This window comes from Quercus lobata, chromosome 9 (assembly GCF_001633185.2).
Source record: "Quercus lobata isolate SW786 chromosome 9, ValleyOak3.0 Primary Assembly, whole genome shotgun sequence".
Lineage (NCBI taxonomy): Eukaryota > Viridiplantae > Streptophyta > Magnoliopsida > Fagales > Fagaceae > Quercus > Quercus lobata.
Window position 1 is genome coordinate 44303742 of NC_044912.1, and position 60948 is coordinate 44364689.

The 60948-nt window shown below is 33.7% G+C and overlaps 6 protein-coding genes across 7 annotated transcripts in view; 4 read left to right on the plus strand and 2 right to left on the minus strand.

Moving 5' to 3' along the window:
• The window catches only part of LOC115959792 (transcription factor PIF1), a 15777-nt gene extending 12660 nt beyond the window's left edge, over positions 1 to 3117 (plus strand). Inside the window, exons 9-10 of the mRNA XM_031078374.1 lie at positions 2749 to 2845; positions 2944 to 3117. Of these exons, the coding sequence (XP_030934234.1) occupies positions 2749 to 2768 (20 nt within the window). The 3' untranslated portion in view covers positions 2769 to 2845; positions 2944 to 3117. The remainder of the gene's footprint in view (positions 1 to 2748; positions 2846 to 2943) is intronic.
• Positions 3118 to 14470: 11353 nt separating this feature from the next.
• LOC115961827 lies at positions 14471 to 15373 on the minus strand. The gene has a single exon (XM_031080740.1). It carries the CDS (start codon positions 15371 to 15373, stop codon positions 14471 to 14473), a length of 903 nt encoding a protein of 300 aa, XP_030936600.1.
• A 2068-nt stretch (positions 15374 to 17441) lies between these two features.
• On the plus strand, positions 17442 to 22001 carry LOC115960351 (26S proteasome regulatory subunit 4 homolog A). The gene is made up of 5 exons (XM_031079206.1): positions 17442 to 18263; positions 19028 to 19197; positions 19264 to 19480; positions 19602 to 19742; positions 21759 to 22001. Exons 1-5 carry the CDS (start codon positions 17535 to 17537, stop codon positions 21840 to 21842), a joined length of 1341 nt encoding a protein of 446 aa, XP_030935066.1. The 5' UTR covers positions 17442 to 17534; the 3' UTR covers positions 21843 to 22001.
• A 678-nt stretch (positions 22002 to 22679) lies between these two features.
• On the plus strand, positions 22680 to 23129 carry LOC115961828 (S-protein homolog 74-like). The gene has a single exon (XM_031080741.1). The coding sequence runs from the start codon at positions 22680 to 22682 to the stop codon at positions 23127 to 23129; it is 450 nt and encodes a 149-aa protein (XP_030936601.1).
• A 7071-nt stretch (positions 23130 to 30200) lies between these two features.
• On the plus strand, positions 30201 to 34036 carry LOC115961829 (LRR receptor-like serine/threonine-protein kinase RCH1). The gene is made up of 2 exons (XM_031080742.1): positions 30201 to 33147; positions 33522 to 34036. Exons 1-2 carry the CDS (start codon positions 30201 to 30203, stop codon positions 34034 to 34036), a joined length of 3462 nt encoding a protein of 1153 aa, XP_030936602.1.
• Positions 34037 to 42896: 8860 nt separating this feature from the next.
• Positions 42897 to 46984, minus strand: LOC115960840 (B3 domain-containing transcription factor ABI3). 2 transcript variants are annotated; one of them, XM_031079834.1, is made up of 6 exons: positions 44563 to 46984; positions 44316 to 44408; positions 43939 to 44039; positions 43738 to 43784; positions 43586 to 43662; positions 42897 to 43465 (listed from the first exon to the last, which is right to left on the minus strand). In XM_031079834.1, exons 1-6 carry the CDS (start codon positions 46309 to 46311, stop codon positions 43304 to 43306), a joined length of 2229 nt encoding a protein of 742 aa, XP_030935694.1. In that variant the 5' UTR covers positions 46312 to 46984; the 3' UTR covers positions 42897 to 43303. The 2 variants fall into 2 exon arrangements, with proteins under 2 accessions (XP_030935694.1, XP_030935693.1); XM_031079833.1 differs by having other exon boundaries at positions 43738 to 43790.
• Between the last annotated feature and the right edge of the window lie 13964 nt (positions 46985 to 60948).

Sequence of the window (60948 nt, forward strand, 5' to 3'; positions counted from 1 at the left end):
CGTATCAAAAAAATTTATAAAATTCAACAAAATTACAATTCAAATAAAAAAGAAAGGGAAAAATAAAAGGCAAATCCAAGTCAAAGTCAAAGTCATTCTCCCAAATATGTAAAATATTTCAAATGTGATGTGACCAAGCCAAATATTCAATGCATAATCAGATTCAAAAAAATTATTCTATTATACATGATGTTTGTGATCAAGCCACATATTATGTTAATACTATCATAATCTAATCTAACATCTAATCCAACATGCAAAAAATGGATAGATAACTAAATAATTTTAAACTCGAAATTGAATTTGTTTTCTTAAAAATCTCAAGAAATACACTAATGAGATAAGGAAGATAAGCAATACAAAATATTCATAAATGCTTAAAAACAATTACTCATGCATCTAAAAACATCATATAATAAATATAAAACAATTTGGTGCTAATTTGTTAAACAATATTTTTACAAATAGTGAAAAGAAATTGCACAAACATCATCTTCTTCAACTGCACTAATTGTTCTTCATCATATTGTCCAAACAATCTTATTGTTTTCCAAATAAACTAAAACCTAACAATAACAAAAAATATGGACATATTATAATATAATTTTGCCCCAAATCTGGTCAACAACATTAAAAGTATTTAGTGTTGCAAATAAAATGATAAAAAGAAAATACTTGCATAAAGGAACACAAATGAGCTAGTCAACAATAAGACAATGGGTGTACAAACTTCATAAAAATCCAACAAAAAATGAAAAACAAATAAGAGAGAGAGAGAGAGAGAGAGAACCTTTTGTGTGGGAAAATAAAATATGCATAATTGGGAAAGAGTGACAAGTTTATGGTAAGAGGATGATAATAAAAAGAGATAAAATAAAGGAAGATAAATGATCAAAATTACATTATAAAAAAAAGGGGTCAAAATTATATGTAAAGTTAAAACCGCCTTAGTGGAATATGTAAAGACAATACTTAGTTATAACATTAAAATTAAAGTAGATAAATATGTAACATTAAAACGGCCTAGGAAGAATTTGTAAAGCCAATGTATTTTTATATTTAATAATGTCAAGAAAATTAGAAGTAAAAAATAAAGATGAAAAATATAATGATGTGGCAATGACATAAAGGATGAGGTAACTTAATAAAAGCGTAGTAACAATAAATGCTAAACTTCAACTTTTAGATATATATATATATATATATATAGATTATGGGAAAACAAAAAAAGTAAAAGTACAAAGCTTAGTTGACAATATTTTATTGTATTCTACATTCTATTTGGGACAAAATTTAGCTCCAAACTAGGTTGGAGTTATCTTCTCCAACCCACTACATGAAGGTTTATAAGACTATTCATGTATATTATTTAAACAAGTCACATGATTCATTTAAAAAGTCATGTAAATAAAACTATAAATAAACATTATGGTTTCTTCAATTGCCACATAGTGGGTTGGAGGAAAATAATTTCAAATTGGTTTAAAGTTAAATTTTTTTTCCTTACTATGCTTCACTTCAAATCTTGACTATTTGAAAGTTTCATTTTAATTTGAGTGGGGGTTTTCTTTTTCTTTTTAGGCAAAAATGCAAAACTGACCCTCTAACTTTCACTGTTTTTTATTTCAGTCCTTTAACTTTCAATTTTGTCAATTCAATCTCTAACTTTCAATTTTTGTCAATTCAAGGCTCCGTTACAACTCAGTTAGTGTTGCCGTTAAATATGCTTGAAACGACGCTGTTTTGCTCTCTTCTTCTTCTTCTTCTTTTTTCTTTTCTTTTTTTTTTAAATATTTTTTAATTCGGAATTAAAATAAAATAAGAAAAATCTGGGAAAAAAAAAAAGGAAGGAAATCAGAATCCTCACCGCGATCGTTGAATCTCGGCCGTTGATCTTCCATTCTGATACGCAAATGAAGAACACGAGGAAGAAGAAAAGGAGGCCTCGAGTCTCTAATCCTGTCGCCGGCGACAAAGGCGGCATTGTTTTGATTGCCGAAGAAGACAAATAGAGTAAGATCTTCAAGGCCTTAGCGGAGGCTTTCTCTTTGGCTTCTCTAGACGACATCGTTTTGGCCCTCCGCCAAGCCAACGACAATCCTAACAAAACTGTCGAGATATTATCCATGACCTCGGGTTACAGTGCGGATGACCCATCCATGACATCGGGTTCGAGTTCAAGTTTGGGCACGAGTTCGGGTGCAAGCTCATCGAGCTCGTCAGAGGGGTTTGTGGAGACCGGGTGCATTCAAAGACGAAGGGGAATGACGACGTCGTTCCCTTAATATATATATATATATATATATATTTTTTTTTTTTTTTCCAGATTTTTCTTATTTTATTTTAATTTCGAATTAAAAAAAAAAAAAAAAAGAGCAAAACGGCATCGTTTCAAACATATCTAACGGCAACACTAACTGAGTTGTAACGGAGCCTTAAATTGACAAAAATCAAAAGTTAAAGAACTAAATTGATAAAACTGAAAGTTAGAAAACTGAAATGAAGAACAGTGAAAATTAAAGGGTCAGTTTTGCATTTTTGCCTTCTTTTTAAATTCTTTTGGAAAGGAATAATATAGTCTTGAGCTGTATATGTCACAATTGACAAACTATGAAACAAGTTGATTGTCAGGGTTTGATAGCTATGCTACATATAGAAATAATGACTCAATCCCAAGTAATTTTCACCATCCATCAACTTCTGACAGATTTCTATTTTTTTTTTTTTTTTTTCCCAATGATTTCCTAGGGGACATGACATGTCAATAGCAAAGATCCCTGGCTGGCTAAGTATGCGCAAGATGCAGCAATCTGTTCTATAGTTGGTGCCAACTACTCTATAAAAAGTAATGCCTTGTGATATATCAATGTAAATGAGGATTATACAGATATAACACAGAACTTGGATAATACCACTAATATTGTGATTTTTTGTTCATTACAGGTTGAAGCCTTAACCCTGATGGATCAAGTATAGGACTTGTGCCTGCTAAGTTTTGAGAGAACAACACTTTTTTGAGAGAAGCTTTCCCAGAGGGAGGCTGATACATTGTAAATTAGCTAATATGTAATTATTTACACCCCTTTTAAAATAAAGTTTTCCCTTCTATTATATGAACTAGCTTATAACTCCATACATATGTATGGATATATTTAAAAGATATACATTAAGATGCATTATATAATTCTTATATATATAATTTAAATATTATTGATAATCATTCTTATATATATATATTTTTTAACTCTTTAAAAAGTCATTTAAGAATATTATTAGGTAAAAAATGTAAATTGTCCATTTTTTAATTTTTTTTTTAAAAATATGTTTATTAATTCTAGACTCCTTAGTTTTTGAATAACTTACTTGGATGAATATTTATGATGTGACCCCACATTTGACTCCAAAATTAAAAAATAAGACTCTATAAAAACAACTAATTTAGAACATATGACGCAAAATTAGATTTCAATTGTAGAATCTAATTGGATTTTTTTTAAACTTTACCTATTAATATACCAATCTAGTTTTGTCATCGTAGCCAAATTATTATTTAGCCTTTTTAGCATAGGGTCGGTGGTGTAGGCCGGAGAGCCTCCAAGATAGACTTCAGATGCTCCAGCCTCCAAGTGCTCTTCTAATTCGTTATTATAAACTAGCATGTCATTAGAAAGTTCTAACACAAAACTTTCTTAAATATGGATGGAACATTGGCCAAAAGGCATCACAAAAAAAAAAAAAAAAAAATCATAATGAACCTCATTAATCCTAAAGGTTGTATCAGGTCTCATTTTAATTTAACCTCAAATCTAGTTCAAGACTAACCCTTGTGGGCAAAACCCATAGTCAATCTCACTCCCATTTGGGATCCGTTTATTTTGCTAAAACTGAAAAACCTTTTACTGAAAGTACCGTAGATAAAGGTAAAAATTAGTTAAAATAGTACAGTGGGACTCATGAATAATAGAAAAAAATAAGCTGAATAGTAAAATAAGTTGACAAAAATAATCAATGCTAAACGCACACAATTTGCTCTCAACTTGGCCACTTCTATCTCAAGATTATATGGAGAGATGGTTGTCCGTAAGGGAAAAAAATTGAAATTTTTTTTGAGTTTGGGTTATCTTCTTATAAGAAAGAAAGAAAAGAAAAAAAAAAGATTTAATATGATTTATTACAAAATGGAGAATTTGGGTTTCTTGGAGAAAAATAAATTATTTTTCCTTTTTAAGGCTAAAAATGTTAATTTTTTTTTCTTTGTTAGGATTGAAAAAATAATTTTTTTTTGGAGAGTTAAAATAGAGAAATTATATATAAGTGAATGTAAAATGTTCTTGATTAAGGATTTGGCGGCTTTAGGAACTTTTTTCAAGGAGTCATTAAAGAATTTAAATTAAACAAAATTTAATAAAAAAGACACAAATACATGAAATTTTACAATTTTCTTTACTTATTTTCATATTTTGAAATTGTTGTATGATAGTTCATTATCATTTGTCATTATCTATTGTTAATGTGAATAGATGTGAATTTGTATAACCTTTTTATTTTCATGCAATTGTTATTATCTATTTATCATTGTATAATGATTGACCCACACACCCAAACTTATCCATATACTTAATGATTGTATTAATACACTAAGGGCACGTTTGGTAGATTGTAATAGACACTGTAATGTAATAGATATTCCTATAGCATAACTATTCGGTTGTTTGGTTATGTTTTTATTACAATGAATAGTTATTCCTTATGAATAACTATTCTTCAAAATGAGGAATAACTATTCCTTATCAAAAGTACTAAATATCTATTCTTTCACCTTATGTAATAACATTTTAAAAATATTCCCTAAAAAACTATTAGTTGCCACAATTTCAAAAGGAAAGAAAATAAATTTTCCTTATTGTTAATTATTAGCTCTATTTTGAACAACCTAAAATAAGTGTATTTTAGTAAATTTGACTTTAAAATGATTTAATTACACTTTCTTTTTATACTCTACAAAATTGTGAATGCATATTCAGGATTCTATTTTTAAATAGTCACCAAACTAATAAATAGTAATATTTATTACATTCCAACTTAATGCATTCATTGTAATACTTATTCATATTCCCATATAATAATCATTATAGTGTACCAAACGTGCTTTAAGAGTGCATTTGGTAGACTATAATAGGCACTGTAATGTAATAGTGCTTTTTTTTTTTTAATTTTTTATATTTAAGGAACATGTAATGTAATAGTTATTACTATAGTTTAGCAATTCAGTAGTTTGGTAATGTTTTTATTACAGGAATTAGTTATTCCTTATAAATAGCTATTCTTTAAAATAAGGAATAACTATTCATATCTAAAAGAGTTGTAATAGCTATTCCTTAGTAGGCGTATTAATTTCTAAAATTAATATATTTCCAAATAAAAAAACTTTCCATAGTTACAAGATTGATGCTAGGCCTCGTCAATGGGTCGGGCCGGGCCGACCCGGCCCGCTTTTACTTGGCCCATGGGTCTAATGGGCTGGGCTTAATGGGCTGTTGACTAGTCAATGGGCTGGGTCGGGCCGGGCTGGATGGAAAAACCTAGCCCATGGCCCTACCCATGGGCAATGCCCACTTGGGCTTTAGCGGGCTGGGCTAGTGAGATGGGTTTAATGGGCTACCCATGGGCATTTTTAACAGGTCTTCAATGGGGTTATAAAAATTTAACCAAAATAATTATAATTATATATTATTACAAACTATCAAATTGAACAATTAAATCTACTAAAAAGATTCTATTAAAAAAAATACTAAGACATACCTCTTAAAAAGGTACTAAAATAGGATTAATTAACTTGTATTGATAAAAATAAATAAGTACATTGAAATTTTCATGAATATATTAGATTGAAAATAGTTGCATCACTACAAAATGTGTACATCCCAACTAGGTTGAACAATATTTGATTCTTCAAATATTTAAATATTTGAAGAATCAAATATCAATTCTTAAAGGAAATATTTAAGAATTTTTAAGGGAAATTTCCTTTAAGAATGCTTACCGTTTGAACAATATTTGATTCTTCAAATATTTAAATATTTGAAGAATCAAATATCAATTCTTAAAGGAAATATTTGAGGAATAAAATATCAATTCTTTAAGAAAATATATGAAGAATCAAATATCAACTCATTAAGGAAAAAAAATTTTCCAACCAACGGTAAGCCTTTTTTTTTTTAAAGAAATTTCTACTATGATTGTAACTTGTAAGGAAAGAATTGGAATTTATCAAAGGAAAAAATGACTTTCTTTCCAAAGGCACAGAGGTAGGGCAATAGTTATCTTAGTAACTTTGTTTTAAAAATCAAAGTTACTAGACTAATACCAAAATATATATATTTATTATGCATATTGTATCACAATCATTCCAAGTATTTAGTGGTTAGGTGTGTGGTCTTAAAGTTTTTATAATGTCTAAAGTTCAATCCCTCACCCACCTAACCCCCAAATTATTTTGTTATAAATTTTGGACAACGGGTCGGACTAAGGGGCTGGGCTAATGGGCTAGGCTAACTAGGCTAACGGGCCGGCCCACCGGGCGCCCATGGGTAAAGAAACCAACCCATAGCCTGTCCCATTGGGCTACTGGGCTGCCCACGGGCTTCAATATTACCGGGCCGGGCCGCCCATTAGCCTGGTGGGCTAGCGGGCTACTGGGCCAGTCCATGGGTCATGGGCTATTTGATGACCCTTAATTGATGCTACTTTATTTGTTTGGCTTGCACAAAAGCCAAAATATTTTATTGTCCTTGACAAATATATTGCTGAAAATCCGAAACTACTTCATGATACTCCGGATTTTGCGGTAGATTTTGATTCTCCTATTTGTCTGGCCTACACAATGGCCAATGCTTCAATATTTACTACTGCTAGAAGCTTGTTTCCTACCAATATGATGCTTCTAAAGGTTCCCAAAGACTAGTGCTTATGTGAAGACAACGGAAGAGCATGCTTATTAGTTTCTTTTACTGGTTTCTTTCTTATCTTACGTTTGATTTTAAAATACTTTCATTCCATTGTCTTCAGGGTTATATTATTGTGTTGTCACCAAACAAATGAATAATAAAAATATTACATTACAACATTTTGTATTCGTTATATTCCTATTCCTATATAATTACCGTCACGATCTACCAAACGTGCCCTAAGTGTTTATTTAACCAATCGAATATTTGAACAATCATTGACTTTACTATTTTTTTAATTACTAATTTTATAACAAAAAGTTTTTATAACATGATAATAATACACATACATATAACAAACCCTTTATATTTCCTAAGTATTGAGTTATATAAAGTTGTATTATATTTATACTATATACACACATATTCACAAAAAAAAAAAAAAAACATTATAACAAAAAAATTGATAAATAAAATTACAAACACAATCAGTATAAGACACACACTCACACGCATATAATATAAATTTATAATAAAGAGAAAGACACTCACAAATTTTAAACTCACTTTTTTGGATACTGAAAATGAAAATTGCATAAAAATAAAAATAAACAAGCTTTTTAGTGGTGGGTGCTACTAAAAATTGAAAATGAAAACAAAATACACTACTTTTTTTTTCTCTTAATCAAACAACCTCTTTGATTTGAAGAAAAAAGTGATGTTTTTTTGTAGGACCTACCACCAAAAAAAAAAAAAAAAAGGTTTGGTTTGTAAATTTGTACTCAATTTTAATTTTTAATATTCAAAAAAAAAAAAGAGTTTGAATATAGAAAATAAAAGAGATTTTTGGCCATTTTCATTTGTGGCCCTACACTCAGCTTTACATCTCTCTCTCTCTCTCTCTCTCTCTCTCTCTCTCTCTCTCTCTCTCTCATTTTTAGTAAGACAAATGTTAACAAGCACTGTAATATTGCACTAATGTGGGTCTCATTAGATAAAAAAAATTTTGACCCTACAACTTATGTTAATATTTTTTCTCTCTATAAAGCTTGTCCCATAATCTAAAAGTTTCAAAAATATGAAATAAAGCTGCAATAATGCTATGAAAAAATTACAAATGGCTGTAATTAATAGGCACCTTACGGTGCCCATTGACATGACCCTTAGAACACATTTGGTAGACTGTAACGGTAATTACATAGGAATAGGAATAGATATTTCAAGGAATAAAAGATGATGTAATGTAATACTTATTACTATTCATTTATTTGGTAACAACATGATAATAGAACCCCTGAAAACAATGAAATGAAAGCATTTTAAATCAAACTTAAGATATATTTTAAGAAATATCTTACTCATATAATTATATTTTCTAAAAAATAATATTTTTTAAATTTGAAAGTTAGATTAGTTATTTTTTATGATTTTTTTATTTTCATAATTGTTATGTGCATATGAAAAGTTTGTTCATTTGGAAATATATTAATTTTAGAAATTAATACACCTACTAAGTAATAACTATTACAACCTTTTTAGAGATGAATAATTATTCCTCATTTTAAAAAATGATTATTCATAAGAAATGACTATTCCCTGTAATATAAATGTAACCAAATTACTGAATAGCTAAATTATAGGAATAACTATTACATTACAGTGCCTACTATAATCTACTAAACGTACTTTTAGTAAAAATATTATTTTACTCAAATGAGGTTGATTTTAATGAGAGAAAAAAGTTTGAAGCTGCTACAAAGCCTACAGTAACAGTGTGCTTGTTTGGTCAAGAGAGTTACCATAACAATTCTTATAAAAAAAAAATATTAGGGTTTAAAAAAGCTATTGGAGTTGGTATTTTTGAGCGTTTGCTCTCCAAAAATAGGCTTAGAGAACTTATTGGAGAATGGAGATGGCTCTAAGGTCAGCTTTAGAGCAATCACATCAGTTAATGTATTTTACACATCCATTTTTACATTAAAAACCTACTTTTTCTATTTTACACATCAATTTTTACAGAACATTCACATCAGTTCATCTATTCTATCACCTCTTTTATTTAAATAATTAATTTTCTCAATTTTTAATTATTTCTCTTAACTAACCCCTTTACATATGTACGTGCTCTCTCTCTACCCATTTTTCTGATTTGTTGCTCTCTCTCTATACCCATCTCTCTACCCATTTTTGAACACAAATCAACTCTCCCTTTCGGTCTAATCCACACCATCTCGATCACAAGCACCAATCCACAACTCCGATCAGGCAAGACCCGATCAAGCATCGATCCACAAGCACCGATCCACAGCTCTGATTAGATTTGACCGAGATCTCCCTAGCTCCGATCCATAAGCACCGATCAGATCCAAGATCTCCCTAACTTCGATCAGGCAAGACCCATACTCACGAGCTCCCTAGCTCTGATCCACAAGCACCGATCAGATCCAAGATCTCCCTAGCTCTGATCAGGTAAGACCCATACCCACGAGTTTCGATCAAGCGAGACCCACGAGCTCCGATTAAGCAAGACCCATGAGCTCTAATCGTTCCAGACAAGCACCGATCGTTCTGATAAGCACCGATCTGTCTCTTTGTTGTTTGTCCGTTTGGGTTTGTTTGTGTGTGGGTGTGGGTGTGTTTGTGTATCTCTGTTTTTTTTTTTTTTTTTTTTTAAGCAAGTGTATCTCTGTGTTGATTTGTCTATGTGGATGTGTTTGTGTGTGGGTGTGTTTATGTGCATCAGAGGAAAAAGAAGAAGATGAGGAGAGGAGAAGTTACTAAGTTTGTTGAGCACGGAGAAGAGAGAGAAAAAAAAGAAGCGAATGGGAAATTAATAAAATAATAAATGGAGAGCTATAGTAACCGTGTATATTTACACAGTTATTGTAACTCGTGTAGAGATATACACATTTTTACACAATTTTAGAAGTACTAATGTGGAGCATTTTTTAGACAAAATGTGTAAAAGTGGTGTCTTTTTCTATTTTACATGATTTTGCATCCACTGATATGGATGCTCTTATTAAACATCTTATTCCTCAGAATGGAGAATGAAGAATGGAGATGTTCTCAACTATTCATATATAGGTATTCCAACTGTTCAAATAGGCTTAAATAACTGTTGTCCTACGTATAACAATCTTGAAACTACTATTCATATTTTAAGAGATTGTCCATGGGCTAAGAGGATATGATATCATTCTCCAAGTATTTTACCTTAGTGGATGCTCTTATTAAACATCTTCTTCCTCAGAATGGAGATGTTCTCAACTGTTCATATATAGGTATTCCAATTGTTCAAATAGGCTTAAATAACTGTTGTCCTAGGTATAACAATCTTGAAACTACTATTCATATTATAAGAGATTGTCCATGGGCTAAGAGGATATGGTATCAGTCTCTAGGTATTTTACCATTATCCTTTTTTCACCTTTCACTTCAAAACTAGCTACATACCAATGCTACATCAGATTTTCTTATCTTCCACTATCAACTACCTTGGAAAAGTTACTTTCCCTTCCTATGCTGGCACTTACGGCTGGCAAGGATGAACGTATATTTAAAAATCAATATTGCTCTCAAAATCTAATTATACACAAAGTGGTTCAATGCACTACTAAATTCTTCTTTTTAGTGTGCCCAGCAAAGAATATTAAACTTAAATATCCTAGGATTATTAAATGGAATGCTCTACCAAAACCTTTAATAAAATTAAACACAGATGGCAGCTCATCAAGTAATCCTAGTTTAGTTGGTGCAGGCAGATTGTTGCGCAATAGCTTAAGAGATTGGATTTCAAGTTTTTCACTACATATGGTTATTACTTCTAATAATATCGTTGAGCTAGGTGTAGTTCGCTAGGGCCTCCTTCTGGCATGGAAGTTGGGTTTCAGATTTATTTATCTTGAAATAGATTTTATGATAGTTCTTTCCTGGTTAACTAATAATAAAGATATCCCACCAGTTATCAACTCACTATTGTGTGATTGCAGAAACCTTATGGAGCACGGTTGGACTGTCCAGGTGTATCACATATTCCGTGAAGCTAATAGCTGTGTGGATGCTTTAGCAAAGAGGGGAAATCAACAATAGTATCTTTTGGAAACCTATGATACCTGTCCTGTTTTTGTATATATGGCTTTCGTATGAGATATGGAACATATATTGTATGAGATATGGAACGTATAGGAACTATTAGAACATGTAATGTAAATGTTGTAACGCATGCTGTTGTTTGACATTATATATAATTAAATAATACTCATCTTTTATCAAAAAAAAAAAAAAAAAAAATCAAACAACTTGTCATTAATCATGCATGAAAATCCTGTCCGCAGATACAAGCTCTGTTACATTACAATGAATTTCCTCTAACCATACTTGTGGTTCATACAAATTTTTCGCTAGCTTAGCGAGTTTGTCTGCAACGTTGTTACCCTGGCGCTTGGTGTAAGTGAAGGTAGCCGACTTGAATGTTGATGCTAGGGAGCGTGATTCTTCAATAATGTGTCCAAATGCTGCCATGCAAGGTTGCTCTGCTGTGAGGAGTTTAAAGATAACCTCTGAATCGCCTTTGAAAACCACATTCTGCAGCCCAAGTTCACTTGCAAATACGATGGATCTCCTGCAAGCCAACGCTTCCAAAGCTGCCACAGTTGGAGGCAAATGGATTCGTTCCGATAGCGCTGCAATGACCAAGCCCTCTGAATCACGTACAACCACACCCAGACCTGCAGCGGCGATGTCCGGAAAAGTGGCGCCATCAAAATTTACCTTGTAAACTAAGGGCGACGGTGGCAGCCAGTGAGTTGGATGGTGCACCGTTAACTGAGTTCTCGGTTCTTCTTGGACTGAATGAAACTCCCTTAAGTGCTCCACGGCATCTCTGTATATTTTCTCAATTGGTAGAGAAGGTGAGCCCAACCTTCTTGCGTTTCGATCATGCCAAATACTCCACCCGATAAAGGCAAATAGCTCAGCCAAGTTTGGATTTTTCTGGGCAAGGATTCCTTGCAGCAAGTCATGGAACCTAGCAAAATTTTCGTTCAAGAATTCTCTGCACTTTTCCAGTTCCCACCAAACTTGTTTGATCATTTGGCAGCCCCATATTGCATGGATTCCATCTTCAATTCCATCTCCACAACGTTCACAAGTTGTGTCTTGAATGATATTCCTCTTCTGCAGGTTCTTTTTTGTTGGAAGGGAGTCGTTTGCCGCGCGCCACAAGAAGTGACGTATTTTGTTTGGCACATTCAGTGACCAAAAGTCCTGCCAGAAAGGCTTCTGAGCCGCTGAGTTTGAAGTGCCAGGAGCCGCTGCCTCTGCTGCCTGTAATAGTAGTCGATATGCTGATTTAGTGGTGTAATAACCATTCGCCGTTTCAGCCCATATCAACCTGTCCTCTTTGCCGTTGAAACTCAAAGGTAGGCTAAGGATTGCTTCAGCTTCATGTGGCAGAAATTCCTCGCGTATCCGATCCTCCATCCAGCATCTATTTTCCTCATCAATAAGAGCACAGACTCGAGTGTTGTTTGGGAAATTTTTCTGTGGAGACACCACACGGCTAGAGGACAAATTAGGTAGCCACTTGTCCCCACGGATCCTGACAGAATGTCCATCTCCAATTCTCCATTTTGACCCCATCCTCACCACCCCTCGTGCTTTTAGAATGCTTTGCCAAGCATATGAACCATTCTCCTTTACCCCCTCATCCAGAATTGAACAATTGGGGAAATATTTGGCTTTAAATACCTTGTAGAAGAGAGAGAGTCTTTGTTATGGATCAATCTCCAAACTTGCTTGCCTAGCATAGCAATATTGAGAGAGTTCAATATCCTTGAATCCCAACCCTCCGTGGCTCTTTGACTTGCATAATTTTTTCCATCCCACCCAATGAATTTTTTGTGCTTCCCCCTTATAGCCCCACCAAAATTTCTGGATTAGAGATTCAATATCCTTGCAAAGACTTTTTGGGAGTTTGAAGCATCCCATGGTGAAAGTGGGCATAGCTTGAAGGACCGCTTTTATTAACACTTCTCTCTCGCCTTGTGATAGTAATCTTTCTTTCCACCCTTGCATCTTATGCCAAATCCTCTCCCTAATGTAGCCAAAAATTTGTTTTTTTCCTCTCCCCACAAAAGAGGGTAAACCGAGATATTTTTCATAATTAGTAGTAGCTGCCACTCCTAGCAAAGTCTTGATTTCCTCTTGCACATGTGGATCCGTATTGGGGCTAAAGAAGAGTTGAGTTTTTTCTCGGTTTATTTGTTGCCCTGATGCTTCTTCATACTGTTTCAAAATCTCCATGATAGAACTAGCCTCTTGTGAATTTGCCCTACAAAAGAGCAAGCTATCATCGGCAAAGAACAAGTGTGAAAGTTTTGGACCCGTACTACAAAGGGAGACTCCTTTGATTGATCCTGAAATTTTAGCTTTTGAATAAGTGAATGTAACCCTTCTGCACACAAGAGAAACAAATAAGGTGACAGTGGATCTCCTTGGCGGAGTCCCCTATTAGGAGTGAAATTACCATGGGGTTCACCATTAACCAACACAGAGAAGGAGACAGATCGAATGCAGGAACTAACAAGTGTGATCCACCTATTATCAAAGCCCAATTTTTCCATTACTTTTTCTAGGAATGCCCATTCCACTCTGTCATATGCTTTGCTCATATCGAGCTTAATGGCCATGAATCCGGTTTTCCCTTTTGTTTTTGTCTTAAGGTGGTGAAGGGTTTCAAAGGCTACAAGGATGTTGTTTGATATAAGTCTATTTGACATGAATGCACTTTGGGATTCTGACACCAATTTGGGGAGAAGTTTCTTTAAGCGATTGGCTATGGTTTTAGAGACAATTTTATATAGTACATTGCAAAGACTTATTGGCCTAAAATCAGTGGCTTTTTCTGGAGATTTTATTTTTGGAATGAGTGATATGTAAGTATGATTGAGACTAGCAGGCATATTACCCGAATTTAGTATTGCTAGAGAAGCATCAATGACATCATGACCAATAAAATTCCAACAAGACTTGTAGAAAATGGGGGACATACCATCCGGGCCTGGGGCGGTTAGGGGCTTCATTTGCTTCAAAGCAAATTCAACTTCGTCTGCGGTAAATTCTCTTGTGAGGTCTGCATTCATGGCTGGAGTGACCTTTGTATCAATGCCTTGGAGAATCTGATCAAAGTTCGAGGGCATGGTGGAAGCAAAAATCTGTTTGAAATAGTCTACCATAGCCTCACCAATTTGTTTTTCATCTGTCACCACCAATCCGTCATTCAGGTTCAATTTGGAAATAAAATTCCTCTTGTTCCTTTGTGTTGCTCGGCTATGGAAATAACTTGTGTTCATGTCACCACTCTTTAACCAATCAACCCTTGATCTCTGGTGCCACAGGCATTCTTCTTTCACCATGAGTTCATACACTTCACTTCTAAGAACATGAATCTGATCATGATGATCCCCGACCATAGACATAGCTTCAGCTTGTGCTAGTTGCTTCTTTTTTTGGATTAGCAATCAACGGATATTGCCAAAAGAGGTTCTACTCCATGTTTGCAAACTTGATCTGCAGGCATCTACCTTTCGGATTAGTTTGTCAACTGGTTCCCCCATAGTTCTGTCACTCCATGCTTTTTTGATAACACCTTCACATCTTTCATCTTTTAGCCACATCGCCTCAAAACGAAAAGGCCTGGATTTCTTGTAAAATCTAACATTTTCATCGTCAGAGCATAACCATAAGGGACAATGGTCAGATAATGTACCTGGAATGTGATGAACACAAACTGTGGGGAACAATTGTGACCATGACGATGTTGCCACCCCTCTATCCAAACGAATCCATGTTACTTCTCCATCAAATTGGTTATTGCACCAAGTGAATGGTAAACCAACGAACCCCAAATCACGGAATCCACAAAAATCCAAAGCATCTCTAAATGCTTTCATCTGGCTTTCTGGTCTGTGAGCACCACCCTTCTTTTCTTCTGCTTTGGTGATCTCGTTAAAATCCCCTACACATATCCATGGTAGATCCATTTTTAGACAAAGGTGTTTAAGTAGTGCCCAAGAATGTTCTCGATTGGCTGTTATTGGATTCCCATAGAAACCCGTGAACCGCCAGGCGTCATCCATTCCTGGGTTAACTACTGCATCAATGTAAGTTGGTGTTGAGTCCAGAACTTTAAGATCAATCCCCTCTTTCCAGTAGAGTGCCAATCCTCCTCTTGTGTTAATCCGAGACTCAATAAAAACATTCTCCAAGTGAAGCTTTGAACAGAGATTTTTAAGATAGTGGTCTTTAGATCTTGTTTCCATCAGAAAGAGAATGGATGGAGCGTATTTTTTCACCAAATCGGTGAGTTCAAGAACTGCCCGTGATTGCCCCAAACCACGGCAGTTCCAACTGAGGCAATTCATTGTGCTTGGCGAGGCTGTTCAACAGCCTCCACCACTTCAAGATAATCATCCTTGGCATTGTGAATACTCTGATGATGTTTGCTAGGGACTTCTGAGGATAACTCCTTCTCTGAAAGTTCACGTTTTCTACCAAAGAGGTGCTCATTATCCACACGTTGGCTGCCTGTTGCTACCCGTTTTTTCCTTGTCCAGGTTGGTAGAACACGATGCGTGGTAGTGGAAAGAGCAACCCTACTTGTGTCACGTGCTTCACTAGAATTTGGTTGCACTGGGACTGAATTAGTGGCACGTGCAATTACATTATTAGAATTTAAGTCAGACACATTCCCATTGTCAAACTGAGCTAATGCCGTGTCAATCTCCTTTAATTGAGCATTGAAATCCTGGAATTTAGTGTGACCAACGGGTTGAGAGGTAATTGAGGCATTAAATGTGTTTGAATGAAATTCAAACTCTTTTGGATCAGTTTCAGAAACGGCGTGAGGCTTAACTCCTCTCAGTTCTGATCCCATGATATTAGCCGCTCCAAATATATGTGCCAAACGAATTCTGTCATTATTAGTTTCCAAATTTGATTCGGTTTCACTAGGTAACTTAATTTCCTCAGTGCTTTTCCCGTTAGGAATCCCTTTGTCAACCGTATCTGCCCTATTGATTTCCTCATCTTCATTTGGACTTAATGAGGAATAATGGGCTACATTAATAACCCCTTCATTGCAAGCCGTTACATTATTTGACAGCTCCGGTGATCTTCCTCTGCCAGAAACAGAATTTCGGCCTGAATCTCCGCCCTCCGATACACCTGAACTCCCTTTCTTCTTTGCGGCATAGAACCCAAGAACTACAATTGAGCTTTTCCTTGCAGCGACAAACGGCGGAGCTCTCAAATGTGGTCCAAACTCACGTTGCTCTGGTGTAAGTGTGCCCTCACTATCAATCCATAAGTCAGAATCTCTATCATCGTGTGTAAGTCGCCCGCACCAGTAGCATAGGTTTGGCAGCCTCTCGTACTTGAAGGCGACCCACACCTGCTTCCCTCCTCCTCCAACAGATATCAACCTTCCACGGCACAGAGGCATGGAAAGATCAATAAGAGCTTGAATATGAATGAAGTGACCACCATCAAAGAACTTTGGTTCCGTCGGGGCAAAAACCTCTCCCAACACACTACCAATTTTTTTCGCTGCTTCAATTGTCATATATTTAATTGGGAGCCCGTGAATCTGAACCCATAGTTTTGTCTTCTCAAACTTTATATCATGCATTGGGACCTCATTCTCATATCGACTCATTATCACCAAGTGTTTGTCAAAACTCCATAGTTCTCTTTCCAAAATCCTGTCAACATCTTCCTTTTTCTCAAAAGTGAAAAGAATCTTGTGATCTCCGAAACTCTGCATCTTAAAACCGTCTCTGGTTCTCCACAGCGGGGTAAAAGTCTTCGCAATTACATCCATGCTAATTGCGCGCTTAGTTAGAAACTTTGCAGCAATGGAGAAGGTCTCACAACTGTCTCCGTCAAGTAAGCAGCAACCCGGTTCCTCTTTATCTGAAAGAATAAGCCTATTCCATGATTGAGCCAAGTCATCCATCCTCACACCTACTAAGAGTGTTTCCCAAAATCCCCGGATAAAAACCCAACAAGCCTAGAAATAACAGTATTATTCCAGGAACCTAACTCACCTTTGTTGAAGGGACACACTAATTCTACTGTGTAAGGAAGTTAGATATGAAACCCACTTCTAAGCACAGAGAAACTTCGACAAGGTGGATTTTCTTATCTTTTTTCCCTATCAATATTCCAAGCTTCAACAATTGTTTCACATACAACTTAACTTTTTTATTACTACATGATTTCAGTTAACTCAACTGATAAAATTTTTTATAGTCTAATAAGAAATCAATATCTATCTACAAAAACTAATTGACATTTTGGTCTACTAATATAAAAAAAATCATTAGAAGCAGGATTAAAACTATAGCTAAAAATAACCTTTATTATTATTATTATTATTTCATCAAAAATATCTAAAAAGAAAGGCTTTATTATTACTTTTTTGTTTTAGATTTTAAAGAAAATATCTGAACTTAACTTGTTCTCAAAGCCAACGCCATCTATCTAAGCCTCTCTGTCTCCGAGACAATCAGATCAACCTGAAACATGGGTCAAGGAACTCCGGGCGGTCTTAACCGGCAAGGTTTACCGGGTGATCGAAAACCCGATGGATCCGACAAGAAAGAGAAGAAATTCGAGCCGGCGGCGCCACCAGCTCGAGTGGGTCGCAAACAGCGCAAACAGAAAGGCCCAGATGCCGCCTCTCGACTCCCAGGCGTTACGCCACACACAAAGTGCCGTCTCCGATTCCTAAAGCTCGAGCGTGTCAAAGACTATCTGTTAATGGAGGAAGAGTTCGTCAGCAACCAAGAAAGACTCAAACCCCAAGAGGAAAAAGCCGAGGAGGACAGATCTAAAGTCGACGATCTCAGAGGCTCGCCCATGAGTGTTGGAAATCTGGAAGAACTCATCGATGAGAATCACGCGATTGTTTCCTCGTCGGTGGGGCCGGAATACTATGTGGGGATTCTGTCTTTTGTGGATAAGGATCAGCTGGAGCCTGGTTGTGCGATTTTGATGCATAACAAGGTGCTTTCTGTGGTGGGGTTGTTGCAAGATGAGGTTGATCCTATGGTGTCTGTAATGAAAGTTGAGAAAGCTCCGTTGGAATCGTATGCGGATATTGGTGGCTTGGATGCACAGATTCAGGAGATTAAGGAGGCTGTGGAATTGCCATTAACACATCCTGAGTTGTATGAAGATATTGGGATTAAGCCTCCTAAGGGTGTTATTTTGTATGGTGAGCCTGGAACTGGGAAGACTTTGCTTGCTAAGGTTTGTGTTTTGGTTTTTTGTTATTCCCAAGTTTGTTTATTTATTTATGATTGACAATAATAATATAGTGTTGTTTATGGAATTTTGGTCATAATGTTTGTTAACGAAAGCTAAATGTATTAGAATCTTTGCAATATGTTGTTCTGAGTAGTTGATTGAATTGAAGACCCAAGTGAACACATTTTTATTTATTTTCCCTCCTCTCAAATTGATGAATCTTAAGCTCAAAATTAGTTAATGTATTGTACCCTAAACCCTTTCACATTAATTAGGAACCAAATTCATTTAAACACCAGATTACATGTTTAGATGCAAAACATATGATAAGTGAACTTAGTATCAACCAAATTTATATACATTGAAGTGTATGTTTTCCTCTACAATTCACTTTGGAAGCTGCACTTCTTGACTCCTATGTGAACTTTCACTTGTTCTTAGGTGCCAGAGCTCCATATCACGTGGACTCTGTGTGTGTGTGGATGTTAATATAGAGACTTTGAATGACACTGAGGTTGGTTGGTATGGTGTCTATATAGGCAAGCAAGAAGTAAATACTTAAAATGTGTTTGCCATTCCAAATATATGTACGATATTTATTTTTGCCTAAAATGGTTGCACTATGTAGGCTTAAGAGAATCTATTTGATTTATGCCCTGCATAGTTGCTTGTTATGGTGTTTCTTACAATGGAGTAGTGTTGGTGTAGTTGGATTAGGTGTTTTGTTGAAGTAGTTTAAGCTTTTAATCTTATTTGTGCTCTATCAGGCAGTAGCAAACTCAACATCAGCAACTTTCTTACGTGTCGTTGGTAGTGAATTGATTCAAAAATACTTGGGTGATGGTCCAAAATTAGTGAGGGAACTCTTCAGAGTAGCTGATGATCTGTCACCTTCAATTGTCTTCATTGATGAAATTGACGCAATTGGTACAAAGAGGTGAGTTAATAAACATTAATGGTATATCAGTGTTCATGGAGTGTTTCTGATCAATATGCCCAACAGGTATGATGCCCACTCAGGTGGTGAACGTGAAATTCAAAGGACTATGTTGGAATTGCTGAATCAGTTGGATGGTTTTGATTCGAGAGGAGATGTCAAAGTGATTCTTGCAACCAACAGGATTGACAGTCTTGACCCAGCTTTGCTTCGGCCTGGCCGAATAGATAGAAAGATTGAGTTTCCTCTTCCTGATATCAAGACAAGGAGGCGTATTTTTCAGGTACATTTGATCTTAGAAAATCAACACATTCCATATCTTTTCTCTTATTCCTTCTGATAAGTGATTTTGCTATGTTCGCTTCACTACATGATTAAGCAAATCTCATATTTCTTATTTGTAGATACACACATCAAGGATGACATTGGCTGATGATGTCAACTTAGAAGAATTTGTCATGACTAAGGATGAGTTCTCTGGAGCTGATATTAAGGCAATATGTACTGAAGCTGGCTTGCTTGCTTTAAGAGAACGCCGAATGAAGGTGAGCATGCTTCAATTCTTTATATGACTAATGGCTGAGGTTTTTTTTTTTTTTTTAAATTTTTTTTTTAATTAAATTTCTCTAGAGGTACATTTTTCAGAGAGGAATGCTATTACTTGCTTAGAAGTTTAATTGCACTAATTTATACAATCATTGGCCCCTTAGAATTGGAAGTACTTTATTATAAATTTATATGGTTTTACTGTATGTTTCTTGAGTCGTGATGTATGAAGCTCCCCAATTAGAGCGTATATTACATGAAAATTACATATTGGTAGAAGGAAGAATTGGAAGTGTAGAAGCAGAGAGATGGGACTTCTCCCATAGGCAACTTAATATCATACTCTCTTTTCACTGTATGATTGTTGTCCGCCTTTACCTTGGACAAGATGCTTCAAGAGTGTCTCACCTACAATGTGTTGTTAGGTTATTAGCTGACCATATTAGATGCTCTTGCTCACTTTCAGGAGAGTTTAGTGTATCCTTCGCAGATCTTATATGCTCTCTCTCTCTCTCTCTCTCTCCATGACTAGTTATTGGCCTGTTTTGATGCTTTTTAACTTTCACTTTGTCAGTTTAGTAACTTAGTAAATGGAAGTTGTCAATTTGCTATATTTCTGTGGAAGGAAAGAAGAGAGATACCAAATGAGTAATGAAAAATGCATTGATAGTTTACATTCTTTCCTTCAAATTACTACTTCTGTTGTTACTATTTTGAGTAAGGCAAGTGTTAAGCTTGCCACCCATAAAAAATAAAAATAAATAAAAAAGTTGTATTCATGTTATTTTAAGGTCTCCTAGAAGATATTTAAAGTGTTTTAAAAACCGGAACAGCCCAGTCAATCTGTTCAACTACCACCTGTAGCTAGTCTGGTCTGATTATCCTAAAAGCTGGTGGAGTTAAAAAAGACCAGTCAAAACCACTTGACTGGTGGTTCAATAGACAAAACTGTTAGCAAAATCAATATCTCAGTTCCCCCTGTTGTGATGATCTCCATGTGACACATTGTTGCCATGCTGCTGAAGGAGAGGTGCTCCTTAGTTTTTTTTCTTTTTCTTTTTTTGGGGGGGGGGGGGGGGGGGGTGTTGTCCATGGAGCATGATGGTGCTTTGCATCTGCGAGAGGTGAAGGGGTTTGGTGAGCTCTGATTGTTAGGGGGGGGGGGGGTGGGAGGTTTTGAGGTTTGAGGGCAAAAGGTGAGTGGGTATGGAAAGTAATTAAATGTGCTTGTTTCAACTGAAATTGATGGTTACATGTTCAGGTTTATCTTTTATGGGTTTGTCAGAAGATATCCATTAGAAAGTTATTGAGTGGTAAAACATTGATAAATGTAGCAACAAGTACACTTGAATTCAACCAAATTATTATCATGGTTGGAGCCCTAATGAATTTGTAAGCGCTAATTGAAAGTATTAATTGGACATCTACTCTTTCTTCCACACTGTATGATGAATTAAATTATGAGTTATGTTTCGGTTTGTTTTGAAATGAAACAAATATATAAAATAATACCTTCATTTCTCTAATCATAGTTGATTACGTATTTACGTTCTAAGTTTGTTAGAACTTGAACTTATATGCTTCGTGGTTGAAGCATTATTATTCTGTGATGTGATGTTATGAAATTTGGAAGTTAGAAATTGTTTGGTTACAGTGCAATTTGGAAGTTGGAATTTATTTGATTATTTATTATGTTTTGTAATTTAGAGTCATTATTCTTTCAATGTTAATTGCTTGTATATTTGTTTTGTTTTTTTTTTTTCAGTTGTGAAAACTCACTCGAGAATCGTTTAGTTCTTTTGAGAATTTATTTTTAATACATATTTTTGTTATAACATTAAACCTTATTCTATTTATTTATATTATTAAATAATTATTCATGATATCATTTTAGGTTGTTTTTTCATTTTGGTTTCTAAAACAGGTTATGCGTATATGTGTGTTTTCTGGAGTTGATTTAAATGAATGGACTGTGACTTAATACACACTTTTTTTTTTTTAATTGTGCGCTTCAGGTAACACATCCTGATTTCAAGAAGGCAAAGGAGAAAGTAATGTTCAAGAAGAAAGAAGGGGTGCCAGAAGGACTCTACATGTGAAAAATGATAATCCTGCATGTGAAAACTGCACTGTATTATGTTTGTATTTTGGATTTAAAATCTATTTTTATTTATAATCTACGCTTTGGGTTTTAGATATGTATTTTTATTCATATGATCATCCGTTCTGGAAAGATTAAAGACACTTATCTTATCATCTACAAATTACTGTGATTGTCCAATACAACTGAATTTAAAGATAGCCGGCTATCAATATCAAATAGGTAATCCAAATGTTCATTAAGTGTTTCCCTAAAATTTTTTTAATACAAAGGGTAATTTATAATTCAGCAAAAAATTGAAGTAAAAATTGAAGGGCTACATATAAATATAATCATAGATTTTTGGCAAAAGATTCTTGGTCAGCATTCGCTAATTTATCATTATCATTTATTTCTGTAAGCCTCTCATTAAAGAAAGATGATTTAGTGCAAGAAATAAACATTCAAGTCGAATATCAATTTTCATGCCTAAAATTAAATGCTACCCAAAAATTGTTCTGAGTATCTCAAATCGAGTTTTCTGACAAGCATGCTAGAAAAGTTTAAAAAGTCTATAAGATATGGTACCTGACTTAAATCGAAGCCAAAAGTTGAAGTAAATCAAAAGTCTAATTTAATGTCATCACTCTAAATGTGCATGCATGAAGTTTAATGCAATTTTCAAGGTGCCTTTTGATTCTCACACTTTCCGGTCAGGAATGCCATGCGCACCATCAATCCATAAAACACATAAGGAATTTTGCATAAATTTATTTGGGTATAAAAGGAGAAAATTAGACCACAAGTTCGTACTTTGTAGGTATCAATTTCAAAAGCCTAACACAGCTTTTACACAATGAGTGCTATCAGGAACAGCTTAGTTTTATTTGTTTTGGCATTAGCCATGAGCCCTTCATGGCTTATTATTTCTGCCAATGGAAATGTGCTTCCTTTATTCATCAAATGGCATGTATACATTGTAAATGGATTGAGCAACAACATGACATTGTTCATCCATTGCCAATCTTCAGACAATGATATGGGCAACCACAATTTGTCTCCTGCAGCTAATTTCTCTTGGAGTTTCAGAACAAACTTCTTCCATTCTACGGTTTTTTCGTGCTACATACGCAAGGACGATGCTCAAGCCACCTTTAAAGTGTTTTGGCAAGATCCAGTTCTATTTGAGCGCTGCAAGTGGAAGAATTGCATTTGGATTGCCAAAGACGATGGAATATATATAAGAGATTTTCAGAATGAGCAGGATGAGTTTCAATATCAATGGGAAGCACTAGCAGGTTGCTAAAATGAACTTCGATATATATGACCACGCACCACTCTGTTCAAATAAAGAGTACAAATCTTTTGTACTACTTTTTGTATTACACTAATCATAAATTTTTGTGTTTATTTATTTCTTTTTTTCCATTTTAAACTTGGGCTATTTTATAAGAAAAGACAAAAAAATTCATGACAAATTATAATTGGTGGAACATAAAAGTGGTATACAAAAGTGATTTAAAAATAACAAAAAGAAATTTGAAAACATTAACAGCAAACAGCACAACAAGGAATACGTACTTCGACTAGAATATCAGTTTAAGCAAGCAAACAACAACAACAAAACATGCGAAGAATTTTGACAAAAATTTCAGTTAAAGCCAGAAAACATGCATAGCACATAACGACTAGAGTATGAATAGTTCATTTTGACAAAAGGTTAACCAGATGCTAAGTTGCTAACCTTTATATTCGATCTATTTTATTATTTTCTTTCCTTTTCAATTGGTTAGATTATGTGAATGAAGAGTGGCGTGAGAGAACTTATACGTCTCTAATAAAAAACAAAACGGTAAATCAATATTATTCAATACCCATTACCCACAAGTAATAGCCATGCTTATACAACCTTAACTAAAAAAATAAAAAAAATAAACGGCCTAAATCACAAAAAAACAAGGATGAAAGATGGTATAAGGGTTTGTTCCTCTACTCAGATCTTTTTCCATGATCTTTTTACTATGGCAATTGACAAGAACGCTTTAGTTGCCTCTTATATATATAGGTAGCTCAAAAAAACGAAGTAGTGAGATCTTGGAAATCTAGTTTTATTCATGCTTATCAGGATTAAGAATTGGATTGAGTATCACCTATAACTCAAACTCAATTCTCATATTTCATTTTTCTAACTCTATTTTTTCACTCACTTCTGAAATAACTTGTTTGGTTTCATATTTTGGTGTATATCTCTTCTCTACAACTCAAATTTTGGCATAAAGTTGTGGGATCCATTGAAACCTATAACTCAAAACTTAAAAACATTCGAATTATGTTTTCAGTTTTCAAGATTCAAACTCAAATTTTCGAGTTTTGAGTTATGAAAACTCAACTCAAAAATCAATTCAAACAAGATGAGTTTCAGTGGACCCCACTTTTTTGAGTTTTGGGTGATGAAAACTCAAAACTGAGTTATATAACTTAGTTTTCATCAATCCAAACACCCTCAATGGATTCGATGGGCCCCACATTTCTTGTTCTATTCTCATTTTCCTTCTAGTGGAGGTGGAGACCATATATCTTGAAAATTATTTTAGTTTGGAAAATTTAGGGAACAATCACTGTATGGGGCATTGAAGCTGCCGAAGCAGTTTTTGGGAGAGAGTGTGGTGGTGGAGCCGCATGAGGTGGTGTAGCTGGCCAAAGGGGATAGAGACTTGTTGAGGTTGTTCGAGGAGTTGAAGCAATTGGTGGCAAATCTCTTTGACTTGCTGCAATTCATGAATATCTTCATTTTTGCTCCTATTCTATACATTCATCAGTATATCATGTTTTAGCCTTTCTGACCTGACGTTTTGAATTCTAATGCATCCATTAACAACCACATTATAGTATTCCTATTCTTAAGCCTAAGTCCCAAAATTTTGGGGAGGACTATGGATTCTTGAAAAATTAGTTAGGGTTGGCCATACTTTTTGTTACTCCTGTAATTGTCATATATTTTCCTATCACTGCTACTGATGACAACAACAACAACAACAACAATAAAGCCTAAGTCCCAAAATTTAGGAGACGACTATGGATTCTCGACAAATTAGTTAGGGTTAGCCACACTTTTTGTTATTCCCTTAATTGTCATATATTTTCCTATTACTTCTACTAATGGTTTTTTTTTTTGTCCCCTTAACTTGGCTTAACTCATTCTTTCTTATTGGTGAATTAGTTTCTCTCCTTTGAACATGGTTGAACCATTTTAAGTGACTCCCACTCATCTTTTCATCAATAGGGGCCATCACTATCTTTAAGCGAATTTCTTCATTTCAAATCCTATTTTTATGTGTGTTTTCAAATATCCATTTTAACATTCCCTTTAACTTAATAAGTAATCGACAATTGCACAACACTCTTAATGTGCTTCTCCACTTCATCCACCCTACTCTTATTCTATGATTCACATCATTTTCAATCTCTCGATCTTTATGGATTATGTTCCAAGATATCAAAAGTTGTCATCCTTTGGTATTTCTTGACCATCAAGGCTTACAGGCCTTTCGTTTCTGTTTCTACTTTTAGTACTAAACTTATATTCCATATACCCTGTTTTAGGCTTACTCATTTGAAAGCCTTTCAATTCCCGAGTGTCTAGCCAAACTTCAATTTGACATTAACTCCGCTTCTAATTTCATCCACTAAAATTATATCATTTGAAAAAAGCATGCATTAAGGGACTTTGTCTTGAATCCATTTATTGAGTTCATCCACCACTAGGGCAAAGAGATATGGACTTAATGTCAATCCTTGATGCAAACTTAAGTGATGGAAAACTCACTTGTGATCCTCCACTTATTCTCACACAAGTTACAGCTACATTGATAGTACATATATCATTAATCAACTTAATGTACTTCAAAGGAATACCTTTCTCTTCCAAAATCTACCACATAACCTCTCTAAGGACCCTATCATATGCTTTCTCTAGATCAATGAAAATCCTTGAGGTCTCTCTATTTTTGTTTTATATAGAAATAGTTATAGATAAAAAGGAAACCGATGAAAAAACTGAGGGAAAATTGATGCAATTGCTAGTCAATATAAATTAGTTTCACTTAATAAACAAGAATATTGCTTAATAAATTCCATAACTTAGATTCGCTATCTTGAAGAAATGATAACACTCTTGAAATATATATTTCCCTACAGACCCTATTTCGAGTGGAAAATTAAATTATTAGACATGTTCATTGACTTGAAAGGGTTAGCTTGACTTGAAATATATTTTTCCCTACAGACCCTATTTCATATGCTAAAGTTTGCTGCTAAAATGGTTATCTTGACTTGGTTGACATCAAAACGTGAAACATGGTAACATAACGTCACATATATGATCTAGTGTATAAGGTGCATGTTGTTGAACATGAAAGCGCGTAAGGCTAAAAATTGCTAGCATGTGGAAGCATGTGAAGTGTGTGGTTCGACACACTGAATCTTTAAGTGGCGTGTGGCAATGCGTGGAGGCTCAATTTGGGCTGATTTTGTCACCGTTATGTAGGCCTACTTGAGATCTTTTGGATGGTGGTGGTTGTGAGTGATTTTGAGATGGGGAGTTATGGCTTACAAGGATTCTAGATTTATGACATCAGATTTGGGTTGGAAGGATGGCGAAGCAAGGGTTTAATGATGACCATAGCTAAGATTATGTAGATTTGATGGAAGAAAAAGATAGAAATTTTGTTCTAATTCAAGATCATTTTTTTTTTGCTTTAATACCATGTTAAATATTGTAAAATAAAGAGAATATAAAAGAGGGTAGAAAAGTGAAAGTGAGAGAAACAACACAAAAGTTATATAATTCGTCATAACGGCCTACATCATAAAAGAAACTTTTAACCATTACATCTTTATTATAATGAATTGTACTCCTACATAACAAAGAATTCCTACATGGGCTCACAATATACATAGACCTTTTGGATCATTACATTTTTAATCCATAAAACCCTTACCTTTTTTTCAAATACTTGTAGAGGTGGCAGAGAACAATTAACCAAAAAAAAAAAAAAAAAAAATTATGGGGCTGATTGAATCTTTTGAGGGTTTTTGACAAAGCGAAACATGTTTAGTCTTTAGATTCCTTAGTGCAAGGTTCCCGATGAGCCCCTAGAGCTTTGGGCCCTCGGCAGCATTGTTTCTTTAAGTAAAATTTTTCTTGAGTGACTCAGATGAAAGCATACACGATCACATTTATTCTTAAGACGCACAATAATTACCAAAAAAAAGGAAATATAAAAATCAGTTCTGGCGCAATGCAAATGGCTGAAACCACAGGTTCATCCACCACATGGTTTAAGCCTTGAAAATTGGGATAATCTTTGAATAATGACACTCATATGTGCTTTTGGATTTTTTTTTAACTTGTTTCTTAAAAATTGGTTAAAATATAATGGTATGTTTTAAAACTGCAAAAATAAATAGGTTAAAAAAAACAATATAAGAATTAACCTCTTTCCAAACAAACAAGTGAACAACTCTCAATAGGTCATAGCATCTCATACTCCTTTACAGTTTTTTTTTTTTTTTTTTTAATTAATGAATAATTAATTTGCATTTGAATTAATTTACTTGTTGGTTTGATTTGGTTATTTGCTCAAAGTAAAAGTAGAGTTTTTTTTTTTTAGAAGAAAGTAAAAGTAGAGTTATACCTACAAAAAGTGAGAATTGGAAAAATTGTACATAATAAGTTAAAATAAACTAAACCAAGTACAAACAAAATAGCCATTTTCTAACCAATATTACCATTAGTGACCCGCGGAAACAGTATAATTTCTTAACTGTTCTTTTTCTGTATTTTCAGAAGTGATAGGCTCGATCAAATCATAATCGTCCATACGTTCACGACTAGTGACGGACGGCCTAACCAAGCTCGTCCTAGAAGAAATGGCCGTCGCTCAAGGACGAGTAAATCCACCTCCACCCCTAGAGGAACTGTTATAAAACATTAATCAGCCTTCAGATCGTTGGGAGGGGCAGCTCACCATTAACACCCCGCAGGGGCGTTACCAGGCAAGAATAAAGTCTCCATCAAGACTCCACCAACGGCTAAAAGAAACCACCTGTGAGTGCATGCATATAAATACATAACCCCAAAAGGGGGGGAGGTAAGGCAAAAACTCTAGCATATTATTTTCACAGCTCTCTTTTGTCAATCTTTCTGACTTTGGCATCGGAGACTTTTTGGCAGGCACCACGCCGGCGAGCTACATCCATTCTTCCCTTCACTCGTTCTTGGGGATTGGGTTGGTTGAGGACGACTTCAATCTGGACGATCATACTTGACTGACGATCTGAGCATCATCAAGAAGAAATAAGGAAAAATTTACTTTTGCCTCGAACTGCCTTACTCTTTTACAAGTGAATGAGTCATTTTTAGCCCTGCATATGCACATGGCTTAAGCAGGAAACATATACTTGTAGAGCAATTTAACATTTTCAATAAGTTTTATGAATTAAATGCTTTATTATACTTTTCCCTTACACAAAAGTCAGAAGTCAATTTAATATTAAATAAATGCATAGTATATAAATGATAGAGGACTCTATAAAAGAAAATATACTTCCTCAATTCCAATTTGTTTGTCTTGTTTAAAATCTCAACTTTTTAAGGGAATATTATTTATTATTTTGTCTGCTATATAAAAATGTATAAGTTTTTAGAATTACCCTCATTAATTTAAACTATTAAAAAAAAATGGCATTGACTTTTTAGATAAAGTAAAAGGTAAGATAGAAATTTTATCTATTAATTTTAAAAAAAATGCTTCATTTTGGGGCATCCCAAAATGTAATAGAGGACCAACAAATTGGAATGGAGGGATTATATGATACAGGACGCTAGACTACATGATTTTGAGATCAGGCCATGCAATTTCAAATCAAAGGTTCTAATTGAAAGTTTCAAAATTTACTTTTAATCTCAGCCTTTGAATAAAAAATCTTTTAACCTTTAATTCTTTACCATTTTACTTTTACACTTATTTTTTTAACTTCTCTCTCACAACTTTATGGTGAATTGCACAATCCCTAAAATGCAAATGTTTGTGCTTCACCCTTCAGCCAAAAGCACCTCATACTTTTTTTTCCCCTCCTCCTGTAACTCTTTGAGCAATTCACTATTCTTTTCGAATCCTCCTGTCTCATGCACACTAAATAATTATAGGGAGAAATTTCTTGGACACTATTCCTAAGATGCTAGATGAGAGTTTTGAACTAAGGAATTAATGAATCTCTTATCTCACAACAACTTTCAATTTACTAGACCAACTCCCTGTGGTTACCATGCATCACACTTGGGCTGATTAACAAATTAAAATAAGAAAAAAATTAAGTGACAGAGAGACCATCATTATTAATTGCAATAATATGCTTTGCATTCAGTGATACTGATGCATTTGTCCCAAAGAGACGATGATGCTTATCTTGTTATCTGTGTTATGTGAATAAGTCTCTCTTGTACTATAATAATTCTTGCCATATCCCTAGTGAGAAGCATGGCTGAATAGACCAAAAAACAATTAAATAGTAGTAATTATGGAAAGCAGTGTAAACTGTATAGACAATAGGACGCCTAAAGTCCCTTGTGTAATCAAGAGATTATGTTAATGCGAAAAAAGAAACAAAAGCAATGAATAATTTTATAGTTGAGGAGGCTGGATAGTTTGATTTTTTGCTACCGGCAAAACAGATATATTCCGCAAAGCACACATTTTATACTTTCATAGCTCATCTTATACAAACTGAAGAAATACTAAAAATTATTTATAGAAAAGCATAGGAGAATCAATTTCCCCCAAGTTCCATAGATGCATCTCGATCAATTCAAATGATGGGAAACACTCTTTGAATGAAAATTTGAACTTGCTCACAAAGAAAAAGAATCAAAGCTAATGCGAATGACCTTCAAAGTTCAAAGGAGTGGCACAAAAATCAAAAATAAAGACAGCCCACATCACTGACAAATATTGAGGAAAACAATGCAAGAACACATGAAGCATTGCTAATGAGTAAATTTTACAATACCTGTTCAATTCAGTGAGACTAAAATATACTATAAGCTAAGATTAAGAACAGAACCCCGAGGTGAAAGTGATGGTGGAGGTGTGGCTCCAAATCTTTGAATCTATATACTAATTTCCTCTTTCTTTATCTCTCCTTTTCTTGCTTGACTGCAAAGTAAGTATAATATAGACTTATTATTGCACTAGCAAGACTAATAGAGTGTGACTGTTGAGTTTACTCTTTAAGAAAAGAACAAGCAACAAGAAAGAGATAGAGAGAGAGACCCAATGAAAAACCAAGAGTGGTTAAGGTTTTGAGGCAATTGGCAATGCCGATGCCGAGGCAGTCCTTCAACACTCACAACCACCATCCAATGCTGAGGCAATCCTTCACCATCCCCTACCACCACCACCACTATCATCTCCTCCTCTTTGTCCTGATACTTCTATCTTATTTTTCTTTTTCTTCTACTGCAAACAATGAGGTTGTTACGTTGTATTCATGGCTTCACAGCTCTCCCTCACCTTCTTCTTCAGCTTTCTCTAACTGGAATTCTTCACACCCCAACCCTTGTAACTGGCCTTACATAACTTGCTCTTCAGAAAACTTTGTTACTGAGATCAATATCCAGTCTATTGAGCTAGCTCTTCCCTTTCCTTCCAACCTTTCCTCCCTGCACTTCCTCCAAAAGCTCATTGTTTCTGGTGCTAATCTCACTGGGACAATCCCTCCTGATATAGGATATTGCACTGAGCTTACAGTCATTGATGTTAGTTCAAATAGTCTGGTGGGAACTATACCTTCAAGTGTTGGCAAGCTCCAAAATCTCAAGGACTTGATTTTGAACTCTAACCAGCTTACTGGTCAAATCCCAGCAGAGCTTGGTAATTGCATCAACCTTAAGAATCTCAATGTATTTGATAATTATTTAAGTGGGAAACTTCCTGTTGAACTAGGAAAACTGTCAAGTTTGGAAGTTATTCGCGTGGGAGGGAACAAAGACGTTGCAGGAAATATCCCAGATGAGCTTGGAGACTGTCAGAATTTGAAGGTTCTTGGTCTTGCTGATACTAAAATATCAGGCTCTATTCCTGCTTCACTGGGTAAACTAAGCATGCTTCAGACACTGTCAGTCTATACTACAATGCTCTCTGGTGAGATTCCACCAAATATATGCAACTGTTCAGAGCTTGTCAACTTATTCCTTTATGAGAATGATCTCTCAGGTTCACTTCCAGCAGAGTTAGGTAAGCTTCAGAAGCTGGAGAAGATGTTGCTATGGCAAAACAACTTTGTTGGCAGTATTCCTGAGGAAATTGGAAACTGCAAAAGCTTGAAGATTATTGACCTCGCCTTCAATTCTTTATCTGGGAGCATACCTCGGTCTTTTGGAAACCTCTCAAACCTTGAAGAGCTTATGCTTAGTAACAATAACATCTCTGGTTCAATCCCATCTGTTCTTTCAAATGCTACAAACCTCTTGCAGTTACAGCTTGATACTAATCAGATATCAGGTCGGATTCCTGCAGAGCTTGGGATGTTGACAGCAATAACGGTTTTATTTGCGTGGCAGAACAAACTTGAAGGAAGCATTCCACCAGCATTGGCGGGTTGCCGGAGCCTTGAAGCCTTAGATTTGTCCCACAATGCACTCACTGGTAGCTTACCCCCTGGACTATTTCAGCTTCAAAATTTAACAAAGCTTCTCTTAATTTATAATGACATTTCGGGCTCAATTCCTCCAGAGATTGGTAAGTGCACTTCTCTTATTAGGCTTAGACTAGAGAATAATAGAATCAGTGGGTATATCCCAAAAGAAATTGGGATTCTCAACAACCTTACTTACCTTGACCTGTCTGAAAATCATCTTGCTGGATCAGTACCAGAAGAGATTGGCAATTGTGCTGAACTGCAAATGTTGAACCTAAGTAATAACACCCTTGGAGGCACATTGCCTAGCTCATTGTCTGCCCTGATCAGGCTTCAAGTATTGGATGTTTCTATTAATCAGTTTCTGGGGCAGATTCCTGGGAGTTTTGGGAAGCTTACTTCACTGAACAAACTCATCCTTAGTAGAAACTCACTCTCTGGATCAATACCTTCCTTGCTTGGTCGCTGTTCTGGTCTTCAGTTGCTTGATCTAAGTAACAATGCACTTTCTGGCACAATCCCTGCAGAAATATTTGAAATTGAAGCTCTTGACATTGCTCTAAATTTGAGTTCCAATGAACTATCTGGTGTAATCCCATCACAAATTTCTGCTCTCAACAAGCTCTCCATACTAGACCTTTCGCACAATAAGCTTGAAGGTGACTTGATGGTACTATCTGGGCTCATAAATCTTGTTTCTCTGAACATTTCTTACAATAATTTCACCGGTTATCTTCCTGACAGCAAGCTATTTAGACAGTTATCAGCAACGGAGTTGGCAGGGAACCAAGGATTGTGTTCTAGGGGCCATGATGCATGTTTCCTTAGCAATGCTACTAGTATGACAAACAGCAGTGGTTTTAGGAGGTCACAGAGTCTAAGATTAGCCATTGGGTTGCTAATTTCCTTGACCATTGCATTGGCAATATTCGGGGCTATTGCAATTTTTGGAGCACGGAAGATTATTAGAGACGACAACGATTCTGAGATGGGAGGGGATTCATGGCCTTGGAAGTTCACTCCATTCCAGAAATTAAACTTCTCAGTTGAGCAAGTTTTGAAGTGTCTAGTTGAATCTAATGTAATTGGAAAGGGATGTTCAGGAATTGTTTATCGGGCAGAAATGGAAAATGGGGAAGTCATTGCAGTAAAGAAGCTGTGGCCAACGACAATGGCTGCTGGATATAACTGCCAAAATGTGAGGACAGGAATCAATGGAGTGGTTCGTGATTCCTTTTCAGCTGAAGTAAAAACGCTTGGCACAATCCGGCACAAGAACATTGTAAGATTCTTGGGTTGCTGTTGGAATCAAAACATGAGATTGCTAATGTATGATTATATGCCCAATGGGAGCTTGGGCAGTCTTCTTCATGAACGAAGCGGTAACTGCTTGGAATGGAACCTGAGATATCAGATTGTATTGGGGGCAGCTCAAGGTTTGGCTTATTTACACCATGACTGTGTTCCTTCCATTGTTCACAGGGACATTAAGGCCAACAACATTCTCATTGGTCCTGAATTTGAACCTTATATTGGTGATTTTGGGCTTGCCAAGCTTGTTGATGATGGAGATTTTGCTCGGTCTTCCAACACTGTTGCTGGTTCCTACGGTTACATTGCTCCTGGTTAGTACAATATTCCAATCTTATCATCCTTCATTGAAAGTACAAATTCTTAAGAATCAATTAATGCTTTTAGGAAAAAATGAACTCTTAACAAAAACATTATCTTCATAATCCTTGATAAAACTAATTGTATGATGAATAAATCTTTTAGTCATAGATTATTTTATCATCTCTAATTATAGACATCTTTTCATAAATATACAGATAACTTAAGAATGAGAATACATGCCTAACAAAATTTGCTTTCTCTGCCAATTCAAGGATTTCAAAGTCATTCATAATGAAGAATTACTTTTCGTGTTGCAGTTTTCATGTGGTAATTTTTTGCAATTTTTAAGCTGCATTCATGTGCTTTTTGTGCCTTTGGTTTTCAGAGTATGGGTACATGATGAAGATAACAGAGAAGAGTGATGTCTATAGCTATGGTGTTGTTGTTTTAGAAGTGTTAACAGGGAAGCAACCAATTGATCCAACCATACCAGATGGTCTTCACATTGTAGATTGGGTAAGGCAGAGGAGGGGGGGAGTTCAAGTGCTAGATCCTAGCTTATGTGCTCAACCAGAATCGGAAATTGAGGAAATGTTGCAGACCTTAGGTGTGGCTTTGCTGTGTGTAAATCCTTCCCCAGATGATAGGCCAACCATGAAAGATGTAGCAGCAATGCTCAAAGAGATAAGGCAAGAGAGGGAGGAGTGCATGAAAGTTGATACAATTCTTAATGGATCTTCTGCAAGTGAGAAACAAGAAAACAACAGGTCCGGTCGCGGTGGAGGTCCATCTGCAAATGCAATGATGCCACATTCATACCTCCAAAGCAACAACACAAGCTTTTCTGCTTCCTCATTGCTATATTCTTCTTCCTCCAATGTTAAAACTACTTTCAAATAGTTGGTCAAATCTTCATGTTTGCTAAGCAGTCAAGAGTTCCTTAAATTTTTTGTTTCTAAATCAGTTTAGTTTCACCAATCTGGTTTCTTTATGTAAAAGAGAAATGCTTTAATAATCAGAATCAGCAAAATTCTGACTTTGGTCATAACATTCTTACATTTAATTAGATTAAAATTAACAACAGACGTGATTTATTAGTCAATTCTGGTTGATCTTTTCTTTTTAAGACCGTACACTAAGGTAGACTGCAGGTTTTGGGTGGAATCTATATATTAATTATTAAACCCGTTCCTATTACCAAATAAGCTTCATCAAATTTATAAATACACAGCTGAATTAGTAAAAAATATTATTGTAATATAAACTTTGACAAATGCAATTTTAATATTGTAGTGGTATGTATGAAAACATATAACTTGAACAATTTTAGGCTCATCAACAGCATAAAATGTTCAACTTATGCACTCCATATATATATATATGGGGCTTAACGCCTTAAGAAGAAAACAATCATAGTAGAATTGGAACTGCGACCGGCATTGGGGTCTTACTTCATCCGTGATAGTAATGTTATAGCGGCGTAGAACATGAAGGAAAGACAAGCTCTAGCTTTTTGTCAACCAGCCCCAATGACCCATTAACCAAGCTTTCATTTCATCATCTACACCCTACAGGAGCAGAGGCCGATGAAGCGAGCCCAGCTTCAAAAATTTCCAGCACAGGTGCTACCGCTTTAGAGATTGATAGAGATTCGTTTCGGAATACCACGTCCTTCTATAGCTCTTTCTACTTTCTTATATATATATATATATATATATATATATATTAAACAATATTACATCACTCAATAACTTATTATTGAATTTATATTTTAAAAATTCAACCGTTGAATTACATATTCAATATTTTCTTAACATACATACCAAATTTCATGTCAATCAGATGTAATTTACCATTCGGTTCATAAATTAATCTTTTATGCATTATTTCAAACTACAATAACTTGAATTTAAACAATTAATTGATGACATGACTATTGATCTTTAATCACCTTGAAATTTTGCAAGCATGGAGAATATAAGAAAATAATGTAATCTAACGGTAGATTTAAATTTGCATCTATTTAAAAACTATTGGTTGGTGTAACGTTGCTTAAAATTGCACCTAGTGCAATTTTAAGCAATGTTACACCACTCAATAAAATTGATCAAAAATTTGACATAAAGTACATTAGTGAGACATAAAATAGTTTCTTAATGAGCATCTAACGTTACTCTAAATATTATGATAAGTATAAATTCTGTTTATATCTACCATGGCCTATGCCAAGCCATCATTTTCTTCACCGTACTAACACATTCACATTCAAAAGACATGTAAGCCCATAATGCAAGCATTCTTATTATTACCCGTGATAAAAATTGAAGTAATACTACTACCACATAAAATGACATAATTTGCTCACTTAGAGCATCAGCAATGGGCCTGTCATATGCCAAATGTAAAGCACATTTGGCATACAGGCCCAAAATATGCCAGCAACTGGATGGCTAAAACCATCATAGGTCAAATTTTTTTGGCATAGCGCTACAGTACTATCTCATATGTGAGATGGTATTGTAGCACTATGCCAAAAAAATTTAGTGTATTTTAATCCCCTCTCTCTCTTGCTACAGTACCAGACTCTCATCCCCTCTTTCTCTCTCGCACCATCAAGCTTCTCTTTCTCTTGCGCCATCCAGCTTCTCTCTTTCTCTCCGATCACCAAGCTGCTGTCCGAATCACCAAGCCTTTGCCGAATGCCGATTCACCCTCACCCATCTCCAAATCCGTTTTACCAATTCACTCATCTCATAAACCCAACACTCTAGATACCCATTTAACTTTTCACTCCATCACCCTCACCCATCACCAAGCCTCGCTTTTCTCTCCGAATCACCAAGCCTCTGCCGAATGCCGATTCACCCTCACCCATCTCCAAATCCATTTTACCAATTCACTCATCTCATAAACCCAACACTATAGATACCCATTTACCTTTTCACTCCACCTCTCTCTCTTCAAACCGAGATTCTCAAGGGTTCTCAAGGGTTTGTGGGTTTGGATTAAGATTTTTTTTGCAAAATCTCAAATGAAGCTCTGTCGGTCTCTCAAATCAAATCAAAATCAAAATCAAAGCAATTTACTAAGTGGGTTTTGATCCATGTTCGAGTTTTTGTGTTTGTGTTTCTTTTCTCTTTTTGCAAGAAAAAGGGGGATTCAGCTTGTGTTTGTATTTGGATTTTGATCTAAGAATTGCTGTTGATGTTTGCAGAGGTGGGATTCAGCTTCATCACGAGGGGTTTTCGCTCGCTGTCGGATTAGCATCTTCAGAAAGTTTGCTCAGGTTCAACTTCAATTACCAAAATCCCAATTTTATCAAAATCCCAATTTTATTAGATAATCGGTGTTCTTGTTTACTGATTTTTTCTTCAACAAATTAATATGTTGTATACAAAGATTCTATCAGTGGTTTTTGTTGTGTTCAACTCTATGGTTTTATATGATTTCTATTTGTACATGTTGGCCATGTATGGGCTATGTTTGTAGAGAGTATATTTTGAGTTATATTTGCTGCTGTATGGGCTGTGTTTGCGGAGAGTATATTTTTGCAGAGAGTATATTTTGAGTTATAATATGTGAAGGCTTTGAACTCTTGTAGATTTGGTTAAGTTTGTATTTCTAATTATAGTAATCACTTACCACAAATACTTGAACTCTTAGACTTTGTGAGTTGGCTCTAATTGACTTCATACACTAACTGTTTTAAGTTCCTTATTTAAAAGGGATGGGTACACAAGAAGAGATAACACAATATGCTAATATCTCACAAATGGATGATGGTGATTTTCTTGCACCATTTTCAAGTGGGTCTCAAAATACTTCAATGCCCATCCAAGAGTCTTGTCCGGAAGTTGAAATTGTCACCCCTAATCCAATAAAACGTGGTGGCAACTTTAGTGTAGATGAGGACAACCTCCTCGTCTCTGCATGGCTTAACATTAGCATGGATGTTGTGCAAGGTACTGACCAAAAGGTTGAAAAATTTTGGGAGAAAATTTGGCAATACTTTTGCGAGAACAATACTTACAGAACCACACGTTCTGCTTCCTCCCTCCAAAGGTGATGAGGAAATATTAATAGTGAGACAAGTAGGTTTGCTGGATTCAAGGCTAAAATTGAAGTCCGAAATAAAAGTGGTGGGACTAACGAGGACAAGGTATAAATTGAACTTTATAGTGTCACAATATTAATTTCTAAATAGTTTCAAGACACTAATTATTTTTTTTATTATTATTTTTAAATCTAGTTGAAAGATGCAAAGGAACTATATAAAGTTTCACCAACTCCAACAATCGGCAAAAAAACAGCTTTTGCATTTGAACATTGTTGGGTTGTGTTGAAGAACTAACCAAAGTGGAGTATGCCTAAGGAAAGATCAAAAGGGCTCCCTCAAACTCCTAGTTCAATTGATCAAGTTGGTAATAATGATAATGACACAATGGAGGTAGAGAGACCAATTGGCAGAAAAGCTAAAAAGGCTAAGAGAAAGAGAACAGATGGTGATAAGGGTTTTGATGATTATTTGGCAAAAAAATTGGAATATCTTTAGGAATCACATGAATAAGACAGAGAGGCTCTTTGCATCAAAGCGGATAGGGTTCGTGTGGATGCGCAAAGAGCTGATATTGAAAAGGAAAGACTTCATCTTGAAACTATTAGGGAGGAGGGAAAAATAATGACCATGGATACAAGTGGCATGAATGACAAAGAAAGAAATTATTTTGAAAATCTCAAGGATCAAATCCTTGCAAGGCAACAATTAGAGTAAATAGTTTGACACAAGGAGATGATGTCTTGTCATAACTATATTTTGGTAGTAAATTATATATGGGTTGAGGTTTGGCATATGTAGATGATATTTTATTTCAACCTTGTTTTGATAGTGACTTATTTTAAGCGTAAGTTTGGAACATGTAGATGATGTATTGTTCCAACTTGATCAATTGGCAGTAGGTTGTGCCACTTATGTAATCACATCATTTTTGCTTATATGAATGACAAGCTAGTGTTTCAATTTCTTGATTAATACTTTAGTACATGAATGAATATTTAGGCTTTACTATACTGTGAACAAGAGTTTAATACTTGAATTAAAGCTAGAGATATTGGCCATTTAATAAATGTTTTTTAGCCCTTGACCTCTTTCTTAACGAGATGGGAAATCTTGAGTCTATATTGTATGCTAAAATTGTGGTGTTCAAACTTTGAGATTGAGTTTAAGATACTATCTTGAGTCTATATTGTATATTATTGACAATTACTCTCCAAGTTAGAAGAGGCACTAAGTCCACAACACAAACACACGAACAAGTAGAGAGGGAGATATGCATTACAAAGAATAGAGTGGAGAGAATTAAATCTTCTGGTTGGGACCATTATTGCTTTTGTAGATATTAATTTAATAATGAGTAATAGTTTAAGGGGTCATTGTCTAGTATGATGTTGAAAGTCCTGGGCTGTAAAGCGCTAGTCCTGGCATCCCCTATATGCTTTATTTCTTATCAATCTTTACCAGGGGACTTTTGCTTTGACAGATTTTAAGCTTTGTTTATCGAATAATATATCTACTTGATTGTATCCTATGGATAAATTTGAAGTGACATTTTAGCAACTCTTGTGTGGGTGCGCATATTGTGTAAGGATAGCGTTTCATTGTGGCTCCAAAGTCTCAAATGTTTTGTTTGATTATTAAATCACTATTTATTTTTATTATATTTTTTTGTAGTGAAAAAACAAAGTTTATATAATGTCGGACATGCAAGAGTTGTATAAAAGATGTACAAGATTATCAAGTTTCTTTTCATCAAAATTAATTGAGAGTTGTATGAATCTTGAACGTATGAGTGTTGAAGAGATTATGCAGAATTTACGAATTTAACAGTTTTTGGGCCAAAAGTTATACAACTTGAAATTAAAACTATTGTGGATATTGGGAACAGCTTTTGGATGGTTATAAGACTTTACCCATGATATATAAATGATGGTTTTAGTAACTTCTTCTTTCAAAACATTCTAAGAAACACTAAAACTCCTCCAGGCCATCTCCAAAATTGCTATTTTCAGAACGTAACAAACTTGGTTGTATTCTAGGGATAAATTCGTAGTACCTGTTATCAACTCTTATGTGGGGGCATATATTGTCTAAGAATAGCATTTTGTTGTGGCTCCAAATTCTATAACATTTTGTTTGATTACTGAATCACTATATTATATTCATTATGTTTGTCAGTAGTGAAAAAGTGATGTCTAATCCCAATTTTTTTAATGTGAGAAATGTTAAATCCTCTTTAGTAGAGCTAAAGTGACAAATACTGTGGCAATGAAGTGAAAAAAAAAAAAATAGAGAATCTCGTACGAATGAGTGTTGTATGTAAGACCTACAAGATTTTCAAGTTTCATTTGCATCAAATTATCCTAAGAGTTTCTACGAAACCCGAACGTAAGACTGTTGCACAAGATTATGCAAAATTTGCATACTTGATAGTTTTTGGGACGAAATTTGTCCCACTTGAAATGAAAACGTTTGTGAATATTGGAAACAGTTTTGGGATGGTTATAACTCTTTACCCAGGATATATAAATGATTCTAACTGTCACTTTTAGTACTTCTTTTAAAACTTTCTAAGAAACACTAAAAATCCTCTGGGACTTCTCTAAAATTGTTGTATTTAGAATGTAATAAACTTGGTTGTATCCTTGGGATAAATTTGTAGTATCACCTAAGCAAATCTTGTGTGGGTGCATATATTGTCTAAGGATAACATTTCATTGTGGCCCCAATTGTCAAATGTTTTGTTTGATTATTAAACCACAATAATTTTTATAATATTTTTTGGTAATGAAAATTTGACGTGAAGTCCCTTTTTTTTTTTTAATGTGAGAATTTTTACTTCCTCTTTAGTGGAACTAAATTGAAAGAAACTGTGCTAATGAAATGAAAAAAGAAAACTTTTAGAGAATCTCGTTCGTATGAGAGATGTATGTAAGACGTACAAGATTTTCATGTTTCTTTTGCATCAATATTTCCTAAGAGTTAGTACGAAACTCGAACGTACGAGTGTTGCAGGGGATTCTACAGAATTTACAAATTTGACAATGTTTTGGATAAAATTTGTCCCACTTGAAATGAAAACATTTGTGAATATTGAAAATAGTTTATGGGTTATAACTCCTTACCCATGATATATCTACTAGATATTTTAATTGATCTCATTTTATTCTAAGACTAAATATATATAATCTCTAGGACAAAGTTTAGCTATAACCTCACTCAATATCTTTTTATTAGAAGTGAATTTTGACAAATCCACCGTTGGATTTGGATTACATTTTCTTTTTATCCTTCAAGTATACAAAATTTTCAAAAAATTAAAAATCAATAGTTATATTATCAACCAATTTTTTATATTTCAATTTTTTGTTATCTAAAATTATGCATAAAAATAAATTTATGGATAAAATAATAAATAATATCCAATTAATACAAAATTTGATATGGATGTTCTGTTATATTTTCAAAATATGTAGCCATGTTAATTTTTTTTAATAAGACATTGGTTACAACTAAATTTGTAGTCAAACTTTTTCCAAATCATTAACTCTCATTCATATTTGATTTATTAAAAATAATGTTATTGTTTCATTGCATGTATTAAGTTAATTAAATTCATGCTAATCTTAAGTCTTAAGATAATATTATTCATCCTTCTCAAAAAAAAAAAAAAAAAAAAAAAAAAAAAAAAAAAAAAAAAAAAAAAAAAAAAACAAAACAAAAGAAAAAAATTCAATCTAACTAATGAGAATGATTAAGTATTAACTCTTAAAACAATTTAATTATGTCCAAATTAATAATTATAGCTACATTCTACAAAAGAAAATATGATAATTAAAACATAAACACATTTGCATTCTACTGCGTAAACTTCCATTCTAAAGAACTTCTTAGAATCTCTAAGTACGAAAATTGCTCAAAACTTTAGCTCTAAAATAAAGTTAACTAGAGTTTTAATGGAAATTTTTTGTTTTTTATCTCTCTCTCTCTCTCTCTCTCTCTCTCTCTCTCTCTCTCTCTCTCTCTCTCTCTCTCTCTCTCTCTCTCTCTCTCTCTCTCTCTCTCTCTCTCTCTCTCTCTCTCTCTCTCTCTCTCTCTCTCTCTCTCTGTGTTTTGTAAAATATTTTATTTACAATACATTCAATATAAAAATATATAATAAATAAAAATGACATTTTAATTTAAGCCCAAAATAAATTCCTGACTTTGTTAGTGGGTTAGACCATTCAAAGTAAAACATTTGGCTTCATAAACTCCTCCTTTGAAAAGTGCAATCGTGTCTTTGGGACTAGAACAATATCAAATAGCTATTACACATTTTATAAATTAATTAAAATTTACAAACTATTTGTGTGTGGTAATAAATATGATTAGTAAATTTCAAAAACATAATAATAATAATTATAAGGATCAGATTTGAATTCCTAGCCCAAAGGGTGGATGGACTTAGGTCCAAAAAGCCCAATACAATGAATTTGTAGAGATTGGGTTAGAAAACTGGGGTTTAATGAATCAAACAACAAGTAAAGTAGGTTTTGATAACAAGATAATGAAGATAGATAAGTTTAAACTAGAGGAACTCGTCCTCAGCGCAGTCCGAGGAGATCAGTTCTTATATATTGATTCTCAAGTTTAGTTACAAGTTCAATTCTTGATTGCTATAGTGTTTTTCTCTTTTCTTCTCTCCCCTTCTCCATGGAGGATCATTTACATTATATATTTCTCTTTAGACGATCTTGGTCCTCCACCTATTGATCATCTAAGCCACCACTTAAGTGCTTGTCCCATCGAACACCCACTCAGGCCCTCTGTGAATTGGTGCAGCCAAGGCAGCACTGTTTAGGGGTCTTCTCCACATTAATGCAGCCAGAAAGTTAGCTATAGAATATTTAATACAATGGTAGCAGCTTTCCCTTGAGATATTTCATAGCCTTCCTATGTCCTATTCCTTCAGGATACTTATCCTCATCAGTGGAATCGTCCGGAACGTTGCTCCTGGTCTCAAACCGTACATTCTGACCTCAGCTTTGCTCAGCTAAGGAAGTATTCCTCATCGGACAACCTTCTCAGATGGTTATGATCAGACCTCATCTCTTTACTTACCAACACAGATTCTTAGGAAGGTGTTTACCCATCCTCGGACTACTTAATGTCCTCGGATTGGGCCCCCGACCCAACATATTCATAAATATGTACTCCTAGGCCTATCACCCATACAATTTACATAATAATAATAATAATAATAATAATAATTAAAATTGTGACACCTTAGTTTGAAAATGTCTTATTTGTAAAGTATTATTTGTAGCATCCCTTGTATCACTCATTAAAATATATTTCTTGTATCACTCATTAAAATATATCATTTGTAAATTTCAATTAATTCAACTAATAAAATTTCTAATAATTAAATAAGAAATCCAAAATTCAATTCTAATAATTAAATAAGAAATCCAAAATTCAATTCTCGCAAACACCAACCGCCTGGTGTCTTAATCTAATAATAAAAAAATTATCATCAGGAGCGGATAGACGCCATAAATTGTAACACTCTAAAAAAAAAAAAAAAAATTTAAATATATCATGGTAGAATTAACTTCTTACACAGTGAAAATTTGAATCACATTGATGTGGAATAATTAAATAAACATCATAAACTACAACAATGTCTATCCTTACAAAGTAAGAATAATAATAATAGCAACCACGAAAAAGTGTAGTAGAATGTGAATTGGATGAAGTGAAAGGACACCCCAACATAAATAACATACACATACACTAAAAAGCATACACTACACTAGTATTGGAATGTTACACCCTAATTATAATTGAGGATCTAAAAAACCACAGACTGAGCCAGCCAACAACAGTAAAAGCGTCCTTAACGCATGGTCTCCAAGCCAAACTCCTTATTACACTCTGGGCAGTTGTGATCTGCTCGATCGTAGTAAGCTTTTTTGACTAAAAAAAAAAAAAAAAAAAACCAAAAGTGGCAGCTAGCTAGCTGCAGAAAATCAAGGGGCTGTGCAACCAAACCACCCCCAGAAAGTCCTGGCCGTCCATTTGTCACGTCACCCTTGTGCATGCAAGAGAAGTGGCATATTTTTGCTTACTTACTTTACAGTTTTTTGTGGGTACGTAAAGGGTGACGATAACGCATTGTTAACACCACTGGCTGGAGTCGTTAAAGTTGCATGCTGGTTTCTTTGCGACTTTCCTGCCCTTTTGCTCTCAGATTTTGGCCCTGCTTGCCTTACTTTCACTCCTCGTATCATCTATCAGGTTTAATTCACAATATTTCGATTTCAATTACCAAAATATAGATCTAAGAGATTATGAAATTTAAGCACACACACAAAAAAAAAAAAAAAATGTGAATATTGGATCGTGCATACATATTTGCCACACTTGACATCTGAGTATATGACTATAAAGTCTCCTTCTTGGAGTCCATTGGCCCTCACAAAATCACCTGTCAAAAGAAGTCGATTAGGATTCTAAAATGAAGTAAAGCTTTAGTAGGAAAAAGTATTGCAATTTTGGGTACCTGTGTTTTCAAGCAGATACATCCTGCTTTTATTGTTTGGCCAATACCTGTGACTCCATGATTGTGGAAAAACAAAAGGGAAGAAACAAACCAGTGATTATTTTGCTTGTCTAAAAATGAAGATGAAATTAACTTTAGGCGGATAATAAAAGATTGTTATTAGACTATTAGTTAAAAAAAAAAATACTAGTAATTGAATACCTATAGCGCATGTTCCATACACGGGAAGTTCCTATGTCTTCCATGGCAATAGAAATACCATCTCTAGCCTCCAATTCTGGGAGATGAGTCTCCGCTTCCTTCTAAATAAATTCCAACACATATATTTAAATCACATATATGATACATCAAACATGATAAAAGAACATAAAACTATTATTTTCATCTAGTTAACGGAACAGTTCCACAACATTGATACATAAGATAGAAAGAAAGAGAGATTAAATTACAACACATATATTTAAATCACATATACATCAAACATGATAAAAGGAAATAAAACTACTATTTTTATCTACTTAATGGAACAGTTCCACAACATTGATAGATTAGATAAAAGATTTATATTACGTTCGCACCTTTGGCAACACAATTCTTCCAAGATTACCAACATCGCTCTGCTTCAACACTTTCTGCAGAAGAAACCTCAAGTTCTTCTCAGGTTTCCATCCCTATAATTAATCAAATAAACCCACAACACAACACATGCACCATTCATTATTGAGAGAACTAAAAAATCATTCAACTATATTCAAATAAATAAAAACCTTTTATCCCATTTTAAGTGTTACAATTTATGTTTCACCAGCTTAAAAAAACACTCACTGGTCGTCTATCTGATGCGACTCTCCCTTGCAAATTCTGGACTTGCATGGCAGTCCGATCTGCTTGATGTCCGAGTGGTGCCTCTGCCGGCATCACCGGAGATGCTGAAGCTGCACCACCACCACCACCAGAGGCCCAGTACACCCAGTTGGCCGGAATGGTCTGAGCTACAGTGGCCGTGGTGCAATTGTCATTCCCAAGCCTTGCATTTGCATGCGGATCTGTGTTCTGGTTGCATTGATTTTGCTGGTTATGTTGATTGTGATGGTGTCTATGGTGTGACAAGAACCGCCTTTGCCTCGCCATCCTCTTCTTCCTCGCTTCTTTAGTGGCTAAAGAACCTAACCTCACCAGAGTACTCTCGCCTTGCCCTTGAAAATATTGATGATATGGATATTGATTTCCATACCCAGAAAAAGTTTGCGGAGGTTGGTGAATAGTATTATTGTCTGGAAATGTGTTGTAATGAGACGCTGACATAGTGAACTGTGAGGATGGCCATGACTGTGAGGAGTCCAGCATGTGATACTCTGGTGGAGCTGAAGCTGGAGCTGTGTAAACTTGACTATTATTGACATTGATATTAGAACTAGCTCCATTTGTGTACGGATCAGTACCCATATACCCAACCATTGAAGGATAAGCCGCCGGAGGAGCAGTTGGCTCAGGAGCATAAGGCGGCTGAGCTGGGATCCATGTGGACTGGTTGGTGAAACAAGGATTTGGGTTTGGGTTTGATTCAGGTGTGACAGAATTATTAGGGTTTTGGAAAGGGTCTTGGTATTGGTTGGGAAAATGTGTTGGTGCTAAGTCTTTGAAGCGCCTTTTCTGAAGATGGTTAGTCTGAACCCATTCCAGTACAAGTTTCAACAACTGTTTCATGGCTTCTTTTCCACCACCTAAGCGCTTTGCCGCACACTCTATGGTGGACTTCTTGATCTTCACACTCCTCAAATCTTCAGCAGAGACAGTCTCTTTGTTTGTTCTAAGCCAATCCAAGAACACCGAGGCCATGTCATCTGGATCCTGATTCTCTTCCTGCCGGATCTCTTCGTTGTTGTTGTGGTTGCTCTGAAACATCATCAACCGGTCATGTTCTTGTATTGCATGTTGTTCTTGTGACATTTGCTCCTGCGAACAAAAATCCTCTAATGGGTTGTTTTCATTTTGGAAAATACATGATGGGTCAAAGAAATCGTTGCTTTCTAGTAGATCCATGTACCCAAAAGTCTCCATCACATCCATACAGTCCACACCTTCAAGGCCTTGATTATCAAGTGGCTGCTGAGGGATCTCCATAGAGGCTGTGGAAATTAACTCTGCTTGAGGTGGTGCAATATCATCAACCACTTGATCATGCTGGCCTTGAAATTGTTGGTGACAGTGATTATTTTTCTTCTCCACGTCTTCCTCTGCATCTGACTTCAGAACAGCCCAAGAAGCGGCCGAAGAGGTCGAGGAAGTGGCCGAAGACGAAGACGACATGGCCTTAAGTGGTAATGGAGTGGATGAGGATGATGAAGAAGATGACATGCAAGGGAAATCAGGGAGTGGAGGGAAGTCAGTGTAAAACATTGAAGAAGCGTCGTGGACATCTGCAAGAATATGATGATCTTGCTCGTCTGAAAGCCAGATCTGTCTATCATCAACATCTAACGCCTCTTCTTCTTCCACACCATCATCAAACACAATACTAATAGGGTTTGCTTCATTTCTAAGCCCTGCATGCAGATCTCCCATACTCTTCATCTCTCTAAAATACCCAAGAATGATCAAACAAAAATAAACAAAAAAAAAGGTTGAAGCTTGAAAACCCTTTTGGGTTCTGTTGTTCTCAGATATATTTTAGAGAGAGAAAGCGAAGGATAGGGTTTTCTGTGTAAGGATAGGAAAGAGAGATTATATTGTATCTGATTAAGGAAGCAAGAGAGAGAACAAAGAGAGATGCAACATAAAGCATCCGGATCTATCAACAACAACACAAAGATAACATAAACAATAATGACACCCCAATTGAAAGCGACCACTCTACTCTAATCAACAACTTTATTATTTTTTTTAATCGTATAATAGTTATCAGAGACATAAACTATCTAACAATTCTATACTATTACTATACCAACATAAAATCAAGAACACTAAAAATAAAAAAATTAAGATACTATAATTTTTTTTACAAAGAATAGTAATATAACAAAGCAAGAAATATCAGGGATTGAGATCAAACCCGGCAAATTAACCAATGAAAATGACTATTTTTGGGACACACATGCTTAAAAACCTTTGTAAAACTCAACCCCCATGTGTGTTCTGGTTTGTTCCGGAAAGTTCCAGTGTCTCACACCCTTCTTGTGGATAGGTTCTAAACCTTTTTTAAAACACTCTGCCTTAAGTAACTGTGAGAGAGAGAGAGAGAGAGAGAGAGAGAGACAGTTTCAGAGAGAGGTTTAGAGAGAGATTAAAGAGAAAAAATAAATGAAACTTCGTGCCGCTACTTTCTCAACCTCACTCCGGATTTTGTGACACCAGCCATGCGTTCCCTCCTGAATGGTGCAATCAACGGTGCATCAGTCTTTAATTATGGGCATTCAGAGAGAGGAAGATAGCTGGCACATCCTGCATACGGTAAAAATGTATGCAATTGGTTAGGTTCTTCCAATTCTCTGTGAACATATCAAAAGTTTATTTCAATGGAAGGTCTAATTGAATAAATTAAAGAAAAAAAAGTGCGGTGTCTCTATTTTTTATCAGATTATTTTTTGTTCATGAATTACCTCAAAAAATCTAAGAACCCATAGTGTAATGGATTGAGAGATCAACCTCTAGGTTTTTGTCACACTAGCTTAAACCATTATGAAACCACCACCCAAATACCGTCACTTGTGGGGGAGAAATAGTCATAATCCAATAAACAAAATAAATTCAAAAATAATAAGGAAACAAATATATATCCTTACTAGTGTTGGTATTCGTCAAGGAAAAAATTAGTATTAGTGGTACCCTCCAATACACGGGATTGTTTTATAATTTTTTTTCTTTTATTTTTTCTAAATATGAAATTTGATAATTATATATTTTTAAAAAATAATAATTTAATAGCTACAGCAATAAGAGAAATTTGAATAAATCTCAGTAAAAATACTAGAGATGCCAATTAAACTATAAGGCTCTTAACATAATTATAAGTCGAATTAATAATATTATTGATAAATTCGCTTGTAAACTTTTTGTAATAAAATTTAAAGAAACTATATTTTAAATTGTATAATTTAGGAGGTGTAACAAATTAAATATTGTAGCTTCAAAAGTAAGAAATTAAACCCCAAATTTCAAAAGGAAACACCTCATAATTTCAATAATAACAAATTAAACACCAAACATAATTTCTTGCACTTAAACGGTATAAAATTTAATTTGTTACTTTTGATTTTTTTATAGAGAATTTGTTACTTTTTAAAACTGTAAGTTTTAATTTAGTATTTTTCAAACTATACAATTTAATCTGTTATATTTTGAAACTTTGATATCTAAGTTGTTTGAAACTAATATCTCATAAACTATATGGTTTAAAACGTAGTTTCTTCTAAAATTTACAATAACTTTGTATTTTTTTTATCATTAAATTTTCAAATGAATCTGTACATAACTTCGTCAAAATGGGTAAGTCTAGATCAGTTATTTTTTGCACTGATATTACCTAAGGAACCTAAGCCTAAGAAACTATGTACTAAGACATCAATTAATTTTTTATGTAGACTGGATTTGAAAGTTAAATCTCTTATTCATTACCAAGAAACTTTATGAATTAAGCTAATTAAAACTTACTATTTTTCTTTTTGAGTTCAAATTTGATAAAAATAAAATGTATGAGTTTTACAGCATCCAATAAGAGATTGTTACATCAATTTTTTTACTTAACTTATGCATTACATAAAGATATACTACTAATTTATTATGGTATTAGAGAGTGTAAAACTTGAGTTTTACATCATATTCAAACAAAATTTAATTTATTTTCTTTTTATGTATGAATTTCGATTAACCCGTGCCCCATTACACTACTAATTTATTATGGTAAATTTATATGTTTTTTATTATTAAGATGTCAAATGAATCTCAACATAACTCCATCATAATTATTGAGCAAGTCAGAAAAGTTAATTTTTTGTTGAATGACTTAATTAAAAAGCCTATATAACGAACTGTACGCTGTCCACCGTAGACTAAAATGAGAAAATAACACACACTTCAAAGTCGATACCCCATAATGCAAGGCAATTAATCTAGATAGAGAATAATTGGTGCGGGTGACTACAGTACTCGCATTCACATTAACGCATACCATATAATAATAATAATATAGAAATAGAAATAGTCTAGGATGGTTTGTCTGGATTTGTTGGTGAAGCGGCGGAATTCATAGTGCAGTGCTACGTGTCTGACGTAACCAACTTTAACCTTTTTTTTTTTTCTATACTAAAAACTTTTTTAGTTTCTCTATCCACCAATAAAAATGCTCTTCCGTTTCAATAATCCGTCTTTTTATCTCAAACCTTACCTCAGCAGCGGATAGATAGATTCACATGCACATCATCTAAGATATGTCTGACAGACTTCTCCAACGCTGCCATGCCACCTTGTCTCCTCAATCACGTTTCTTTCTTTTATTGGTACTTCTCTACTTGATGACCCCGTACACCCAATAACATAATTCAAAGTTTTTTTTGATAGATTATAATTTATGACAGTCTTGATGTATTTGCTCTATATTAATAAATAAATTATCCCTTTCAAAACAAAGCACTCAGTTTTGACTTTTTTACAAATAAAAATAAAGGGGAGATATTATGTTCACAATATTTTTATAATATCTTCACAATAAATCATCCGTGGTCAGTTGTTATTGATTTAAATTTGAATCTAACACTAAGATTATTTTTTTACCCCAATAATAACAACTAATAACAACTTGCCACTTAAAATTTGTTGTAAAAATATTATGAAAATGTTGTGAATATATCATTTTTCTAAAAATAAATAAATAAACACAAAGGAGGCTTCTGTTTCCGTACATTGCAGTCACCTTTGTTTTCTTTTCATCTAACTTCCACGTTGGCGAGCTCTCACGTGGGTGCCCATGGCCATGGATGATATTATGCCCAAGATAAAAAAAATCCAAAACAAACGTCACTACCCTCTCGCAACCAAAACCAAAACAAAACAAACAAACAAAAAAAATACATAAAACAGAGGCTTAAGATTTATCTTTGTTGTGATACTACTTTGTTGAGAGAGAACATCTTAAAGAGACTCATTGAGTTTTTTTTTTTTCTTTTAACAAGAATATTCAGATCTCTTCGAATATTTGACTATTTCATTAAGTGTATACAGTTTTCTTATCTCACACATATTAAGTTATATTATAAGGAAGAATTCCTTAAAAGTAACCCCAAAATACTAAAAAGTTTCGAATTCAGAATTTCATAAATATCATGAGGCTTTAAGAAGCACATATAAAGACCATTTAACCGAATATAATTCATATAAAAAAACCCATTTTGCCAACTTAATAATACCACAATATATATGTGTGTTGTTATGTGCAACAAGGTCAATGTATTTCAAAAAGAAAAACTTAGCAGCCACAACATTAATTTGTCAAGAATGTACGCAGGGGCGAAGCTATGTACAAGGGTGGGGGGCCGTGGCCCCCCAAAATTTTGAAAATTATATATACATATAAAAAATATATATATAATTATTTTAATTTTTTCAAAATTTAGTCTACAAAAATAAAAACAGAAGAAGTATGTTCCAATATTTGGAGTCTTCTGTATATGTGTTGTTGTAGTTTAAACTTGGTATTTGAATTGTTAAATTGTTAATTCACAGTTTCATTGTTCATCTATTAATCATGAATAATAATATTGCTATTTGCAACCATCATGATATGGTATCAATGATGTAATCATTCTAAATGCTTTCCTTTAGAGTTTAGATAGAATCTATTTTATGATTAAAAACATTTACAATTAAAAGACTTTTGAAATTAAATTTTTTAAAAAAAAATTATTGGATACATTGGATCTTAAATGACTTCTATTAAACTCCATCATTTATGGCATCATTAAAAAAGAAAACTCATATAGATAGGTATTAGGATATTATTTGGAACTATCATAATGGACTAATGTATTACACATGGTATGGATCTAACGGTAACATCCTATACTATAAAATAAAATTTGGGCAAAAATTGGGCTCATAGTTATCTTCTCTTTGCAAAAAATGGTTAAATTCTCATTAATTATGATAGCTCACTTTTAGGAAAAATAGAAACTCTATTAACTAAGTTTTAAGAAATTTAAAATTCTATTTCAAAAAATTTCCAGAACTTTAGATTTTATTTTAATTATTTTAATCATTTATCATAATAATTTTATATTGTAAAAGAATAAAATATATACATTATATACAATCATTACTCTAATTACCTTCTAAATGATGGATGATATGAGAATGCAATTTGTAGATCTACTATCAAGATAACATAGATTAAATTGGTGATGGATAGTAGATTTAATTGTAGTTGAGTATTGTGTGAAATCATCACCATAGAATAACCCACGCTGGAATGTGTTATGTGGAGCCAATGATATGAAAGAAAAACTATTTTTATAAACCATTATATTGAACAAAAAAATTATTTATTTTCATTCATTTTCAAGTAATACATTTTTTTAAGCCAAGTCATAAACCTTTAAGCAAAATAAATTCTTTTTATTTTTATTTAACTATCTTATGCATCGTATGGTTTAGCGACTAGTAATTAATAACACTCAGTTTTGACTTTTTACATATAAAAAGAAGAGAATTTAAATATAAAAATAAATAAATAAATAAACACAAAGGAGTCACCTTAGGGCTTTGGTTTCCGTACATTGCAGTCACCTTTGTTTCCTTTTCATCGAACTTAATTTCACGTTGGCGGTTTCTCACTTGGGTGCCCCATGGCCATGGATGACATTATGCCCAAGATTAAAAAATCCAAAACAAACATCACTACCCTCGCAACCACAACCAAAACAAAACAAATATATATATATATATATATATACACACACACACATATACCAAAAAAAAAAACAAAGGCTTAAGATTTATTTTTGTCGTGATACCACTTGTTGGACAGAAAATACTTTAGGGAAACTCATTGAGTATTTTCATTTTTCTTTTATACAAATGAGAGTATTTAAACCTTTTCTAATATTTGACTATTCTCTCAAATGTATGCAATCTCCCGCCATACACACTAGGTTATTACAATGAGAAATCTCTTGAGAGTGACCCAAAATACTAGTAAGAAATTTCAAACACATAATCTCATAGATATCATAAGGCCTTAAGAATCACATATAAAGATACCATTTAACATAATACAACTCATATAGGGAAATCCAGCAATTTGCTAATTAAGTTAATATAATATTACAAATGGTCACGCTAACGAGTGTCCTTAGGGCACTAGTTAAGAATCCAGTTAAAGAAAGTTTTTATGGGAAAAGAAAAAAAACAATTAATGTTTTAACAGCTTTTTTCATTTCCCATAAAATTGATATCAAAACTTACTTTAATTGGATTATTAACCAGTGCCCTAAAGGCACTCGTTAGCATTTCCCGTCAAAAGTGGAAGTCATGTGTTCCTTGTCTTGCAAGTCTTGTGAGAAAGGGTTAGGGTATAATTAGAATTTGGATTTTTTTAGAGTGTTTTTGTGCCACTGTTGTATCTCCTTATATTTATAGTGAAATTTTTTCTACCTATGGATGTAAGCAATTTGCCAGACCACATCAATTTTAATATTCATTGAATCATTATTTGTGCTTGATATTTATTTTATTACTTTTACTATTGTTGATTTGAGTCATGTGGTGCTATTTCCAACAATATCCTATTTGAAAGTAGGTTTCAGACTTTTAGTTCTATCATTTAAATCTCCAACTTACAAAACTGTTTTAGTATCCATCTATGCTATTCGTTTGTATTATTCTAGGCAATAACAGAACAAGAAAAACATGAAATTGTTAATGGCATTGGTCTGTTTGGTTTGTATTTTCAAAAAAAAAAAATTATATGTTGCTTGGTAGTAGTATTTAAATACAAACATGAATTTTTTTTTTTAATTTTTTTTGTGGTTAGATAAGTTGTAGTAACAAATTACGTGAAGTTATTATCCATCTATGCGAGGGCATAAACTGAAAGCATTTAAAAAGTTAATAGTTTCATTTATTTATTTTAAATTTAGGTTTCAATTGAAAATTGATATATGCCACTATGGACTATAGTAAAATTATTTAATTTATTATCTCTTTTAAGAAATTAATTTTACCTCTTAAAACTAATTGACCTAAAATTAGGAGTGTGAATCAAACCCACTAACCCAACCCAATCTAATGCCTTGTATTTGTTTTAGTGTTGATGGATTAGGTTGAATTTGAATTTTGCTTTTAGCCTTGGGTCAAGCCGGGTTCAAGCTGATAATTTTTTTTATCTATTTGACCCAACCTGACCAACCATGTATATAAATATATTTTATTATCCTTATTTTTTTTTTTAATAGTTTGATTGATTTTGATATTTTGAGGATTAGTTTTGATGAGTTTGAAAATTTGAAATATAATTTAAACATATTATATGAATTAGAATGATTTATAAAAAAATGTGTTTAAATAATTGATGATTTATATATATATATATATATATATATAAACATAAACATGTATGCATAACCTACCGACCCAATGTGATAATGGGTTAGGTTGGCTTGGAAATTTTTCAATCCACCCTTGTCGGTTTTAATTGATAGAACCCTCCAACCCGACCTATACACACTCTTACCTAAAACCCTTTGTATGCAAAAAGGATCTAGTACATGTGAAAAATTTATTTAAGTAATGTTAATTTTTTTATTTAAAAAATTATTGTAAAATATTTTTATGAAAATTGTTTGATTCTACAAAGCTTGAAATTTTTATTTTCTAAAAAGGAACTCTGAATATGTTGGGTGCTGTGTAAATTCTCACATATTCAGCTATCACACAGGGTTTCTTTTTTTGGCTGAATAAGCTCACGCAACAATTTAAGCACTGAAGAAAGCTAAAGAACTTGGATATAAATATGTGCAATTTGAGGTGTCTCCAAGAACCTCTTTTTAGCTATCTTACAGTTTAATTCTGATTTGTTTTTATTTTCTAGATTGTCTTACTCTTTCACCCATAATAATCTTACTGCTAGGAATGTTTTGTAACTCAGCGCATGGGTTTGTCCCCATCTCAACTATTCCTAGCTAGATGGGTTTTTCTCTAATCAAGTTTGAGATGGTCAGGTCCCATGGTGCTTTTTGTTGTAGTTTTTATCTTTTATATCATTTAATTTATTAAAAAAACAAAAACATGCTATATAATGATGGAATTATTAGGGTATTAAGTTTGGGTAGAAATAAGGTATTTCTTCAAAATGTTAGCGAAAGTGCAACTTTGCTAAAAAATGTGTATGCTCGTACTTCAATAAATATATAATATGGTGGTAAAAAAAAAAAAAAAAAAAAAAAAAAATCTTTGCTATAAAATTCAATTGCAAAGCCCACAAAAAAAGATTGAATGCCAGTTTGTTCAAGAAAATTCAAATAACTTATTCGGACTGAAGGTTACAACCAAAAGGCATGCCATGCCAATTAAAGGAAAATCAAAGAGCTATTGTTTCTAATGGTGCTCTTCATTATGATTGTTACAGCAGCATGCCAAGTCTGATATTTTAAACCCCATACATACGCCCCCTTTAGGATATCCCTTGCTTATGCACTTCTGATTGCAGTGTGATGAACATCGACCTATGGTTATGCAGGCGGGTTCAATAAATAGTGCTGCTATTGGGTCTACCATTAACACAATAAAGATTACAACATTAGCAACATGAGCCTTGAGGAGGGGTATCGACAAACTAAGGTTTTCTTTAGGCCTAATGATCGATTTTCTCAAAGATTTTGAGACTTCAATTTTTGTAAATCTTCTTCCACATGGTAAATTGTCTATATTAACCACCTAAAATCATATACAGCCAAATACTGCAAACCATACTCCATCTCTCTTAACACTAAAATAAATAAATAAATAAAAAAAACTTACTACAAAATATCAACCTAGATATGAAAAACTAAACGAAAGAAAAAAAAAAGAGTTGGAATAATACAAAAGTTAATTGAATCTCAAATAAGATCTAAGATTGATAAATTTGTTAGTGGCAATATAAAAAAATACAACAGAAAGTTTAGATAAAAATCACAAATAAAAACTCCAACTCCAAAAATTCTCCATAAACACAATTATTAGAAATTAGGAAACGTTCCCTAACAACACTCCTTCAAGGCCTACCATAATATTTTAATAAGTTCAACACATGTCTTTACTTATTATAGTGCCAAAAGACTTATCAATATTTAGGGCAAATTATATTTTAAACTACATAGTTCAAGGGTGGTTTCAAATTAAACACTATAAATTCTAAAGTTTCAAATTAAATCCATAATCTAAGACTTTTAATTAGGAACCACCACTAAAATATAGGTTTAAAATGTAATTTTTAAAGTTTCAAATTAGTTTTTCTCTTGTATTGCATTCCTCATTCTATTACTAATTTTTGGGCTTTACCAAAAGTTTATGATACATATGCAACTTTTCCTAAAGAATGTGACAATAGGAATTTTACCTGAAGCTGAAAGCAAAGCAATAAAAAGAAACCCTAGAAAGCAACGGAAAGTGACAGGAGAAATGTAAACGACAGCCATTCTATGAAGATATGCCTTCTTACGCTTTCTTTCTGCTTTCATAAGGATAAATTCGCTTTGGTGGTGGATATTTGAAGGTAAAAGAATTTATATACAAAAGGGCAAATGATCTATTTGGTTAGATGGAAAAGGAGAAGGTTAGAGAGAAAAAAAAAAAAAAAAAAAAAAACCAATAGATGTGATTTTAAATGCTCTTAAAACCCATTAATTTACTCTTTTTTTCCTGAAAGAAAAAATTCTATTATAATTAACCGAAGACCTTTCTTTCTCCACCCAAAAAAAAAAAAAAAAAACCTGAATAGTTGGCTTCATAATATTTTGCCACATAAACCTTTGATGCATTGTAAATTTACAAGTTAATAATATACCCCTAATTAGAATCTTGCCGCATTATATTTTCTTTAATCAATATAATAGATAGTTCCATATACAAATAAAACCATAATAAATATCAATTAATAATTACCAAAATTATACATTAAATAGTTTCATATAAAACAATCATAATAAATACTTATTAATGACAACCATAATTATTAAATTTCATATTAAAACCATAATAAATATCAATTAATAATTACCAAAATTATACATTAAATAGTTTCATAAAAAAAAATCATAATAAATACTTATTAATGACAACCATAATTATTAAATTTCATATTTGATATTTCATAGGGAAAAGTTAACAGATGCTATAAGGGCATTAATTTAAGAACTATTTTTAGAAACATTTTATGGACAAATGGTAAAGAAATTAATTTCTTTTACAACATTTTATATTTCCCATAAAAATGGTGTTAAAACTTTCTAAAATTATTTATTTATGATTACCCTAATGGCACTCATTAACATGACCCTTATTTCATATAAATTGTATTATTGTGTACTCTCGGAATACCATAAATGCGTACTCCCTCATCTCACATTCATGATGGAACCCACCATTCATATGAGAGGGGAGACTATGTATTTATGGTACTCCAAGAGTACCTAATAATTTTCTATCATAATAAATATCTATTAATAATTACCATAATTATGTATTCAATAGTTTCATATAAAAAATGAAATCATAATAAATACCTATTGGCTATTAATACCTAACATAATTATTAGCTTTCCTATTTACATTTTTATATATGAACACAATCAAAATAACTATCTATTAATAACTATCATTACCATCAAGTTTCATATTTATATACAAAATAAAAGAGAGAAAATCATTTTTGAGATAAAATTATATTTTATTGAACGTTTTTGTATATTACACGGGTTGCTGACTAGTTTGCGAGATCTTCCAACTATTTTACACCATCCACATTATTATGGTTAACTCATATAATTTTTGGTCTAAGGCAATAATTATATATGGTTGAGCTCATAATTTTTTACCACATAAACTTCTAAGGCCTTGTAATTTTACACGTCAGTATTTTAATATGTTTTTACATTTTAATTTAAAATCTATTATATATTTAAACTTCTAATTGCCACGTTGTTTTTTTTAGACAAATGGTTATCAAGGTTGACTCAATATAATTTGTGAACTAAGTTAATAAATCTAAGTGGTTAATCTCATAATATATTGCCACAAAAGTTTTTGATGCCTCATAGTTTTCAATATCAATATCTAGTTATATATATATATATATATATGTTTTTAATTGAATCTAAATTCTATTTTATATTTAAACATCCAAAAAGAATCTTGTCATTTTATATTTTCTTTCTTTAGGCAATAGAATAGATAGTTACACACACACATATATATATATATATATATATATAAACACAAGCATAACAAATATCTATTAATAATTACCATGATTGTATAATTAATAATTTCATATAAAAACACAATTGTAATAAAATCATATTAATTTTATTGAAATTTGCTATACATTGCATGGATTCTTAAGTAGTACATATCATAATTTCTAACATCTACTACACTTTCACAGTGGGCATGGCCTAATCATGCATCTATTGTATTGTTTCTTACTTTAATCATACAAATAAATATGCATGTGACCACGATACACTTTGCATGAAAATTTTGGAAGATCTATACTAAATTTTGTTATGACCACCAAAGCAACTTCTTGAAAGTGTTTTGTTATGCCCTGACTCATCTTGCCACTTAGATTATGCATTTCTAGTCACTACCAAGTCCAATATCCCAAAGCTATGTTTAACCTCCATAGACACGATATACCCAAGATTATGTTGTAACATCAAAGAAACAACACAATCATTCCACAATGAATACTAACAAAACAAAAATGTGTTACCAACTAGTCTCCCTTTCACTGTCATATACATAGATACCCCATTTTGCAATTAATTTTATACCTAAAATTTAAGGATAAAGGAGAAATTTTACAAAATAGGCATAAAAATTTCATTAAAATCATTAGATGAGTAAGAACCTAATTACAAACATCATTAGAACTCCTAATGATTAAAATGACACATTAGGTGCAAAAGGCAAATAATAGGATGGAAAAACTAAGCCACAAAAAGTTATAATGGTTAGCAAAATAATGAAATACCCATAGAACATACAGAATGACCAAAATACCTCTAGAACCATGAAAAATACCAAAATACCTCTTAGGCGTAAATGCACTTTTAGTCCCTATATTTTTACGTTTTTCCATTTTAGTCCCTACATTTTATTTTTTCCACTTTTAGTCCCTAAAACCAATTTACGCCCTTCATTTAAGTCCTTCAAGCTAACTTCCGTCACTAATCTAACGGGAACACTGACAGATAAATAAAATAATATTAAAAATTTACTGTAGCACCAACATATCAGCCTATAAATTTAAAAAATTAATTTATTAATTTTAACTGAATAAAAAAATAAAAACAGAATTAAAAAATCATGCTTAAGCCATGCCCCGAATAAAAACATGTGTTCTTCAACATTAATCATGTTCTTCATTTTCTTCCCAGCAAACCTTGCCCAAAAATTTAAAAAATCAATATTTTTGTCTCTCTTCTTGCATTTTCTAAGCAACCAAACATGCAAAACACATAGCAATCTTCAAATGAGAACAAAACCCAACAATCACAAAAATACAAATCTCCTGCAAAATCAATCTCCAACAATGAACCAAACCCAAATCTCCAATAAAACAACCAAACCCATAAACCCAACCAAACCGATCCCAACAAAACCTTCAAACCCATAAATCTTCTTGGGAAACAAATACAAAAAATCTAGATTAGTTGAATTGTGAGAGAGAGAAAATGAATCGTTGATAAAGATCGGGTCAGATACCCACAGGAAAAACAAACCAAAACCCCCAAAATTCTCAAACCCAAACAAAATCATCAAATCCAAAAACTCAAATATCTCCCATCGTTTTCTCTGGATCAAGAATCCATGGCATCCATTATTAAAACCTTGAACATCTGCCCCTTGCTCTGCTCTTCGTTGGTCGAGGGAGAACCTGAAGTGCGAAAGGGCCAAGTCATTAGGCACAATGCAAGCTTGCAACTCGGCGAACTCGTCCACGCCTTTCCAAACTTGGACTAGAATCGAAGTCTCTTTCTTCTTAAATGAGTCGTGCAAAGTCTTCTGGACTCCACCTTTTCCTTTCTTGAACGCCGATTTGAGTTTTTGGGTCATTTGATTGGGTTGTGGGTTTTATTGTGTGGCGGTGTTGGGTGGCTATGGCGATGGTGGTTTTGATGAGTGTGGGTGTGGGTGTGGCTGGTTTTTTGACTGATGTGGTGGTGGTAGTGGGGGGTTGCCGTGGTGTTAGGGGTGGGTTTCAATATGGGTTAACTATTGTGGCAGGGAATTTTGTTGTGGGTCAAGTTCATGGCAGTGGCAGATGGCTGTTGTGGTGGTGAGGGTGGGTTTCACTACGGGTAGTGGTGGAGGGTTGTTGAAGAACATGCGTTTTTATTCTAGGCAAAGATCCAGAAGAATGGGTCTGGGCTTTCAGAAAGATGAAGATGCATTTGAGCATGATTTTTTAATTATGTTTTTATTTTTTTTATTCAGTTAAAATTAATAAATTAATTTTTTAAATTTATAGGCTGATGTGTTGGTGCTACAGTAAATTTTTAATATTATTTTATTTATCTGTCAGTGTTTCTGTTAGATTAGTGACGGAAGTTAGCTTGAAGGACTTAAATGAAGGGCGTAAATTGGTTTTAGAGACTAAAAGTGGAAAAAATAAAATGTAGGGACTAAAATGAAAAAACGTCAAAATATAGGAACTAAAAGTGCATTTACGCCTACCTCTTATACATCCAAAATGACCAAATTGCCCTTAGCACATCCAAAATTCCATCGAAATCACTAAAATCATTAAAATACTCCTAAAATATAAAAAATAATCAAAATACCCATGCAACTGCTAATATATATAGATATATATATATAACAGATCAGATAACGAATTAGACAGGTTGACCGAACTTAAGAAAATAAAAAAGGTTCAGTCACAGGTCAACCCGTTTTCATTTTAAATAAAAAAATTTGGATTTGAAATGGGTATTTTTCTTTTAGGTTGAGATTGGGTTATCAGATACGAATCCAATTTTGGTGCGATGTAGGGGAACCTATTGCATGAGATTGAATGGTTTTGTTTAAGTTTTTGGGTTATTGGGCCTCCAATTCTGAGCCCAAAAGTGAAACAAAAAAAAGGCTTGCTAAATTTCTCTTGACTCGGTACTTGAACCCCTAACTGAGCACAATCCCAGAGAGAGAAAGCGAGAGTGCTGCTGAGACGAGGTCGTGCCCAGTCCAGTGAGACAATGCCGTGAAGATGCTGCGACTACGACTAGGTAAGTGTGTGTTTTTTTCCCTGTTAATGGAGGGAGAAGATTTTGGGTTTAAAGTTTAAATATGATGCTTTTATGAACCAACCTGTTTCCATTAAGAGTTTTTGATTGATGGGTTTTCTTTGACTTGTTCATTACTTAGCTCTGCTTGTCTCTGGGTTTTGTCTTATTTGGTCATTTCTTTATTTTTATACTGGCTACCTATTGCTAAGTGAGTTCAAGAGCGGCCTTAGACATTTTGGGGCCTAAGGCGAGAACTAAAAATGTATTTGTATGTGTATGTGTGTTTATGTATGTGTATGTGTATGAGTGTGTATGTGTATGTGTATGTTTATGTATGTGTATGTTTATGTTTATGTGTATGTGCATGTGTGTTTATGTTTATATTCATGTATGTTTATGTATATGTGTATGTTTACGTATGTTTATATTTATAAACATAAACATACACACACATAAATATACATGAACACAAACACAAACACAAACAAACAAACAAACATAAACACACATACACATAAACATGCATAAACAAACATAAACAAAAACAAACAAACATAAACATACATACACATAAACACACACGCATAAACAAACATAAACAAAAACAAACAAATATAAACATACACACACATAAACATAAACATACATAGACATAAACATACATAGACATAAACACACATACAGACTGAGAAAAATTAAACCCTCATATAGACTGGAAAAAATTGCAAACTAA

What these genes read in the sequence shown, in the direction of transcription:
- LOC115961827 (XM_031080740.1), bottom strand. Translation starts at nt 15,373, where the DNA reads ATGAATTGCCTCAGTTGGAACTGCCGTGGTTTGGGGCAATCACGGGCA.
- LOC115961829 (XM_031080742.1), top strand. Translation starts at nt 30,201, where the DNA reads ATGCCGATGCCGAGGCAGTCCTTCAACACTCACAACCACCATCCAATG. An exon ending in CTACGGTTACATTGCTCCTG is followed by an intron (nt 33,148 to 33,521) that starts GTTAGTACAATA and finishes TTTGGTTTTCAG; the next exon opens with AGTATGGGTACATGATGAAG.
- LOC115960840 (XM_031079833.1), bottom strand. Translation starts at nt 46,311, where the DNA reads ATGAAGAGTATGGGAGATCTGCATGCAGGGCTTAGAAATGAAGCAAAC. An exon ending in TCGCATCAGATAGACGACCA is followed by an intron (nt 44,409 to 44,562) that starts GTGAGTGTTTTT and finishes GATTAATTATAG; the next exon opens with GGATGGAAACCTGAGAAGAA. An exon ending in GAAGAATTGTGTTGCCAAAG is followed by an intron (nt 44,040 to 44,315) that starts GTGCGAACGTAA and finishes GAATTTATTTAG; the next exon opens with AAGGAAGCGGAGACTCATCT.
- LOC115960351 (XM_031079206.1), top strand. Translation starts at nt 17,535, where the DNA reads ATGGGTCAAGGAACTCCGGGCGGTCTTAACCGGCAAGGTTTACCGGGT. An exon ending in GACGCAATTGGTACAAAGAG is followed by an intron (nt 19,198 to 19,263) that starts GTGAGTTAATAA and finishes TATGCCCAACAG; the next exon opens with GTATGATGCCCACTCAGGTG. An exon ending in TAAGAGAACGCCGAATGAAG is followed by an intron (nt 19,743 to 21,758) that starts GTGAGCATGCTT and finishes TGTGCGCTTCAG; the next exon opens with GTAACACATCCTGATTTCAA.
- LOC115961828 (XM_031080741.1), top strand. Translation starts at nt 22,680, where the DNA reads ATGAGTGCTATCAGGAACAGCTTAGTTTTATTTGTTTTGGCATTAGCC.